General features: G+C 41.3%; 1 protein-coding gene across 1 annotated transcript; it reads left to right on the top strand.

The window, feature by feature from the left end:
* The first annotated feature begins 39,803 nt into the window (after window positions 1-39,803).
* On the top strand, window positions 39,804-69,011 carry LOC124595369 (coiled-coil domain-containing protein 137). Its single transcript, XM_047134087.1, has 4 exons — window positions 39,804-40,018; window positions 43,059-43,350; window positions 59,823-60,170; window positions 68,723-69,011. Exons 1-4 carry the CDS (start codon window positions 39,942-39,944, stop codon window positions 68,957-68,959), a joined length of 954 nt encoding a protein of 317 aa, XP_046990043.1. The 5' UTR covers window positions 39,804-39,941; the 3' UTR covers window positions 68,960-69,011.
* Window positions 69,012-72,089: the final 3,078 nt, after the last annotated feature.

Below are 72,089 nucleotides of genomic sequence, written 5' to 3'. Positions count from 1 at the left end.
GTAGTAAATTCAGGAACTTTATTCCGAACACTCTGAAAATTTACTGCTAATATCTTGATATCTGAAGTGTCTTTACACTGAGCGCGTCCTGATTTCCCTGCCTGCACGTCGACTGGTGAGTGTTCATCAGGACACCTCGCACTACTGCCAAGCCTAAAAAAAAACCCATGTGCACGCCACAAGTACTCTGCTACCCGAGTAGCCGCTTCCTTTGTGTAGTGCACCCCTGACCTGTCTAGGGGCGTCCTACAATTCCCCACCCAATAGCGCAAGTCTAGAAATCTGGAGCCAAGACCGTCACAGAGTCGACGAAGCCTCTGGTTGAGTAGTTCTACGTCTAGAGGACTTCTTAGATACTTTGCCTATATTTTTATGGCAAAGGCTATTTTTACGTGGCCTTACAATGATGCATTCGGTGTTACTATCTGGCGCTTTGAGCGTCTCTGTGTGTCTGGTATTACCTCAAGTTCGGCCGGCCGCTGTGGCCGAGCGGTTCTAGGCGCTTCAGTACGGAACCGCGCTGCTGTTACGGTCGCAGGTTCGAATCCTGACTCGGACATGAATGTGTGTGATGTCCTTAGGTTAATTAGGTTTAAGTAGACATCTTGGATATTCGGGAATCCAGCCGGATGTTCCTGTTGAAATATCGTGCGAGAACGACGCGAATATCCGGCTGGATTCCCAAATATCCAAGATGTCAACAGATTGCCGGGAAAGCATGTAGGTTTAAGTAGTTATAAGTCTAGGGGACTGATGACCTCCTATGTTAAACCCCATAGTGCTCAGAGCCATTTGAACCATTTGATTCCTTCAACTTCCTGAAGGCTCTTCAACGTTCTTGAGATCAGTGAATGAGAAGGTAAGTGCGCAAAAGGTAAATTAATTATCTCTTTGAAACATGTTGTTGTTGTTGTGGTCTTCAGTCCTGAGACTGGTTTGATGCAGCTCTCCATGCTACTCTATCCTGTGCAAGCTTCTTCATCTCCCAGTACCTACTGCAGCCTACATCCTTCTGAATGTGCTTAGTGTATTCATCTCTTGGTTTCCCTCTACGATTTTTACCCTCCACGCTGCCCTCCAATACTAAATTGGAGATCCCTTGATGCCTCAGAACATGTCCTACCAACCGATGCCTCCTTCTGGTCAAGTTGTGTAACAAACTTCTCTTCTCCCCAATCCTATTCAATACTTCCTCATTAGTTATGTGATCTACCCATCTAATCTTCAGCATTCTTCTGTAGCACCACATTTCGAAAGCTTCTATTCTCTTCTAGTCCAAACTATTTATCGTCCATGTTTCACTTCCATACATGGCTACACTCCATATAAATACATTCAGAAACAACTTCCTGACACTTAAATCAATACTCGATGTTAACAAATTTCTCTTCTTCAGAAACGCTTTCCTTGCCATTGCCAGTCTACATTTTATATCCTCTCTACTTCGACCATCATCAGTTATTTTGTTCCCCAAATAGCAAAACTCCTTTACTACTTTGTCTCATTTCCTAATCTAATTCCCTCAGCATCACCCGACTTAATTCGACTACATTCTATTATCCTCGTTTTGCTTTTGTTGATGTTCATCTTATATCCTCCTTTCAAGACACTGGCCATTCCGTTCAACTACTCTTCCAAGTCCTTTGCTGTCTCTGACAGAATTACAATGTCATCGGCGAACCTCAAAGTTTTTATTTCTTCTCTATGGATTTTAATACCTACTCCGAATTTTTCTTTTGTTTCCTTTACTGCTTGCTCAATATAAAGATTGAATAACATTGGGGAGAGGCTACAACCCTGTCTCACTCCCTTCCCAACCACTGCTTCCCTTTCATGTCCATCGACTCTTATAACTGCCATCTGCTTTCTGTGCAAATTGTAAATAGCCTTTCACTCCCTGTATTTTACCCCTGCCACCTTCAGAATTTGAAAGAGAGTATTCCAGTCAACATTGTCAAAAGTTTTCCCTGAGTCTACAAGTCTTTGAAACATACTATCACTAATTTCATCCTCAGCCACTATGTAACTGAACTATAAAATCGTAAACGAATTGCATTTCCTCTACGTGAACTAGAAAATGAAGTTCTTTATACATGCTTTTTCTAAGGTTTCTGTTCCAACTCCAAGGACGTGCATGGTGCTGTGGACAGGTAGTGGCTCTAATAGGAGACCATGACCAAAAAGGAACTCTTCGTGTGCTACAGGAGAAACCATGCAAAGCAATGAGTTCCAATTTCCCACATCTCCTGTGTGAAACAGGAATAATAATTTACAGTGTCTCTGTTAATTACAATTATTATTGCCAATTAAATAGTGCAAAAACAAATGCAGATCCTAACTTCTGCTATCCCAGAAGAATGTGATGCGGCTAGTTAGGGGAATAAGAGTATGAAGTATGGCACATAATGACTATATGTCTCTAGTGTGTCTCATTACTGGTCATCATTGCCACATTGGTTGGGAAGCTTGCTAATAATTAGGAGATATACAGAAAATACTGAAACCAGTGAATACATTTTTCCATATGGCTTGAATCTCTGAAAAAGATTTTTTTTGTCTGCACGTGACAATTTTTGGAGACTAATATTTTTTCTTTCTCTTTGCAGATCTTTACAGTCTTATGTGCAGTCATATACATGAAACATAAGTAGCAGTATTGTGGTTCAAGTCTCAGAGCGAAGCATGTCTAATTTCCTGTTGTCTGTTTCACTAAATAAATGAGATGCAGCGTCAGTTCTATTTGATGGCCATGTACCAAGAGGCTGCATCAGAGAACGGTATGAGATGTTGAGCAAGAAGGATGGAAGGAAGATTAGAAATTTGTACCTTCTTCTTCCCCAGCGTGAATCTAATATTCTAACCACTGCGCCACCTCCATCTAACTTGACAATGAGAACGAGAAGACGCCGGTACTGGTTACGGGCACAGACAGTCGCTACTTTTGGGCATACACACAGTTCAGTCAAGGTCTAATGTCCTGTATAGACCATTTGTCTGACTGCCTCCTGTGGCCAAACCTATAACTATCAGATTTGCAGCAGATAACCTAATCTTACAACTAATGTAAGATAATCACTGTGTAGATGCGTATTGGAAGTTGATGGAAACTGTCAGGATGGGCTGTATTAAAACCCGTCAGAGTTTCCCAAGTGAGTTATTATTTCCAGCTACAGTGCCCCATTCCTCTCAATCTGTGTCACCGGGTCCTGCAATGCTGAGGAACCCACTTCGCTGTCTACGAAACGGCTTGGCGCAGAATGGCTGCCTCAGCGACCCGTGTAATGCCCTGTGGTGTGTCGGCCTTGTACGACTGTGGGGTTGTGAAAACGTCTGGATGTGTCGGCAGCTGACTCAGCAGTCTGCGACCCCATTGCCTCAGCACTGCAGGGCGGCCCGCTGTGTATTTCTTCGCCGGTATGGCTAAGATCTCAATCCAGCGTCCGAATCTGTGGCCCTCGCCTCAGGATGCCTCCGGCGTGTGTCAGAAGCCAACAAGACTGCCCACAGTAGCGAGCCATGGCGTGGCCCCCCGCTGGCTGGCTGCAGACCCTGCGTTGCCCTCAGAGGGTCGAACCAGTGACCTGCCGTGGACTGGAACACTGGCGCCGCATCTGCTGCTGCTTGTAACCAGTGGTGTGACACACCCCGCTATCCAGAAGACCTCTCATACTTGAATGCTCTCGTTAGAAAACCTGCACCTATTTATATGCTTCTGTGTGACTGCTAACGCACCGCTCCGAGTCACATACTCATAACACCCAGGTTGCGCCAGTGTGCCCCTTCTGCCTGTAACTTGCGCCATGCAAACCTCTGCATTTACTCTTTTTAGCAGGTCTACGACCCTGTGGCCTCCATTCTACTTAGCAACCACTGGTCAGCATAACTTACTGTCAACAGACCCGCGGCTGTCTGTAACTTGTACACTCAGAAATATCGCACCAAATCTAACTTTCCTATCTCAAATGGTGGTGCGGCTACACTGCATCAGAGTATCCTCTCACATCCAGTATTTCATTCAAAAAAAAGAAAAAAGAAAAGAAAGCAGAAAAAAGCATCTGAAATATTCTAGATTGTCAAGACAGCAAATACTAAAGGATCTTCTCAGGCAAAACTACTTTACGTCCAAGTTCTTTATTTACTCTGATGACTATTTTCTGCAAATTATTCTCAAATAATTTATTTTAATTTTCACTGTCTGTCTGAAGGCTAAAGAAATAATGACGTATTTCTTCTATTAGTTTCTTTCATTTACTCACACACTGTGTTCTGTAAATTCTATTACAAAGGAAAGTTCTCATGGTTGTGTAACAGTCAGGTTACACATTAACAGGCAGAAGCCGCCAGTGCTGGATGTTTCAGTATTGTTGCTTTAACACTATTCACACAGATGTATTTGAGAATAACTGCCACATTAGCTATTCTTTGATAAAAGTCGTTGCTGTCCCTCTCATACAACTCACCAGCTATTTTTATTTACTTGGATGCTTTATGCTAAGCATTAATGTAACTTAACCAAATTCAGAGAATGCCGTTGACTGTGTACAGTAAATACCAGAAAAAAAATTAAAAGTATTAGGTGGTGCATAAGTTCACAGTGTTTTTGGTTCACATATTGGTGTTACGGTTGCTGTGGGTTGTTGTGTGACAAGAACGGACACTACAGCGAGTATACAAAACAAAGAAAATTTAAATTTGACGCTATTTCGTCTTAAATAAGTTCTTTTTGCGCATGAAGATGCTTATCTGTTGTGTCCAAAATTATGGAAAAGCGTTGCAAACTTATATACCAGCCAAGTATACGAAGTATGGACATTACTGTTAGCCAGAAGTGACATCCTTAATTCAAAATATTGTGGTAAGTTATAGGAGTGAGTAATAAGGCACTTTTATTTTTTTAACATCAAGATATGGCTAAATTCCTGACATATATCTACTGACAACATGTTCAATTTTATATTGCGGCCTTTTCCCTCGATAGCAATATTTTTATTTTTCACCGTCCACAAATACGAGTGGCTTCAAGAAAAAGAAAATTTAGCAACACTACAATTAGCTTAGAGTTTCTTTCATGTGCCCACTTGGTCAAATCTGCAATTATTTCTGGTGCAAACGCACAGATTTTTCTGCACGCGTCTCATTTGTACCCAAAGATTTGAGTAATTTTGGTCACAGTTGCGACTCCATGGTACAACTTTACAATGATCTCATAACTGCGTAGCTGTCAAGTCCACGACTTATGCCCTGTCTGCACAGAAGCGATGTGCACAGACATTTGTAAAGAAAATCGTAGTCTGTGGACCTGCCTTGATCTCAAAGAGCCAGAATATACATACAGAGGCTGTGGCACTTTATTTAGCACTTACAGCGGTGTCATGCTGTACTGTTAGTCGCCATGTTTTCCGAAGGCATTCCGCGGTTGATTTGAAAACGAGAGAACACGTTGCGAACTTTTAAGACAAGCAACGACTGAATTTCTTTTCGGAATCATGCCTACCATTTGCGCAGCGTGTAACTGCGCACATTGAAGCAATAAATCGAAGAATATTTCTTTTTTCAAGTTAGTGGTGTCTCAAAATATTATCTGTTAGAAGACAATGTAAAAAACAATTGTCTTCTACACCAGTGGTCAAGTTTACATGGGTATTTTACCTTACATTTCCGTTCAGGAACAGGCTACTGACAAAGATAAGAGTTACTGAGATGCGAAGTTAAAATTAGTTTCTGACAAAAACACTCGCATTTGTTCTTCACATTTTGAAGCTATACTTATGTATGAAGTGAATGACTTAAGGCGACCATATGGCAATGCTGTGCCTAGTATTTCCAGTTTTCCAAGTCGTGTGCAAAACAGTAATATACACAGACAGCAACTATGGGAACAGTGTCAAATGGAAGGCGTCTGCCTGAAACTCGTACCTTTGCCAGTACATCGAAAGCATTGTCAACATCAATTGTACGTTGCAAGTAAATATTTCTGTGTTCGTTAAGTGTTTGTGGAGGCTATCGACAGTGGATCGACTTTCCGTCTCGCTAACTCGAGCGATCTCGCCAAGCTGACATTGTTTAGACAGTTCTTTCTTGACTTGCATGCTGTTTACTCTGTCCTGTAACCTGCAATTAACAAAATGTGTTTACACGAAGCTGCGCTATTTGTATTATACGAGGGCAAGTCAAAAATTATCTATAATTTTGCCATAACGTTTATTATATTGCCATGTTGTGTTCTGTCCTCGCACATGTGATTGTTCTACTGTTGTGGTAATGCTGTGACAGTTTGATCTTATTTCCGCCATTGTTCTTCCTTCTGTTGCAGATATAGCACGGCAGCTCCATAAGAAGTGTGCACCAAAGAAGAACAACGGGCAATGATCCAGTTCTTCTGGTCGGTAGGTGTCAAAAGGGCAGACATTCATCGCAGACGATCATCGCAATATGGGAGAAGTGCACTATCACGTAAAACTGAGTTTTTGTGGATCGAGAAGTTTAAAAGTGATCGGACAAGTGTAATGCATGAAGAGGGAGCGAGACGGTCATTCATCATCATCAGTTATCTGCTATATTAGCAGGTCCTTTGCCTCTCCATTTTCTGCGATCGATTGCTTCCTTCTTAAGGCTGCTGTATGTTGCACCGTCCATCATGTCATCCAGTATCTGGAATCTCTTCCTTCCTCGCTTCCTTTTCCCTTCTACATAACCTTCTAAAACTGTTTTTATCAGTCCGTCATTCTTTCTTAATATATGCCCAATCCAATTTCTTTTTCTTCTCTTTATTACATCTAATAACTGTCTTTTCTCTCCCACTCTTCTCGGTGCCTCTTCATTTTTTACTCTGTCCATCCAACTTATTCTTTCCATCTTCCGCCATGTCCAGATCTCAAAAGCCTCCAGCCTTTCTCTGTCTTTTTCCCTCATAGTCCATGTTTCAGCGCCATATAGAAGAACACTCCATACAAGACATTTTATGAGTCTCTTTCTGAGTTCTCTGTCCAGACCGCTGCAGAAGATTCTCCTTTTCTTATAAAACGCCTCTTTTGCCATTGCTATCCTTGTTTTAATTTTTGTGGTGCACTTCCAGTCGGTGTCTATTCTGCTTCCAAGATACTTAAAATTTTGCACCTGTTCTAGTTTTTATCCAGTCAGCCATTAACCTCCACTAAATATGATAACATTCAGCAAGCTCGAGAGATGGTTCTGGCGAATAGGCGAATCACTATCGATAGGTAGCTGCCGCTTTGAACATCAGCCAAGGCCCCGCCCATCACATCATCCACGACGAGCTCGGTTTCCATAGGTTTGTGCATGGTGGATACCAAGAAAGCTTACCGACGGTCATAACCTCTCCCATGTTAGGGTCTGTCAATGCTTACTCACTCGCTTCAACAAAGAAGGTGATGCATTTTTGAGCAGAATTGTCACCACCGATGAAACATGGGTGTGTCACTATGAGCCTGAGTCAAAGCGCCAGAAGATGCAGTGGAAACGCCCTGCTGGCGGCTGCCAGCTTTTACTATCTGCGACAGAACCCCGGCCATCACCAGCTTCACATGAATCCCCACTCAAATGCACCATAGCCACTAGAAGAGCCGAGAAGGACAACACTGCGCCCACACTCTGCATCCAGCATGCTCACTTGTTGGTTTCACAGTACATTTGGAGATGCAGCTAGAAACTGCCATCCACCATGTGTATATCCTAACACAGCACTTGATTTGGTTTAGGCACGACGGCTCATGAAGACTCCTCATGGCTTGAAAAATATTATTTTAAAGGCAAGAAAACATTTTATTAACTTAAAATTACACCCAGGATACGAAAAAAACATTTAGTGACAAAAACACAGAAGTTACACTAAAGCAAAGAATAAAGATATTGACAGCAGAGTCATAGAGAAGCACATAAACATAGACCTCAAGGAATTTTTTTTCTTTTCTTTTAACACTTCCTCCAAAAGAAAAATAATCATGAAACTATAGCTTTGTCTCTTGCATGCCAATTTCTGAAAAACAGTTTGGATCTTTGTATTCAAGTGCATCAACTTTTGTTGCCATACAAATTTCACCACTTTCCATCCAGGTTGGTTTTCTTTGTTGTCTTTTATTCTTCTGTTTCTCTTCATTAGAGGATTCAGCAGCTTCTGCTTTTAGAAATTCTGTTAATTCTTTATTTTCATCAGATTCACCCGACTCTTGACTTTCGCTAGAATCTAGAGCGCCAATTTTTTCTTGAGTTAGACATCCTCCAGAAGTGTACAGCCTGGGAGATTTACATTGGTCATCTTTAGATGAATTCGGATCATTAAATTCTTCCTGAGGGACTTCAAATTCAACATGATCACTATGTAAATCACAAACCATTTCTGGCTTAAATTTCACATCGTGACTTAACACCACATTTCTTTTAGATGGAATCCAAACTCTAAACCCATCCTTGTCATCAACATATCCAACAAGTCGTCCAAAAACTGCCCCATCATCAAACTTGGAACAGAATTGTTTGTTAATGTGAACATAGTAGCCTGTGCCAAAAATTCTGAGATGATCAAGTCGTCCTACTGGTCGATTAAACCATAGTTCATAAGGGGTTTTAGTTTCAGCTGAAGATTTTCCAGTACGATTTATTAGGTAGTCTTCTGTATTACATGCCTAAGTACTGCTACGTTCAAATCGGGCGCGTAATTTTTCCCAGATTTCTTTAGCATTCTTGCACGTTAAGACGAGTTCTGCAACAGGTTTACTTAGCGCACTTGCTATAAGACTCGCTGCCTTTGCGTCGTCCTTGAGCCATTCCACATACGCTTCTTTTTGTGCACTTGTCGCATCTTGCGGCAAGTCTACACGTTCACGTGTACCGTTAATAATATCTTCTAGTCCATATGAACGCAGCACCATAGAAATATGCCATTTCCATTTGGCCCAGTCCTCAGGTCCTTCAAGCTTATCAATGCTGACCTTATAATCGCCGCCAGCAATCATGTTTCTTTACAGACTTAGGCTCATTTCAAATATTGTTTTAATTAAACTATGTTGATTGCCTTTACACGTCTACTGTGCCCATAACCTGATGAAAAATATTATTTTAAAGACAAGAAAACATTTTACTAACTTTATAATTACACCCTGGATACGAAAAAAACACATTTACTGAAAAAAAACACAGAAGTTACACTAAAGCAAAGAATAAAGATATTGACAGCAGAGTCATGGAGCAACACATAAACATAGACCTCAAGGAATTTATTTTTCTTTTAACAATCACCACACCCAGTGGACAACTCGATAATCAGAACCTTGAATGATGTAGGTACTTTGTCATTGATGCCAGAGAAGATACAAACGTTATTCGACCCAGTCTCACACCGTCACAACCTTTGCTTGCCAAACTGTCATTATGTGCTGTCAATATGTCCCTCATCAATGTGCATGGCACTGCTGGCCACTATCTTTAGTCTTGACTTGCTTTGTATGCGCACGCTATTTATTCTGTTCTGTAATCTATCGTTAATAAAACGTGTTTATCCAAAATTGCAGTGTTTCTGTCCTGTGTAGTTTCGGAATGCTTATATATGTTTATAAATGTCTGTCGCATTTTCGTGTTGAAATGTAATGGTGACACTGGCAGAACATAAACTTTCTGTAGAACGTTTGTCTCCCAAACATTTACCGTTCTTCGAAAGTCTTTTATGGGAAATGGTTTGCTAAACCCACGAAGATGGAGCCTAAACTAAATTTTCCAGATCGTGTCTTCTGCTTGTAGATGCTCCACTACTGACAGTCTGAGATTACAGTATTTGTATGAAAGCAGGTGACACTGTCGAGAGGCAATGTCCGTAAAGTGCCAGTCGGCTATATTCGGAGGTAATATTGTTTCTGGATATAATTATCAAAGCTAACAGTTGAAAGTTTTTTCGTAATTGTTCCATGCACCTTCGTGTAACAATCCACCCAACTCACCCCACTCCCCTTTCTTGTGCCTTCACAAAACATGACGGAGAGTTGTTCAGTTTGCTTCACTGTGGTCGCAATGTTGTCTCTCTACAGTAGTCTGTCTCTTTGCTCTGGCTATATTTGTGACGATGTCCTGGACTATAGCCAATCAGCAATGCACAGCCAGTCTGGTAAGGCACACGTTTGCGAAAGAGATGGCGAGAGTGAGAATACCAGCATAGAGAACCTTTTTGGCAAATAAAACTATTAGAACAGTAAATGCTCCGATGCAGACTGAAATATTCATTCCAGACGCAAGCCTGGGGCTGAGGCTGAGATATTTCTCAGTGGCGTGATTTCTTTCAGAGGTGCTCGTCCAGAAAGATGTGCAGATTTTCTAAGGAGCTATGAAAATATGAGAGACTTTGAATCGCACCTGGATATTTCAAATGGCAAGAGCATTTCCCACGAAAAGAGAGAACCTCGCTTAAAGTCCTGGTCTGGTGCACAGTTTAAATGTGACTGGAAATTTAAAAACGGCTCGAACTCCGCTGCAGGGTAAAAGATTACTTCTAGAATTACAGAAACCTTCTCTCGACTAACACAGTCGAAGGGCGGTAAGGAACTATTACTCCCACAGAACGTATCTTCAACGCAAAAATGGTCTAATAAATAAAGAATCAAATTCTCAACAGGTCAGTCAGACCAGCTTCACTGGTGAAACTGTGCTCAACTTTGCCACACCAAAATATAAATTTAAAAAATCTCTGTCAATTTTTAAAAGTTTCTTTCTGTTTTTAGCTATTATGCCAAATGATAATCCTAGCTGATGATACGTGGCTTTTGTCAGTAGAAACAAGTTATTACTATAAGTTGCATTTATAATACTATACCTTCAACTAAGGATTTCAGAGAAGTATTCTTCCATTGTCAGGTGGATTAGTTCAGTTAATATGGCAAAGATGTATCGAAGACTTTTAAGTAACCTGTACACTTCCTTCAAGTGGTCACAGGTCGATTTTCGGTAGTATTTATTTTATTTACATCACATCATCACATACACGTTTTATAAACTGGACTCATATTTGCCTCTTAATTGAAAAAAAATCTACCTGTTGATGGAAGTATAAACTTCCAAAATGCATCAAGAAATACATTCAAGTTCCCAGTTACAGTAATTTGTTGTCATAACTGATATTCATAACAATCATGGCCAAACTTAACTTAAAATATTCACATTTAAAGATATGTGACGTCTGTCGAACAGGTTTCTGTATTGTTTCCATCATAGTCTTATTGTTTCCAATTGTTTCTCTTGCCAAATTTTCATTATGTCTTCCCACATTCTCTAGAAGACATTGGCATTTTAACTGTATATGACAGTAGTATCTGTTCCCGAAAGAACAGTTACCATAGATGACCATGCAGCTTTGCTAGAAATGAAATTATAATTAAATGTACACCCTAGCTGCAAATAGGTGTTGATATACTTTATTGGGCACACTACGAATGTAGTGGTGTGGACATGTTGGGAATGTGGGCCTCACGGGGAGCGTGCAAGGGATAAGTCCCTGCAGACGCACTATCCTCTGTGCCCGCGGTGGCTCAGATGGATGCCATGCAAGCAGGAGAGCCCGGATTCGAGTCCCAGTCAGGGCACACGTTTTCAACACGTCCCCAGTGATGTATATCAACGCCTGTTTGCAGCTAGGGTGTCCATTTAATTATCATAGGCATTTTATTTTAATTCAGTGCATTCGATGATGCTGCTGCTGTGTTTCATGTGAAACCCTTGACATCTCTTTGATGCCTGGTTCGTTCCATTTGAGACTTTTCTCCTTTCTTATCTTTTTCTGATTTTTTTACAGTTTTAAATTATATTGAAGGGTCTATTACAGACAAGAGATGCACAAGCCATGATCTTGTAATAAACAAAATTCATTGTGGAACTGCCTGAAATACGTGACAGAACATTGGGGAATTTTTTTAAAATTTTTATGTTGTGGATTGGCCAGAGCGCCAACCCACAATGAGAGGAAGCCGAAAGGCACGCGTTTAAGCTCACGCAGGATGGCGTGAGGTCTGGAACAGGACAAGTAATGAAGACTAGCAAATAAAGTACGTAGCTTCTGGAATACTTAACTTTAATCCATAATTGGTGAACATAGGTCTGACGGTACATGCATCACAAGATACATAGCAAATGATAATGGCGCCTTGCTAGGTCGTAGCAAATGACGTAGCTAAAGGCTATGCTAACTATCGTCTCGGCAAATGAGAGCGTAATTTGTCAGTGAACCATCGCTAGCAAAGTCGGCTGTACAGCTGGGGCGACTGCTAGGAAGTCTCTCTAGACCTGCCGTGTGGCGGCGCTCGGTCTGCAATCACTGACAGTGGCGACACGCGGGTCCGACGTATACTAGCGGACCACGACCGATTTAAAGGCTACCACCTAGCAAGTGTGGTGTCTGGCGGTGACACCACATTCCTCCCCCGCAAATCGGCGTACGGTTGTGTTATAAGGCTTCCGCCCGCCGTGGGGAGGACCCCATGTTGACGTATGCGACGAGGTGGGGAGCCTAACAACAGGCGAGGCTGTTCCACCCGCACCCTGCCATTCGGTCCGAGGGGAGCTAGGAAACGCCTGAAAACCTACTCCAGGGTGCACGCCAACATGCGGTGTATGCGCCCGTAGAGAGACAGGAGCGGCCGAAGGGTCGACCTCCATCGGGTCGGGGCACCCGACGGGCGAAGACGCCATGTGGTCCGGAGCGGGCAAGAGTTCCATATCGGAGGACAGCTGGTCACGGGAAGCGATCGGCGGCGCGTGACCCAGGGAGGCGCCCGGCGGTTGCAGCGACGCGTCCACTGCGGGCGTCGCCGGCGTTAGAACAGGCGGCGGCGCGTCGCCATGGGGCGAAATGGAAGGCAGCGTCGGTAACACCTGGGGATGAGGCGAGCCAGTAGATGGGTCCCCAGGGCGCTGACCGGACGGCACCGTCGCTGAAAGCAGACGGGGAGCGGCAGAACCCCTGCGACGACAGAGGCGCAGCTGATTGAGATGCCGACGCACCTCACCAGAGGCCCCCAAAACCAAATACATCGCGCGGCCGAGGCAGCGAAGAATGCGCCCTGCGAGCCAACGCCGTGAACCTCGATAGTTGCGATAGTATACAACGTCGCCTGGGGCAAAAGCAGATGTCTGCCGCTGCACAGGAACCTGATGCGGCGGATGCAGCAAAGACATCAAGGATCGATGAGGACGACCGTGGAGCAACTCAGCTGGCGAGCGACCATCTCGGGGCTGAGAGCGATACGAGGACAAAAAGAGCAATAACGCGTCCTCCCGAGAATGCGACTCTTTCAACTTCAACATCTGTGACTTGAAAGTCCTGACCAATCGTTCAGCGGCACCGTTTGACTGTGGCGAAAACGGCGCGGATGTCAGATGTCGAATACCATTGACCTTGCAGAATGACTGAAATTCTGCGGACATGAATTGTGGGCCATTGTCGGAAACAATAGTCTGTGGAAGACCTTCAATGCAAAAGATAGCAGATAACGCTTGGATGGTGGCAGATGACGTCGTGGAAGACATCCGCACAACAAAAGGAAAATTACTGAATGAATCTACCAGAACCAACCATCGAGCATTCCAGAATGGACCAGCAAAATCGATGTGTAAGCGTTGCCAAGGGGAAGTGGCTTTCGGCCATGCAAAGAATTTCCGAGGTGGTGCGGATTGTCGTTCGCCACACGCCATGCAAGAAGAGCACATATCCGTAATCGCAGCATCGATTCCGAACCAAGTACAGTGCTGACGAGCAAGTTGTTTCGTTCTCACTATACCCCAATGTCCTTGGTGGAGAAGCTGTAAGACAGAGGACTGTAACGAACGTGGGACCACGACCCTGGACTGATCATTATCTGAACGCAACAGCAAAACACCACGTCGTACAAAAAGTCTCTCCTTGTGAGCAAAAAATCGGCGAACCAACGGATCCCCGATCCGTGACTTTGACAAGGGCCATTGCGTAGCAACAAAACGCAGAACGGTAGCAAGGACAGGGTCAGCAGCTATGGCTGTAGCTATGCAACGAAAATCAATCTGAAACGATTCGACCACGTCATCGGTTTCCGCATCAATGAACATGCAAGCAAGTTCGGAGGAATCGAATGCTCTATCCTCAGCAACAGGCAAACGGGACAACGCATCGGCGTTTCCGTGCTTAGCAGTGGACCGATACAAGATATCGTAGCGGTACTGCGAGAGGAAAATAGACCAGCTAATGAATTTCTGCGCTGTACGTGGAGGGACAGGCATGTTCGGATGAAAAAGCGATGTCAAAGGTTTGTGGTCTGTGATGATGGTAAAGGGACGACCATACAAGAAATCATGAAACTTAGTAACACCAAATACGAGAGGCAAAGCTTCTTTCTCGATCTGTGAATAATTTCTTTGCGCAGACGAGAGCAATTTGGACGGAAAGGCAATAGGGCGATCATGCGATCCATCTTTGTGCGCAAGCACAGCACCGATCCCGAAATCCGAAGCATCTACCATCAACAAAAGGGGTTTCTGGGGATCGAATGGCGTACGGCAAGTAGTGGAAAGCAACGCGCGAAAGGCGCGTTCGCATTCCGTCGTCCAGACGAACGGAACACCTTTACGGCGTAAGCGATGAAGCGGAGCTGAAATGGAAGAGGCGTGGCGCACATAGCGATGATAATAGTTAATTTTTCCCAGCACACTCTGTAGCTGCTTCAAATTCTGCGGCGAAGGCAAGTCGTGTATGGCACGGAGGTGCTCTGGACTCGGATGTATGCCTTGGGCATTGAGGACATGGCCCAGGTAGGGTAAGTCACGAGCAAAAAACACACATTTGTCCTTCCGCAAGCGAAGACCATTTTGTCGCAAGACCTGAAATAATGTTCCGAGATTCGCTAAATATTCTTCTTCTGTCTTTCCGGAGATCACAATATCGTCCAGATAGTTTGCTGCAGTAGGGACCGACGCACAAACAGTTTGTAAATATTGCTGAAACAATGCAGGGGCGGATGCACACCCGAATGGCTGTCTTTTGAATCGATACAAACCAAGATGCGTGTTAACCACCAAAACGCGCTGGCATTCTTCGTCCACCGGTATTTGCAAGTACGCATCTGCTAGGTCCAACTTCGAAAAATATTTACCCGGGCACAGTTTGTCAAAAAGATCTTCCGGGCGGGGTAAAGGAAAAGTTGCAGTCACTAGTTGTGGATTCACTGTTGCCTTGAAGTCCACACAAAGTCTCAATGTTCCGGAAGGTTTTGGCAAAATTACTAAGGGTGAGGCCCAGAGAGAAGCCTGCACACATTCAATCACACCTTGTGATTCCAAATCGTTTAACGTTCTTGCGACCTCATCACGCAATGCGTGGGGAACATTGCGCGCTCTGAAAAATTTCGGTTGCGCTTTCACTTTCAGTTCCAAATGTGCTTTATAGTTCTTAGCGCAACCAAGGCCCGGTGCAAAAATGTCTGCAAACTCTTCACATAGACGAGAAACACTGTCTGAAGGCACAGTCTGGTTCACTGATAAGACCTGATTTACTATAGACAAGTTAAACAACTGAAATAAATCTAAACCATACAAGTTCACAGCAAAAGATGAACGAAGAACGTAAAACGACACGAGTTTTGTTTGTCCCTTGTATGTTGCAAGAAGGCTGCACTGTCCTAACACAGGGATATTCTGACCTGAATATGTAGTTACCTTAACATTTGCGGCACGCAACGGAGGTGTGCCCAGCTGTTTGTACGAGTCTTGATTGATCAATGAAACTGCAGCTCCGGTATCGAGCTGGAATGGTATCACTTTGCCGTTAATGTCCAAGTCTACAAAAAGGTTATTGTCCTGTTGACGACAAGAGCGACTGTCTCGTGCAACGTGAACTGACACTGGTACAGAATCACTTGCGACTTGACGGGATTTCTGGCGATGTCGACGCACACTATTTGTGGGACGAACACAGTCACTGTTAGAGAGAGTGGCACTGGGCGGAGTGGAATTAACTACATGAATTTCCATGGGCGAAGGTTCATGAGCCGGAGTATTCTTGGTTCGTTTCCGATTCCGGCGCGAAGCAAAGGGCCTGGAATGGTTGTGAGTGTCCGTTCTGAGCTTTTTCTGGCAAACACTTTGAACATGTCCTTTTTTATTACAGAAAAAGCAAATAGCCTGGCGTGACGGGCAATTCTCACGCGAATGTCTAGTAGCACACTGCGGGCATGATTTTAGCACTGCATTTGCTTGCTTGCGTGGCAGCTGCGCGGACGGGCGCGATGGCTGTTTACAGTTCCGTGCAGCGCGCCCGGCGGGCCGGTGAATGTGACACACGGCTGGTGAAGGTTCAAATGATTCCTGAGCAAAGTCAAGTGTGTCCTGCCGATCCAATATGTCTATCACTTGTTGAAGGGAGGGATTGACTAGTTTCAAAATCTATTCCCTTATACGAACATCAGAAACGTTCTGTGCAATTGCATCACGTACCATAGTATCTGAATAAGGGATCCACATTCACACTCAAAAGCACAATCCCTAGTAAGTCCTTGCAAAGTTGCAACCCACTCACTATTAGTCTGACCTGCTGTACGTTTTGTATGAAAGAGGGTATACCTTTTCGCAACTACATTGACGGATTCTTTGAAATATGCATCTAATGCAGACAAAATTTCGTCGTAGGTCAGAGTTGCTACGTCGTCACTATCAGACGGTACTTCTGGACGCCTACGGATGCTGACAAAAAAGGCTGCCGCTCGTTACCTTGAATTCTGTAGGCGGCGAGATGGAATCCAGCTTTCCAGTGCAGCATCAAACGGACGAAAAGGTGGTGCAACAGCGTGTTGTGGCTGCGGTAGCGGTGGAGCGGCGGCCGCCGCATCGTTTTGCATTGCACGTTGACCCTGGACGAGCTGTCCAAGGGCATCCAGCAAGGTCTGCGTCTGCTGATTCTGTAAGCGATAAAATTCGGACAGTACATCTGGAGATTGTGGCGAAGTCATGACAAGTAAATCAGGGCCAGATCAATACGAACGCAAAATTCTCGGCGCCAACTGTTGTGGATTGGCCAGAGCGCCAACCCACAATGAGAGGAAGCCGAAAGGCACGCGTTTAAGCTCACGCAGGATGGCGTGAGGTCTGGAACAGGACTAGGTCTTGAGACTAGCAAAAAAAGGTACGTAGCTTCTGGAATACTTAACTTTAATCCATAATTGGTGAACATCGGTCTGACGGTACATGCATCACAAGATAAATAGCAAATGATAATGGCGCCTTGTTAGGTCGTAGCAAATGACGTAGCTGAAGGCTACGCTAACTATCGTCTCTGCAAATGAGAGCGTAATTTGTCAGTGAACCATCGCTAGCAAAGTCGGCTGTACAACTGGGGCGAGTGCTAGGAAGTCTCTCTAGACCTGCCGTGTGGTGGCTCTCGGTCTGCAATCACTGATAGTGGCGACACGCGGGTCCGACGTATACTAGCTGCCGATTTAAAGGCTACCACCTAGCAAGTGTGGTGTCTGGCGGTGACACCACATTTTAGAAGCATCAGAATGCTAAAAAGTGCGAACATTGACCTCGAAAAGTATTATATTACTTTCACTCAAACTACAATGTGTGAAGGAACAAGGGGCAACAACAGACAGACTTTGAAGAAACACAGAACTTAGATGTTTGTGTAAAGATATATGAGAACTTCTCGTGCATGTAATGGAAGTAGAAATTTTCCCAAAGCTTGCTCTCATATAGGCCTGGCAACTGCACTCACTGAGGAAACCATCACAAAATATGACATATCTGACAAACAGCAGGAATGAAAAAAAAACTTTCCAATGCCATCCAAGAAACTGAAATGTGATTGTGGTTTATATACATGTTATATGTAAGCTGAAGTATTACTTAAGCAAGAACTCAGTATTAAAGACTATGTAAAAACAACATTACAGTATGATCTGGAACTTTCCAAAAGATGTGTAAGGAAATGTGAAGGACTTACTAATAACAACAATAAATGAGAAAATATGATCAGAGCTGTGATGGTGTACTTGTTACATCAAGCTGTTGTCCTCACTCCATATTTCTAGAGTCCATTAATAAACACAAAATATTAAACCTTAGAAAAGGAGACAGAAGATGTAATGTTATACACTGAAGCGCTAAAGAAACTAGTACACGTGCCTCACATAGTGTGGGGCCCCTGCAAGTACTTAGAAGTGCTGCAACACTACGTGGCATGAACGCTACTAATGTCTGCAGTAGTGGTGGAGGGAACTGACACCATGAATCCTGTAGGGCGGTCCATAAATCCATGAGAGGACGAGGGGCTTGAGATCTCTTCTGAACAGCACACTGCAAGGCATCCCAGATATGCTCAACAGTGTTCATGTCTGGGGAACTTGGTGGCCATTGAAATTGTTTTAACTCAGAAGAGTGTTCCTGGAGCCACTCTGTAGCAATTCTGGACATATGGGGTCTCACGATGTCCTACTGGTATTGCCCAAGTCCGTCGGAATGCACAATGTACATGAAAGGATGTAGGTGATCACACAGGATGCTTACGTTCGTGTCACTTGTCAGAGTCTTATGTAGACGTATCAGGGATCCAATTTCACTCCATCTGCACACGCACCACACCATTACACAGCCTCCACCAACCTAAACAGTCCCCCGCCAACATGCAGGGCCCATTGTTTCATGAGTTTGTCTCCATACCCATACACGATATCCACTGGCTGTTAATTGATTTCAAACAAGATTATGTTAGTGTCAATTGGTCGTACAGGAAAATCCCCACTCCAATGCTACCCTGGAGTTGCTGTGCCTCGACTGTAACACTAAGTTCAAACTCACTTAAATCTTGATAACTTGCCATTGTAGCAGCAGTAACCGATCTAACAACTGCGCGAAAAGTGGCAATTAGCACTAATCAAAGAAAAGTGCGAAGTCATTTACATGTGTACTAAAAGAAATCTGATTGATTTTGGGTATATGATAAATCACACAAATTTAAGGGCTGTCAATTCGACTAAATACCTAGGAATTACAATTACCAGCAACTTAAATTGGAAAGACCACATAGATAATATTGTGGAGAAGGCGAAGCAAAGACTGCACTTTGTTGGCACAACACTTAGAAGATGCGACAAATCCACTAAAGAGACAGCTTGCATTACACTTGTCCGTCCTCTGCTGGAATATTGCTGCGCCGTATGGGATCCTTACTTGGTAGGATTGACGGAGGACATCGAAAAAGTGGAAAGAAGGGCAGCTCGTTTCGTGTCATCGCGCAATAGGGGTGAGAGTGTCACTGATATGATACGCAACTTGAGGTGGAAGTCAAAGGCAGTTTTCTTTGCAGTGAGATCTATTTACGAAGTTTCAATCACCAACTTTCTCTTCCGAATGTGTAAATATTTTGTTGACACCCACCAACGTAGGGAGAAATGATCATCATAATAAAATAAGAGAAATTAGAGCTTGAACAGAAAGATTTAGGTGTTTCTTTTTCCCAAGCGCCGTTCGAGTAGACTGGTAGTGAAGTAGTATGAAAATGGTTCGATGAACCCTCTGCCAAGCACTTAAGTGTGAACTGCAGAGTAACCATGTAGATGTAGATGCGCACATACTTGTTGTCTTACATAGGCGTTGCCGACCGCAGCGCCATATTCTGCCTGTTTACATATCTCTGTATTTGAATAAGCGTGCGTATACGAGTTTCTTTGGCGCTTCAGTGTATATACCAGTGATGATTAACAAACTTCTTATCCAGTGCCATGCCAAAGACAACAAAATACCAGTACTGAAAAGTCACTAAAAGTAAACATGAAAAAACTGTGAAATTTGTACAAAACGAAAGCTAACGATAATTTAACAGAGATAATTAGATGCATGGACTGTCATACCACCTGACAGCTATAGAAAAGATCTAGCTGCAGTTTTGTCTAACAAGCCAACACAATTTAAAATTGCTAATCCTGGAGCTCCTCCCTCTGAAATACTGAAAGTCTGCAAAAATTGTTATAAAATAGTTGTACCTGCTTGATAATTGGTGGAGGAAATGATATTTATAGGTAATAAAGCCATCCAGCAATAAGAACTCTAAGTGAAATGTTAAAAAAAATTCTCTTGTGAACAATTTCGTCATTAACATCGACTGTAGCTATGACCCTGTAGACAGCTCATCTGTAAATCGGGAAATAAATGTAGCAAATCGAAATTTAATAAAAGCTTATAACAGTTTTAAGCACATTAAATACACTGAAGAACACAGTTCACTTAGGGAGCGCTTCCCAAGTCATACTCTGCATAGAATTTCTAAGATGAAGAGAGAACTGTGTAGGCAGACCTTAAATGATATTGAATATACAAAAACAGACAAACATGCGGTAATCCGATTGCTTGAAAAATCAACACCTAGACCAACTAAACTGGCACGTTGTGCAGCGCGTTCAAGGAAGGGTTCCATTATAGATGTACAAAAACTGATTGTATCAGGAAGAGAAGAATGGTTAGCAACTGATCTGACAACATCCTTAAATGCAGTATCATGTGCCAGTGACACAAGGGGCTCTCAACACACTAGACAGAATTAGTGGAATCTATGGAAGTGACTACAAGAGAAATAAAGCAAACAAGAAAGAACACATCCACACTCCAGGATACTTTTTTGTACCCTCTACTACAGAGGAAGAGGATAAAGCTGTAGATCAAAAGCCTTATTTACATATTCCTTGGCTCTACAGCCCATATTGGGCCTTGGCTTCCTGGACAATCTCTTTCCACACTTCTTTGCTGGCTGCCTTGGCTCTCTGTCTTCTAACTCACATTCTTATCAAGGCCTCCTCCACGCTGTTTAGCCCTCTGGTCCTTCGGCTGCCTGTTACACAGTGTCCTCCTGGTTTTTCTTTGAAAACTTTCTTGAGTGTGCTGTTCTCCACCATTCTTTCTACGTATCCCAACAAGCATAGTTTATTACTGTTTATTTCTATCACGATATCTTGTTTCTTATACAACTCTCTGAGATCCTTATTATTTCTGATTCACCAAAGCTGTCTGTCATTTCCTGGCCCATAGATTTTCTGCAGTATCTTCCTTCCCCATCTCTGCAAAACCTTCTCATCGTTTTGAGTCATTGTCCAAGTCTCCAAACCATACGTCACCACAGGTCTCACTACTGTACGACACACAATCAGCTTCGAATTCCTACTAAGGCTTCATACTTTAAATATGTGAATCAGCGCAAAGTAACTCCTGTTACCATCTGTAATCCTTGAATGTATTTCTTCTCTCATATCATTATTCTCAGCTACCAGTGACCCAAGATATTTAAAGCTCTAACAGCATTGATATTCTTTCCCATTCAAGGTCATGCTTCTTTTTCAGTCACTATACCTTTATCTAGATGTTAACACATACCTGGTCTTTGACTCAGTGATTGTCAGCCACATCTCCCCTCCATATCCTTCTAATTTTTCAAGCTTTCCTTTCAGGTCCTGTTTTCCCCTGGATAACAAATCAATGTCATCTGCTTATGCAAGATCCTGCATCACTCTATTAAACAGTGTTCCCCCAGGGTTGCCGCTTTGTGTCTTTCGAATTACCCTCTCCAAATGCGACAGTAAACGGAATACTGGAAAGCACCCTGTCGCAATCCTTGACTAACTTCGAATGCCTTTGATAATGCTTCCTTAACCTTTACTTTGCACACTGGTCTTTCAAAGTAATTTGAACCAGTCTTATCAGTTTGGTGGGTACTCCTGCCTCTTGCACTGCCTTCCAGAGTTGATCCCTTTTGATAGTATCATTTGGATGTTTCAAATCAATTAATAGCCAGTGGACATCGATGTTATATTCACAACATTTTTCAAGGATCTTCCTGATAAAAATCTGATCTGCAGTGGATCTATTAGTTCTGAAACCACACTGGTAGAATTCTAGATACTCTTCTATATATGTTCTTAATCACCCAGCCACGATTTTTCCTAATACTTCATGTAATATACAGAGCAGGGCAATTCCTCTACAATGCCTCTAATAATATGTGCCAGTGACACGCAGGGCACTCAACACACTAGAGAGAATTAGTGGAATCCACAACAGAGACCACAAGAGAAATAAATCCAAGAAGAAAGACCACATCCACACTTCAGGAGAATTTTTGGTACCCTCCACTACAGAGGAAGGGGATATAACAGTAGATCAAAAGGCTAACCAACCAATATTTTTCCTCAGTAGTGCTAATTTAAACAAGTCCAAATTTCTAGCAATTTTCTTCAAGGGCATAAGAGGGCTTAGAAATTAAGCAGACCAGTCAGAGATGAATCTAAATGATAATGAATGTGAGAAACAGAGTATAATATTATGTTTCACAGAACACTGTGTCACAACTAGAATTGCCGGCCAGAGTGGCCGTGCAGTCCTAGGCGCTACAGTCTGGAGCCGAGCGACCACTTCGGTTGCAGGTTCGAATCCTGCCTCGGGCATGGATGTGTGTGATGTCCTTAGGTTAGTTAGGTTTAATTAGTTCTAAGTTCTAGGCGACTTATGACCTCAGAAGTTAAGTCACATAGTGCTCAGAGCCATTTGAACCATTTGAACAATTAGAATTCACATATTGTGCATAGTCACTGTAGTAGTGATTAATGCTAGAAATAAAGTAGTGTTCAGAGCGCTAGGCTTAAGCAATTTTTGCATTGAGCTAGACTTTGAAATGAGTGAAGTGGGAGTGACAGCGGATGATACATCAGTTATCATATTACCAATTTAGAAAGAGACAAATAATGAAAAAACTAACCAAACCACACTAACTCGTACAACTTGCTCTACAAAAAAAAAAAAAGGCATACAATGATCTACCACAACAAATTAACTCATAAAATAGGAAACATATTCAAAAAACAAGGCATAAACATTACCTACAAAACAAACAGTTCTATACAAAAGCACATCCCAAAACTAAAATCAAGACCAGACAGATACAAACAATATGGTATCTATCAGCTCGATTGCAGAGATTGTGAGAAGACATACATTGGAATGACTGGCAGGACATTAGACACAAGATATAAAGAACACATCAGAGCATTTACATACAGTACAAATCATTCAACATTTGCGTTCTTCGTCTAAAAGAAGAACACCACACACCAAGAAATATAGAAAACGATATGTATAACATAAAAATTAGTAAAGATAGACACTTCCTCCCATTCCAAGAAAATTTCCAAATACAAAAAGCATAACACAAAATAAACAGTTGCTCAATGATCAGATAAATATTGGAAACCTGCCTCTATATAGCATAACTGATGAAATTACATAAAAAAGAAAAGAGTCTATTCCATCATTCACCCTCTCGCACCCTCCCATATTCCCCCCCCCCCCCCCCCCCCCCACACACACACACACAGTTACATTTCACTTTTTGCTCTTCACCTTCTCCTCTAACTCACACTCCATCACACTGCTATATACTTTTGTCCAATCATCATGGTTTCCCCCTACCCTAAAAAAAAAGCTCTACATCGCTATTCCTTCTCTACTCTTACAAAGTACATAAATACACAAAACATAATTAAATATAATTACACACATACAATAATCTAATTAAAAAATGTTGTAGGTCAAAGACAAAGTGGTGGAAAGATTATGTTGGCAGCACTACAAAACACAAACAACAACACATACTTAAAGTACAAAAACAAACAGAATACAGTGGTGTGCACAAAAGTGGGTTGTGAGAAATGCATAGTGCTGCAGAACATCTAAAAATTAGACCTAAACTAACAGTGCGTCTAACACAAAAAAAACTATGTGCTAGCATATGAAATTTCCCGACGTAAGCGAGAAATTAGCAGAAAAATCACCATAAGTACAAAACAACCTATTCTTAACGAACTGTTTTTCGATCTAAAAGCAATTCAGAATATAATTAATTTAATTACAAACCCCTGATGATGCTTTACCTCAATAAATCTGGTGAAAAATCACGCATTTTTGTTGTTGCAATGACAGAACAAAAACACCCTCAAGAATTATAAAGCAACTACAGACACTATGGCCACACAACTGAAGAATTTATGGCGTACCTGTAGGCAATATGGCTATCTTTCTCAAACAGAGTGATGCAGCATAATCAAAACTATACCAAAAAACAATTTCAGTCATTTTACTGGGTGACTTTAATGTAACTTTCTTGAATGAATGTAGTAACAGAGTACAGCTGGAGCAATTGATGAGCTTTTATTACTTAATGCAAGTATTAGAATTTCCCATTATGTTAACTGACCATTCTGGTATTTAAATTGGTAAGTCTATGAACGGCAGCTTGACAGTCAGTCAAGTCTTAAATGGTCTTTCAGGTGGCGATGCTGTAGTTTTTACTACCCCTCAGTTCAGTTGTAAAATAAAACCAAAACCTGTTGGGCAAACTGTGACATTAATAAACACAGAAACAGTGGAATCATCAGGCAGAAGCTACAGCTAGCGGACTGGTCTGAAGCACATGATACAGTTGGTGTTAACGTAAAATTTAGTGTATTTATTAATCAAGCTAAAAGTCTGTTAGTTAGTTACCCATTCCATAGAGCATTTGAATGATTCTTTTATCGAAATGATGTGGAATGAGTTAGTTTACAGAACACATGTTTGTCATTAGTGCTAACATTAATTAATACATTATTATTTTATTTCTTCTCATGAATATACACTTAAAAAAAAGTTTTTTTACCAGCTATCTGTTTTTAAGCAGAAATTCGTTTGTGGAATAGGAGGAGTTGTGCAGGAGAAGTGATTTTAAATTAAATTTAAACCTTACTTCGCTACGTTTCATACGTTATATGTTATTGGACAATTGATCAAACATTTTTATTGCTGCATACTGAACTCCTCTCCGAGCCACTGACAACTATAACAATGAATGATAGAGGCCATTTTTCCTCTAGTACTGTCGGTATGTACAGCACCATTCTTCTCGAGCTATGATGGATTATTTATGATGAATTTCACTGTAGAAAATATGTACTCTGACAATGCAGTTAATGCCTAGCTCTTTGAAGAGGTGCCTTTATGACATCAACAGGTGAACCTCACATATTATTCTTGCTGCTCGCTTTTGTGCAGTCAGTACTTTGTTTCTAAGTGATGACGTACCCTAAAAAATTATTCCATACAACATTATTCAGTGGCAGTATGCAAAATGAATCAAAAGGATGATACATTTGTTTCCAAGACTAGCTATTATATGAAGAGCAAAAATAGTTGAATTTAGTTGTTTGAGAAGCTCCATAGCATGCTTACTTCCATTTCAAGTTTTCATCCATAGGTACACCAAACATTTGGAGCACTCTACTAAACTTACTGACTCCTGCTCAGTGCAACATCAAATTTAGGAAGAGTCCATTTTCAAAGAACTGCTTAATAATTTTAGGAAAATATCATATATAACTGAAACTTCCTGGCAGATTAAAACTGTGTGCCCGACCGAGACTCGAACTTGGGACCTTTGCCTTTCGCGGGCAGGTGCTCTACCATCTGAGCTACCGAAGCACGACTCACGCCCGGCACTCACAGCTTTACTTCTGCCAGTATCTCGTCTCCTACCTTCCAAACTTTACAGAAGCTCTCCTGCGAACCTGAATAATTCAGACAGCCTTAGAAATGTAGAAAAATTTAGTGACTGGGGTAAGATCACAAAGGGAGTACCACAGGGTTCAATATTGAGTCCAGTTCTATTCCTTACACACAGTGTGAATCACCTAAAATTTGCACAACAAATATTGCGGAAATGGAAAATGCTATCGATGCACAGTTTTCACAGAATGGACTGGAAGTCAGGCACTCGCGTTGTTACCCAATAAACAGATTGGAATATTACTTATAAAGTGTATTCTTGTGAAAACATACACTTTTTGAATGGAACAGTGTGTATTGGCATTAACAAACTAAAAGTAAAGTAAATTAGAACGTCAGTGGTGTTTGTTGCAGAATTCTAGTGTGAGTCATTTATGAGACACTGTATTTTCAAAAGCTCCCACACCGACACATGTGCAATACTAGAGGCAGATCACACTACAGAAAGACATTTATGTAGATTCTGACCAGTAATGAGAGAGTTGACCATCATAGGTTGTGTTCAAAATGAGCACCAGCAGTAACAATACACGCTTCGAGTCTAGTAAAGAATGATTGCTGCACGTGTGCTAACATTTAGATGTCAGAGCAGGAGAGCTTCTGTAAAGTTTGGAAGGTAGGAGACGAGATACTGGCAGAAGTAAAGCTGTGAGTACCGGGCGTGAGTCGTGCTTCGGTAGCTCAGATGGTAGAGCACCTGCCCGCGAAAGGCAAGGGTCCCAAGTTCGAGTCTCGGTCGGGCACACAGTTTTAATCTGCCAGGAAGTTTCATATCAGCGCACACTCCGCTGCAGAGTGAAAATCTCATTCTGGAAACATCCCCCAGGCTGTGGCTAAGCCATGTCTCCGCCATATCCTTTCTTTCAGGAGTGCTAGTTCTCCAGTTTCGCAGGAGAGCTTCTGTAAAGTTTGGAAGGTAGGAAACGAGATACTGGCAGAAGTAAAGCTGTGAGTACCGGGCGTGAGTCGTGCTTCGGTAGCTCAGATGGTAGAGCACCTGCCCGTGAAAGGCAAAGGTCCCAAGTTCGAGTCTCGGTCGGGCACACAGTTTTAATCTGCCAGGAAGTTTCATATCAGCGCACACTCCGCTGCAGAGTGAAAATCTCATTCTGGGATCATATATAACTGTTTTGTTGCTTTCTCTCTACAGGATTTATTATAACAGTAGTACTGTTTGCAAAAAGTACCAGTTTTGTTTCTTGAGTGTTAACTGGTAGGTCGTTCACATACAGGGTGAATCACCTAAAACTTGCACCAAAAATATTTCGGCAATGAAAAATGCTATTGATGTGCTTTTTTCATGGAGTGGATTGGTAGTAAGGGGCTCATATTGTTAGCAAATCAACAGATTCTAATGGTACTTAGAAAGTATATTTTTTGTGCAAACATTCTTTTTAGACAGAAAAATATTTATGGACATTAACAGACTAAAAGTAGTGTAAATTAGAATGTGAGTGGTGTTTGCTGCAGGTTTCTAGTGCGAGTTGTATATGAGATATTTTATTTTGAAAAGTTTCCACACTGACACTTGTTTGTGCCATTCAACCAGTGTAATTGCTAGGATAATGTTGTTATGTTTACTTAAAATGTGCTTCGGTGTTTCAAGAGTGCAATGCGATTTGTTAGTCAGTCAATGTGTGACAGTCCAAGCAGTAGGTTATGAGTGGACAATGGGATTTACCAATACAGAAAACAACAAGTTCTTGGTGTATACAGAGTGTAGAAGGAATGCAGTTCATTCTTGTGTAGTGTATGTGTCAAGATATCCCAGTAGATGTCAACCATCTCTGAAATTGTTTATGAACCTCATCAACCAGTTACAGAAAAGTGGTAGTGTAACACCTAGACAATGTACTAACAGAAAACAAGTGACGACAGAAGATGGGGAAATTAATGTTCTTCCTGCTGTTGCAGTTGATATGCACATTAGCTCCTGCACAATCCCATGAAGGAGAGGCAGGAATCAGGCAAGTGAGCTACACATTTTCCATCCACTTAGATTCCATGCCTACCACATTTCTCTCCATCAAGAGGTATGTGGAAACGATTATGAGAATCGTGTTAACTTATATTCATAGGTATTAAGACAAGATACTGTAGCTGTATCATATATCTTGTTCAGTGATGAAGCTCATAGGCCTGTTTTTCATAGATGGAACACTGAAAAATACAAGCATCACACTCTTCTAACAGACCATCTTCCATGAATGCTAGAAGGCATTCCTCTGCAGACGGAGGAACCTGTGGTACCAAAATAATGGCTGTCCAGTCCATAGCGCATGAAGTACTACAGCTTGTCTTCACAAATCGTTGGACTGAGCACAGAGGACCTGTACCTTGATTGACCTGTTACCTGGATTTGACAGCTGTAGAATTTTTAAGTGGAGAAAGCTGAAAGATGCTGTCTACAAGCTCATACCAATTACCTCCTATGATATGCAACGACCTATTACTGCAGCCTGCTCTGACATCTAAATGTTAGCACACGTGCAGCAATCATTCTTTACTAGACTCGAAGCGTGTATTGTTACTGCTGGTGCTCATTTTGAACACAACCTATGATGGTCAACTCTCTCATTACTGGTCAGAATCTACATAAATGTCTTTCTGTAGTGTGATCTGCCTCTAGTATTGCACATGTGTCGGTGTGGGAGCTTTTGAAAATACAGTGTCTCATAAATGACTCACACTAGAATTCTGCAACAAACACCACTGACGTTCTAATTTACTTTACTTTTAGTTTGTTAATGCCAATACACACTGTTCCATTCAAAAAGTGTATGTTTTCACAAGAATACACTTTATAAGTAATATTCCAATCTGTTTATTGGGTAACAACGCGAGTGCCTGACTTCCAGTCCATTCTGTGAAAACTGTGCATCGATAGCATTTTCCATTTCCGCAATATTTGTTGTGCAAATTTTAGGTGATTCACACTGTGTGTAAGGAATAGAACTGGACTCAATATTGAACCCTGTGGTACTCCCTTTGTGATCTTACCCCAGTCACTAAATTTTTCTACATTTCTAAGGCTGTCTGAATTATTCAGAACAGCCTATTACATTCTGTTTGTCAGGTGTGATTGAAACGAGCTGCGTGTAAGGCCATCAGTTCCATAACACTTGAGTTTTTCTAAGAGAATATGATGATCTACACAATTGAAGGCCTTGGAGAGATCACAGAAAATACAAACAGATGGTATATTATCATTTAAGACTTATTTTATTCAATAAGTGAATGTATAAACAGCATTCTCAGTAGAGCAAGCTTTCTGGAGTCCAAACTGTGATAAGCTAAGTAAATTGTTTCCATTTGAGTGTGTAACTGTTCTCGAGTACATTACTTCTTCGAATGTTTTGGATGAAGATATCAGTGAAGAAACTGGGTGATGATTTCCAAGATGCTACTCCAGGTGGGTCTAAATTGAATGTGTGCAATGGATAATAATAAACGCTAAACTGAAGATTTGGCCCTGTCTGAAGCAGATGTTAGGATCTCTTAATTCTATAAATTACAATCTAAACATAAATGAATGATAAAGGCAGCTAATTCTACTAAATAATAAACATTGTTCCTGCTTATATATTTATTGTAGGTTTTAAAAATCTTTATATCACAAAGTTTACATTTCCTAAGTAAAATTACTAATCAATTGCCCAACTCTGTCGCTTATTATGACTGTGCAGTGTAATATCAATAACGTGAAATGACTGACATCATCTATGTACCAAACACTGGAAGACACTACTTTCAAAGATGATCTACAGTGGTGTGGAAACTCAGACGAAATAAACTAAACTGATCACAGCTGTTTAGCTTTTATAGCTGTAATAAGACGAAGGAGTTTGCGATATTACCGTATGTACTGCGACCAGTGCGTCGAAGTGGATGGTTTTCGTACTCGTCTGCAATGATGGAAGAACTCGAGCCACAAATAAACTCTTTCAAACACTAGGACGGCAGAAGGCGGTCCTCTGACTAATATACTCTAATACTGTCTTCTCCTCTCAGTGCTCTACAGATGAGAAACGCGAACTCCCAGTCACAAGGACAGAGTTCAGATAACGTCTCAACGTAAGTATAGGCAGAGGAAGTGCTCTCAATTACTGACTGCTGTGTACTCAACAGTGACTTCCAACCTGGAGGTGAACTCCAGAATCGTATAGGTTCGCAACAGTACAGTGCCTAACTGTTCTAACTATAAACTCTCCTGAGAGCAAGACCAGCAAGTCCGTCTGTATCAACAAAGCTGATATCGAGCGACCTTCACCCACGGGTGCTCACAACGGAAGACTTTGTCTATCCAGCGCTGGCTTCCCAGCAAGGCTTGACTCCCCACCATCGTAATTCCGAAAACGAATCATATTCCCAGAACCATGGAATATTCTCCCTCTCTACAGATTCTTCCGATCGCTGACCAACCATATTTTAGTCTTTTGTCGTCTAGAGCGGAAGGTTTGGAGACAAACACCTATACTTGTACAATGGTACGCTTCTGAGTAAAAATCCTTGGAAATAACCCAGCCTGTATGGTTTCCGAGGTGCCGCTACTTCGTTCCTCTCACCTGTGTCCAAAAAATTTGCAGAGCTCGGAAGTATTGTCCGGTTATCCTTCCGGCCCCTACTACAATAGTGGCCAGCCGTCACCCTATTGTACACCAGAGCTCAGATGCCATGGCACCCATCAAGCTACTTCCTGTGTTTAAGCAGGACAAACACCGGTGCGGGCCTTCCACCCAGAGCTTGAGTTCTGCCTGCCATTTCATCTCCACTGGCGTTCCAACCTCTACTAGTACAGGCAATCATTCATTATGCCGTTTTTATAATAATGACACTCCATCACCTTTCATGCAATAAGCGTTAACAATTATTTACAAGACATACATTACCATGTCAGTCTTCTTTATATATTCATACACACGATGTACAACCTATCACTTGATACCTAATTGTGTTTGTAGATCACTGCAAAGTATGTGGATGAGTTCTCGTAAGATGCCAAATTATAGTCACCTTGCAAATTGTTTAACTCTGTCTAGTCATCTTTCTTATGCAGTGGCTTGAAAATTGCATATTTTAACCTGATTGGAAAAATTCAATTCTCTGAGCCACTGATATGTTGTTTACATCACTAAGGAAATTACTTATTAAGTTTGAACAACTTTTCAAAATTCTGTCTGAAATACTGTCAGCCCCAAAAGAGCTTTTGTTTTTTAGAAGTTTTATAAGTGCCTTAAATTCAGGAAAGGACGTTGGAGCTATATCTGTTTGTTTAATATTTTGTGGAATGACATTTTTATATATTCTCTTGCTTCTTCAGCTTCTGTATTTGCTGCTATGTTTAGAAACAGATTGTTAGAAGTACTTGCAACTTGTGAATTATCAGTCACAATATTTTCATTTAGTTTAATTGTTATGGAATCTTGTACACTGGCTTGCTTTGCTGTCTTACATTTGACAATATCTCATACAGTTTTGATCTTATTATCTGTGTTATTTATTTCTGTCAGTATGATAGACAGCAGAAGGTTATTTTAGAAGAAATGCATGGTGGCCTTGTATCTTCAGACTGGAGCTCCATTGCCGCTGGACTGCCTCAAGGCTCTATATTTGGCTAACTGCTTTTTCTAATACTTTTTAATGATTTGCCACCTTGTGCAGAACAAAGAAACATCCCCAAGTTTGCTTATGACACCATTATATCACTTAGTTATCCTGTGGGAATGTATTCAGTGAGGTTGTAAATACGGCAGTAAAGCTGTGGGAAATTGGTTTAAAATAAATATTTTTCAGTTAATTTAATATTGCAGACGAAATAAATTCAAAAAAGTGTGAACATGAGATTTTAAAGCATGTGTCCTCCAAGTTTTTGGATGCACATGTAGACAGCAAACGAATGTGGCACTATCATATACAAGATCTGCACAAAACATTAAGCCCAGCAATATTTACACTAAGATTCACATTGGTACAAGAACACAGTAACAGCAGCATACTTTGGCTACTTTCATCCACTTATAGATTATAGTAGAATAGTCTGAGGACATGAACTGCTAGCAAAAGAAAGTGTTCAAAAAGAGGCTAATCTCACCATCCCAGTGCCACTACGCGTGGTCATAGAGCCATTGGTGGGGATGTAGTTAATGGCAACATATGCTGTTTAAAGGGTGGAGTGATACATCCCCACTGAGCTGTGATGTGCAAAGGAAGATATTTGTATTCTCTCTGTACAGAAATATCGATATGGAATGCATTGATAGTAGTAGTGGGTCGAGGATATTGTGTCTCGCATTCACAGAAGCCACCAAAACTACTCCGATGAGCAGAGTAATATCCAAAGTAATTGTTTTGCATAAAGCACTTAGTTATCCATCATTAACAGTCTAATGGCAATGAATTTGAACTAGCTTTCGTGATATACTGATCGCCTTTAGTTTTATTTCTGATTGTGAAAGGATTTCAAGGTGTTCGGTTATTTCATTTCTTCTTGACTGGAACTGCTATTGGTCACAGCTTAGCTGTACTCAACAAATGTGTACTCAGCATACACTAATCATGTTGCATATGCATGACATAGGAGATTACAAAGTCTCTGAAGCAACATATGGATGCTCTGATGCATCAGCCCAACACATGCATCCAGCAAACTTTGATGCATATACTTTTGTTTACTTGAGTCTGCTATCTCACATGAAAAAAGAGGCATCATATGGCCTACACTCTGGAGTGTAGTAGTTACACAGCCATACTCCAATATGCAATTATCACAAAATATAGGTACCTAAAAGTACAATAAGCAATCATTAACGAAGCAGCTTCATTATGAAAAGAAAAGATCAGTTATGCAAGCACAACGTCAAGTAATAATACTTCCATAATACTTCCCTGAGATTGGGGGATTTTTCATATGCCTTTAAAATGGGAGTGAATAAATAAAAATAAATAACCATTTTATTAACTATTAAGTCACACCAATATATCACAAAATTAGCAGTGCTTAGAACTTTTATTTGATGATAATAGACAAGCCAACAAAAGATCTAGTTTCAGTTCACAAAGAAAAATTATCATAGTAGAAGTGATAGTGAAAGAAATCTGAAGCATTAATTGTTATATTAATGTTTGTTAAAAGCTATTTTGTTCAGGTTGTTACGTTTACATTACTATCAAACACATAATAAAGTGTAAGCAATGGTAACAGAGTAATAAAGTTATGGTTTTCACAACAGTTCAACACCTGAAAAAAATTTCATATTGTGTGCTTTTCTGATCAGATAGAATATATACTCTGACAATATTCAGTGAAAATTGTAAGTGAACAGATTTATACATTGATGCTAGAAATGTTTATGTTGATTCTGTTGTGGCAGGTTATACAATTTTAAAAGAATATTCAAGAGTGGTATACAATGTAACGCAACAAAATCGTGACATAGTTGTAATATACTTTTAATATTATAATTACAACTGTATTTTTAAAACCATCTCTCCCTCAACTTATTGATGCTGTATTCCCTCTTCTTCCATTGTGTGCTAATCTTTTTTTCTCTATGTAAAATTATGTTCATAATCTCCTATACTGTGTTTTGTAGATTCTAGCCTAGGTCTGTCCTCACTATTTTTCCCGAAACCTACTGGTAGGTCAAACCTTTTTCCAGACAAAGACTCAAACTCAGGACTCAGTTGTGAATTACATTAGAGTAGATTAGATTCGATAAGATTAAATGCACTTCTCATTCCAACTGATTCTTAGTGAGGATATCTTCTGGAATGTGACATATGTTAGAAAACAAGAATAACAATAATTATTTACAAAATAAGATCATATATCTAATATGGACTCCAAATGAAATTGCCCTTGTGGATGTCAAATGGATAAAAAAAAAATTTAAACATACTTCAATTTAAAAGTAAGATGACTTTAAACCTACTGAGTATAGACTGCAATGTATATGGATTTATTGCAGGGGTACAGACATTCATGCAAAATATATTTGAACACGATTCCTGAAACCTGTCTAGAGCAGCTAGTTCAGCAGCCCACTCACAACCCTATAAACGGTATCAGTATAAAAATGGGGATAAACGATCATGATGTCACTGTAGCAACTATCATTACGAAAGTTAATAAATCAGTCAAGAATGCAAGGATAGTGTTTCTACAAGATAGATCAGATAAGCACTTGTTAACATCTCACTTAGTGAATTGAAGTCACTTAGTTCCAGTAAGTTGGATGTAGAGGAATTACGAGAAAAGTTTAAGCAGGTTGTAAATCGTGGCCTGGAGTGCTAGGTGCCTAATAAGTGGATAAAGGACGGAAAAGATCCACCATGGTTTAATAACGAAACTCAGAAGATGCTGAGGAAGTAGAGATGACAAAGTACTGAACATGTCTGCTGTAGAGGAACACCTGAAAGATTTGAAAGCAAGTAAATCACCAGGTCTGGGTGGAATCCCAATTCCTTTTTACAAAAAGAACTCTACAGCACTGGCCCCTTACCTAGCCTGCGTTTATCGTGCATCCCCTACCCAGTGCAGAGTCCCAAGTGACAGGAAAAACGCGCAGGTGACTCCAGTATGTAAGTTGGGTGAAAGAATAGACCCACAAAATTACAGACCAATATCCCTAACTTTGTTTTGCCACAGAATCCTTAAACATATTCTCAGTTCGAATATATTAAACTTTCTTGGGACTGAGAAGCTTATGTCTACGAATTAGCATGGTTTTAGAAAGCATCACTTCTCCAAATCTTAGCTTGGCCTGTTCTCACACGATATACTGTGAACTATGGATGAAGATCAACAGGCAGTTTCCAAATTTCTAGATTTCCAGAAAACATTTAACGTGGTGCCTCATTGCAACTTATTATCAAAGGTAAGAACTTACGGAATAAGTTCACAGATATGTGAATGGCCTGAACACTTCTTAAGGACTAGAACCCAGTATGTTGTCTATGGAAGTGTTCATCAGAAAAAGGGTATCGTCAGAGTGACCCATGGAAGTGTGATAGGACCACTGTTGTTCCACATATACATAAATGATTTGGTGGACAGGTTGGGCAGCAATCTGAATTTGTTTGCTGATGATGCTATGGTGTATGGTAAGGTGCCTGTAGGAAGATACGAAACGCCTTAGACAAAATTTTTAGTTGCTGTGGTGAATGGCATCTAGCTCTAAATGTGGAAAAAAAGTAAGTGCGGATGAGTAGGAAGAACAAACCTGTAATGTTTGGATACAGGATTACTAGCGTCTTGCTTGAGACAGTCAAGTCGTTTAAATATTCCAACAACAACGTACAAAGCGATATGAAACGGAACGAGCATGTAAGAATTGTGGTACTGAATGCAAATGGTCGACTTCGGTTTAATGGGATAATTTTAGGAGAGGCTGGTTTACCTGCAAAGGAGACCTGAATTAGTATGCAGGTGCGATCTATTCTTGAGTACTACTCGGGTGTATGGGATCCATACCAGGTCAGACAGGAGGAAGACATCGAAGCAATTCAAAGTCGAGCTGCTAGATTTGTTACTGGTAGGTTCGAACAACATGTAAGTGTTACAGAGATCTTTGGGATCTCAATCTGGAATCGCTGGAGGGAAGGCGACGTTCGTTACGTGGTACACTAATGAGAAAATTTAGAAAACCGGCGTTTGAAGCTGACTACTGAACAATTCTGTTATCGCCAACATACATTGCGCTTAAGGACCTTGAAGATAAGATACCAGAAATTAGGGCTCATATGAAGTCATACAGACAGTCGGTTTTCCCTTGCACTATTTGCAATTGGAACAGGAAAGGAAATGACAAGTAGTGCTACAGGGTACCCTCCACCACACATCGTAAGGTGGGTTGTGGAATACCTATATAGATTTAGATGCAGATGTAGATGCAGATGTAGATGCAGATGTAGATGCAGATGTAGAAGGATATGGCTGCTGGCATGTTATTCGAAATGTGTATTGCTGAATAGTGAACACCTTTATGAACCAAAGTAAATCAGATTAAATCTTTGTGAAAGTGATTCTTATTCCTAGTACTGATTCCATGAAATAAGCTGTTAATTTTTTTGTTAAAAAAAGATAAATTTTTGATGACAAATTTCATTAAGAAATAAATAAATTCGGAGGCAGTAGTTAGTGTCCCCAGTTCCTTAAACAGCCCTCTGTGGGACGTTCAGTTCACAGCACAAACCATTCATACTGCACATTTTTGGGTCAGAAAACTGTAGCCTGGTTTGATGAGTTACCCCAGAAAAAAATCTCATGTGACATTGTGAATTGAAAGTAAGCATAATATACTGATGGGATACCTTTTACAAGGTCTGAACTGCATACACTACATCTTTTTCAGGGTTTAGTGACAGAGAAGTGACTAGTAACCATTTATTAATCACCATAAAAATTTCGTTAGCCAACAATTCTAAGGCTTTTTTTGAGTTACTATTTATTGCAATGTTTGTAACATTTGCTAACAAAACAAACTTGGTATTTGCTAATGTTACTAATGAAAGATCATTAATCTACACAAGAAAAAGTAAGGACCCTAAGATGGCTTCTTGGGAGTCACAACATGTTATTGATTCCCAGTTGGATGATCCTTTATAGCTTAATACACGTCTCTTTCCTATTGACATCCTCTGTTTTCTGTATGAGGTATAGGATTTGAACCATCCTGCAGCATTTCGTGTTACACCATAATATTCTAATATACTGCAGTCTGCAAATTATTGTCTAACGAATTGAATACTTTTCCACTGCATGTACAGGTAGTCTTCACAATATCAGAACCCTTTAGAAATCCGAGTTGAGACTTGGATAATATTTTATTTGTAGTCAGAAGACGACTGTAAATCATCTTTTCTAACAATTTTGAGAATGTGGGTAAAAGTGAAATCGGACAATAGTTTGGAGGTATTTATTTATTTCATTTCTTATACAAATTCTTAACTTCAGAATATTTCAACTATTCAGGAAATGTTCCACTGATAGAAGACTAGTTACATTTTTGTAACTTACAATGTCACTAAACTCAGAGGCACAATGTGTAATAAACTTTGCTAAAATGTTACTACAGCCACTAGAATCTTCTGATTTTAAGAATTTTTTGGTGGAAATCATTTCTACTGGTTCTATGAGGGTCATATTGATTTTATTATAGTTATTTGTAGTAACTTTTCTGAGATATTCCATACCAGCACGTACTGAACCTCATGACCCCACCTTTCGAATAACAGTTATGGTGTGCTTATTGAAAAGTTCAGCAACACTGCACACATCTGTTACCCATGTACTGTTTACTCTTATTGCTATGCACTCCTCTCCATCTCTTGTTCTACCAGTCTCTTCCTTCACTACATTCCATATTGTTTTTATTTTGCTATCTGATGTGACCAACCTTTTCTGGTTATGCATTTGCTTTGATAAACATATTGCTATCTTCAATATTTTGCAATATGTTTTGTAATGATCTATAGCATTTATATCAGAACAGTTTCTGACTGATATATGTAGTTTCCTTTTTGTCTTATGAGATACCTTTTTTCCTTGAATAATTTATAGCCTTTTTATAGACTTTGGTCTAATCTGGGTTAGTTTTGTGGGAAAACAGTTTTCAAATAAATAAGGACATTATTAATAAAAGTGTTGTATTTCTCATTCATGCTATAAGCATTGCACACATCACTCAAATTCACGTCTCTGAGAAGATTCCTAAAGCAGTTAAATTTTTGCTTGCTGACTACACTCTTTAACTCAGATTTAGTAGTTTTTATATCCTGATCAGTATTAACATTTAGCAAAAGGAACTGTGTTTCATGGTCTGAGAGGTTATTTATTACTGGTTTATTGCTGGAAGAGTTTTCGATAAATTCTATATCATAATCAGCAACCACTAATTATTTCCTTTTTCTTAAATAGGCCAACAGAGCTTCAAAGTGCTTCATGAACAGATTTAAAATTACCTGCTACCATTTGGTATGCACTTACTATTATGAACGATGTATTATGAAATTCTACTTCTGTTGCACATGCTTCCATGTGCTGCTCCAGTCAATATTTATGAATGTCAGTGTTATTAAATTTACGGCAGTACCTAATGAATATGGCAACTCCTCCATCTTCCATTTCTGCTCTCTAAAAATGAGGTTAACCTAAATCCTGCAACATTTAACACATGTAGACCAGTGGTGACATGATGTTCAGAGAGGCATATTATGTCAGCTGGACTGAATTATTCTGATTCATCGATGTAGATCAGTAGCTCATTACTTTTACTTCTCAGCCCTCGACTATTTTGATGCACTATAGATAGTTGGCATTTCATTTTCACCAAGATAAAACGGGATGGAAATAAATTTTCTGCTGATTGTTGAAAATTTTTAACCAACAGCTGTGTTTGCTGATCCAATGTGCCAGAACTATGCTGTTTAGTTTCTTTCTCAAACTGAAGGTTCTTTTTGGTCCTAATTTCTCTTAGAACCTGATTTATTTCTGTCCTACCTGTCCTAAGAAAAGGTACAACTCTAACACCTGCAGTCGCTGGTATTTTACCACTCATTGCAGTGCTCCCCCCCCCCCCCCCCCTTAAACTTCCTGCTTTTAGGCCAGCCTTTTTACCCTTACCTTTCTTGATGAAATGTGGGCCATGGCTACTATAACCCCACCTACCGAGAGAATCAACAGGAACCACACTAATATGTGACCCTGCACCTGACACAAGTAGCTGTTCCAACTCCAAATTATCTCTCCTGACAGAAGAGTCCTAATTAGGTCACATATGGTGTCTCAGAACAGAAACAATCCCCAACAGTTATGTATCGATGCTGATTCAATCTTTATTAGGTCACTCTATATAGTACCCATGGTCTCTGTCAGTACTGCTTCCCAGCCCGCCATCGGTAACCACAATGTCTTCCTTGGTAAAGTGAACCTAAATCCTCTGTTACCTGACCCACACTATTACTAGGTTTTAAAACAATTGGTGGCCTGGTATTCTGATCTTCATTCATCCTGCAGAAGTTGGCCTACACATCTGGCATGAGAACTACCTAACAATAAAACATTTCTTCTCTTTGTTGAGTTCCCTACATTCGTACTCAATTTTCTGCTGAAAGTTTGTTGTGCTCTGTATGCACCTACCTCTGCCTGAGGCAACAGGACAGATGTCTGAAGAAGTTCTAAGCCTGTTCCCTCTGTTTTTGGTTGCCACTTCCCACCTCCCTTTACTCTTCTCCCTGCTTAACCTATCCAGATCTTTCTCAGTCTGATCTAACTCAGCCAGAAGAGCAGCAATTTCCCCTGCTCTTCTACTATCTCCTTATCTCAGCTACAGACCCACTGATGAATCAGACTCACTTCTTCAATTCCCACTCCACTACAGTTACCTTAATCGAAAAAAAACTACTGCGTCCATCACCCCAAACCCCAGGAAGTAGCAACTGTATGGCAAGTCAGGCACTTTTCACTCACGATAAAAATAATATTTTAGGAGAATAAGTCAATTAAATTACCGAACAACAAGGTAACACGTTTACGAAAATTAGGCTTACTTGAGGCGGTATGTAAACAAAGCTGCTGCATTTAAAGTTTCTACATCCAGCAAATTAAATTTACGCTGCATTTCGCAAATAAATATCAAAACAATGGAGGGATATGCTGTTCTTAACTTGCTGGAAAGAAAAAAGAATACTTAAATGAGATTCCTGATCTTCGACTCTCAATCCGGCAAACGGTTTTAATCTGTCATGATATTTCATTTCAGCACACACTCCACTGCACACTGAAACTTTCATTGTGGTTCCATTAACCTGTTTCTTCTTCTGGCAAAAGGTCCATAAATTCCATCCTCACCTATGCTTATTAATGCTTCCTCACTTCCTGATTAATCTGTCTACTTAATTTTTAACATGTATTGCTTATGAACTTCTTGTGACAACAATGATAACAAATACAAGAGTTTAAGGACGACTATTCTATTCTGTACGACGACACACATTCCCAGATGTCAAGCTAAGAGTAAATGTAAATGCTCATCATCTCTGTTTCATCTTTTAATTAAGATTGATAGCATAGTGAAAACAAACCAGAAGAAATCTGGTCGTCTCTAGTGAAAATCGCTGGCGCCAAATGCATGTTTGGCGCCGGTTGTTAGTGCCGGATTGCGTACTGCTTCGCAATAGAAATGACGTAGAAAGAGTGTGACATCTTCAAGCTGGTGAACTTTGTTATATGTGTTTTCGTGCATACTGCATGTCGAGTTCCCGATTTGTTTACGTACTAAGTTACTAGTGTTGGAACGTTATTTTAATTAAGGCATGTCATTAACTGTTCTTAAGTGTCAACACGCATAATGGGGAGGAAAATTCCAGGGAAGAAACACAAAGGAGTGAAAGATCCACTGCAGCAGTTAGCCAAACGCAATCAGAGGTGAGTTATGGAAATTGAATTAATAGACAATTAAAATTTTACTGCTGTGGGTACACCGGCACTATACCTAAGAGAATCGTACTGACACTGTAAGATTGCATTTTATTACCACAGAGTTTACCGACATCCTTCGTACAGGTTGGAAACACTTTATGTGTAGAGCTCCCGGCATCATACAGGATGACTAAACAGAATTGTTTACACTTGAGAGTGCTATTTCAGAACGTGCAGATTCGTGAATATTACTTTACTCCTTATTCAAGTTATATAAAAATGTAACGACTCCTTCATATTCTATTAGGACTCAAATATCGCACTAGCTATTATGATAAATCCTCCCAGTTCACGTCCCCTCACCCTCATTGTGTGCCGCTGTCTGCCAACCCACCCAGCCGTCTTTACCCCCTCTCTGCTCCTCTCGGTTTCCATTCCCCCTGCTCCTCCCCTCCCTCACAGCCTTCCCTAACATTGAGCCTGGCATCCTTGTCCTGCCACCATCAATCCCTGCATGGTCTATTGGGCAGTGTTCACTTCTCCCCCCCCCCCCCCCTCAAACTATAGCATAGCTTGAGCTCAGTGTTCATCATTGACAGAATGTGCTGCAAATTTAATACACATGAGATGTGAATCCTGCTTTGTTATTGACTTAGACGTATCCAGTTTTGGTACGAATATATTAGACATTTTGTCTACTTCATAATTAAAATGTCTGCTTGTGTCTGTGTATGTACGGATGGATATGTGTGTGTGTGCGCGAGTGTATACCTGTCCTTCTTTCCCCCTAAGGTAAGTCTTTCCGCTCCCGGGATTGGAATGACTCCTTACCCTCTCCCTTAAAACCCACATCCTTTCGTCTTTCCCTCTCCTTCCCTGTTTCCTGACGAAGCAACCGTTGGTTGCGAAAGCTTGAATTTTGTGTGTATGTTTGTGTTTGTTTGTGTGTCTATCGACCTGCCAGCACTTTCGTTTGGTAAGTCACATCATCTTTGTTTTTAGATATATTTTTCCCACGTGGAATGTTTCCCTCTATTATATTCATAATTAACACTATTTTTTTCGACAAATAAGTTAAGCAACGAGGTCAATTCAGAAATTTAGAATTACAAAGTAGCTAAATATCCAATTATTTTAGTGCAAATTGTGTACATGTGGTCAACAGTGATAAATGTGAGGCAGTTGGGAATGCAGTGTAGCTTGTACGAGGACCTTTCATTTTAATTTCTGTAGCCTGGAATATCTGCTTTCATTGTTGTGAATACAAATTAGCACTTTTGCCTGTTGTAAATACTGTAGTTCTAAGTGTTTTGCAACTTATAAAGTATACTAAACACTAGAACATTCAGAAGTGATGATGGCTTAAATAGCAGTGGTGGCGGCATCCTCTGACAACAAAAGTGACCGAAGTAAATAATATGTCACTGTGGGTTAGGCCCTATATGGTGGTGCTCCCATTCCCACTAGTTTATTCTGTATCACAAAAAGTTTCCGTGTCATGACAGTTAAAACCCATTGTGCCTGGTCTCCTGTAATCAGTTTCCCGAAACAGACAGGTAGAGGAACTCTAAGTGCTTTGGTATTTTATGAGGGTAATTCAAATTGAAATGGATTTTCAAGCCATGGATGGTGAAAGATCTTGCAATAGAGATGGATACCAGAACTGGAAGAACTGAAGGTTCTGATACCGTCTGCCAGCTTAGAACCACAATGTCAAGATTTTTCTTCTTATGGAGTGTGACAGCCACATTCAAGATGTGAACAGACAAAAACAATGTCAGTATTTAAAATATAAACAAAATGATCCAAAGAACAACATGAGGCTAATGGGAAAACTTCCAGAATTAGGGTTTTGGGGCAGGGACAAACAAAATGAAAGACATTCCCAATATAAAACACATAGAGCTATCCAAACAAAAACTTACTAAAAAATACAGTAGGCCTAAGCCAACGTCACATGAAATCCACAGAATTGGTATCTGAAGTTTCACTTCACCTATATATCTCGAATGAAGACAACATCACAGCTCACTCCAAAAGCTTGTATTGAAAACTTTGTTTGACGTATGTTGCTAGAACCAACTCCACAATAGCAAAAAAACAAAATTCACTGGTCTAACTATTATTCAAAACCTAACTTGACCGAAATAGCAAGAAACGTAGCTCCACAATGTCCACCAATCTTAATTAGTATTATTATCTGCAACAAGTAGCAATACACAAATTCATACATCATTTGATTAACACCAATTTCTGTATACAAACAAAACACAATCATGCAAGCAAATTGAACATACATAGGCCGACGATACTTCTTACACTAATCAAAATGCATCTAGGCTGGCTGAAAGAACAATCATCTAAACATGAGCGCGTGTGTGCCCACCCCCCACCCACACACACACACACACACACACACACACACACACACACGACTGTAGTCTGACGCCACTGAGGCCACACTCATTCAGAATAAGCTGGGAACCGTGATGTCACCTAACACAATAAATTCCATCACAGGTTAAAGCCTATGTCTGGTACTGCACATTAGGTTGACTCCGAGAAATGAGTGACTTTCAGTTGACCAGAGAAAGTATTGAGATGGGAATAGATATTAGGCTGAGGACGTGCCACAACGTATGAAGGACAAAAACAAAGATGTAGAATATAATGCACTTTTCGCACTGTGCAATACTAGTAACCTTTCAATGTTGAAGATATGTGTGAGTTGTTGTTTCGTAGCTGAGCTTTTGGATCCTGTAGTTGATAGTTTGTCATTGTGTATTATGTGGAAATGAAAATACAGATATGAATAAAACTAATACTACTAATATTTACAATATGGAAAGGATAGATTTGTACTCACTGCATATAGGAAGTTTCAGCTGCAGACAGATACAGTGAAAAGGAGTGAACACACACACACACACACACACACACACACACACACACACACAGCCACTGTCTCTGGGTGCTGGAGCCCAGCTGCAATATGCTGTTATTTCATATATTGTGAGAGTTTAATTTTAATATATTTTTCTTTTAGTCTTTCAGCAAAAGTCAATGCACCACCAACTCAACCAGATGATCAGAGTGTTCCAAAAAGTTTAATACGTCTTATGAAGTTAAAAGATGATGTTAAACAAGGAAAATTCAAGCACAAGAAGAAGAGGAAGAAGCGGAAAGGTGGGGAGTGGCTTATAGACACTGAAGTGCTTGCTGAAAAAGACCACAAAGTACCTGGTATGACGCGGCCTGACAAACCTGTGCCACATCTGATTCAGAGACCTGGTGAATCAGAGTTCCACTTCTTACGTCGAATAGAGCAAGCTTGTCATGTATGTACATTTTTAAAAAAATATGATGATATACTGTTTGCAATTTTGCTCGCATGTGGTTGATTTATGACCAGTTCCAGTGAGAGCTATACTCATTTCTAACTTGGCACTGAAAATAGTTTGGAAAACTGAATTTGGTTGATTTTGACGTGTGTTATAGACTTCCTGACATTTTTAAAATTAATAGTAGTAGTTGAAGAGAGAACTTAAATTGTACATTAAGACATATGAATATACGCAGGTGTTTAATGAGGAGGGAGCGGGTGGTCAATAGTGGCATTATTGAAGGAACTATTCCGGCATTTGTTTGAAGAGATTGTTTAAAAAAAGAAAAAAAGAAAACAACAACAAGGGAAACCTAAACCCTGGCTGGACAGAGCATGAGCCTCCATCCACCCAGGTATGAGGTCAGTGTCTAAACAAATACACTAAATCAATATGCAGTTACTTTAGGACTACAGCCTTGTTGCTATGCCTCTGTTAGATCACCCTGTTATCCACCCAGGTATGAGGTCAGTGTCTAAACAAATACACTAAATCAATATGCAGTTACTTTAGGACTACAGCCTTGTTGCTATGCCTCTGTTAGATCACCCTGTTGCCTGTCTGAAAATCTATGTTAGCATCTCCTCGGTATGAGTGAGATGTTGAATCCAGAAAATTCATGAGATACTGGTACGCATGCAACAGCCTGCACAACCAACATGTTCCAAAACATCACACATAAAAATGGGATTTTTTCCTGGGCTCACACCTTGGTTTCTATTGGTGATAGAAAGATAGATTCAAGTGTTTTGGATGGCCCTTGGACTAGGGACCATTTGTATATCCAACAGAAGGATCATCTTAAGGTAGCATGATACCAGTGTGCATGTTGGAGCTGTAGAAGAAATGGGGATATGTAGGAACCCACTGTCGGGAGAGCTGCCTGCTGAAGAGTAACCCAAACTAATGGTAGGCAAACGAAATGCGACAAACAGACTGTGGACAAGACAATGGACCAGGGCAAGGACAGACAATCTACGCGACAGGGAGGTGCTACGCAAAGTCATTGCCACAGCGATGACAACAAGACCAAGAGCAGTGGATAGAGAAATCCGAGATGTGACGAAGGAGCAAAGAGAGTAACTGGATGACAAGCAGCAGTAGATGCGACAAGGCGTCGGCATTAGAACATTGTTCTCCGTTATGTTGGATTGGAGCCAGAATAATGTATCCAATGGCTTGTGATCTGTAATTAGGGAGAACTTTGCTCCGGAAAGGTAGACCTGAAATTTTTTAACAGCAGACACTGTCACCAGTGTCTCGTTTTCGATCTGTGAGAAGTTGCACTGTGCAGGAATCAACCTCTTGGACATAAATGCAATTGGCTGTTTGGAGCCAACCTCATTTGTACTCTTATGCCACAGACAGATGAATTAGCCGCCACAACTGAGAGACTTTCAGGAGAGAAGGGGTGGATTTCAGCATGGTTTTTAATTGGGTAAGAGTCTGATCATAGGCAAGGGTCCAGTTGTAGGCCACTTCTTTTTTACGCGAGTGTTGAGGGATTGCACAGCAAGGGCTGATTGGGGGAGGAACTTGGAGTAGTAGTTGACATTGCTCAAAAACGTCAGGTGTTAGTGTAAGTTCCTGGGGCAGTGAAGGGAATCGATGGCAGCGTCATTTCGATCAATAAACCAGACTCTGTCTTGGTGAACTAATGCCCCAGATAGTCCACTCTCATTTCCTCAAATACCATCAACACTTCCTCAAACACCAATGCAGACCTGTGCCCCACAGGGTTGTAAAGAGTGTGTGGAGGTTTTGCAAATGCTCCTGGCAGGAGGATCCTGTAACAATGATATCATCCAGATAATTCACACAAGCTGGAATGGGCTCGTGTCAGTTGTTCCACATAAATTTAAAAAATTACGGCGTTCAAGGCAATGCCAGAGGGAGGCACTTGTACTTTTATAATCCAAAAAATGTGTCGATGACAACAGTAGTCTGAGATACCTCATCCAAGGACAATTGAGGGTAAGCATTGACAATGTCAGTCTTTGAGTAGTATTCTCCACCAGCAAGTGTGCTAAGGTGGTCTTCCACCCGGACGATAGGATAAGTTTTGACCAGTGATTGAGCCTTGAAATCGAAGGGAACCATTTGGCTTCCTGATTGTGAGTGAAGTGTCCCATGTGCTAAATTCTACGGGCTTGATACCTCCAACAGCCTGGAGATAATAAGTTTATTTTAAGTTGGAAAGCTCTTTGTCACTGCAGTCTCAAATGAACTCACTTCGTATTTGTTTTTGTTTAGAATATTGAAACTGTTATTGGTATAGTAGGAAAAACTGCAATGTATTGAAGGTTACCTCTGGTTTTGTGTATTGTGTCGTAAGTGCAAATATTTTTGCATAGTTGGAACTTTTATTTTGTTTGCCATTCCTGTTTCACACTGTAGGCATTTCAGGAAATTGTAATGTGGTAATTGGATATCTCTGACATAACTATATTATTGTACCAAAAGGTTATTTAATAGAGGGAAACATTCCACGTGGGAAAAATATATCTAAAAACAAAGGTGATGTGACTTACCGAACGAAAGTGCTGGCAGGTCGATAGACACACAAACAAACACAAACACACACACAAAATTCAAGCTTTCGCAACAAACTGTTGCCTCATCAGGAAAGAGGGAAGGAGAGGGAAAGACGAAAGGATGTGGGTTTTAAGGGAGAGGGTAAGGAGTCATTCCAATCCCGGGAGCGGAAAGACTTACCTTAGGGGGAAAAAAGGATGGGTATACACTCGCGCACACACACACATATCCATCCACACATATACAGACACCGTATATGTGTGTATGTGTGGATGGATATGTGTGTGTGTGTGTGTGTGTGTGTGTGTGTGTGTGTGTGCGCGCGCGAGTGTATACCCATCCTTTTTTCCCCCCAAGGCAAGTCTTTCCGCTCTTTCCTGGACATCGGGAATATGTCCAGGCGGAGCTTCAAGGAATCCTCAGAACCTTAGGCCCCCTGCAAAACCTTTCACCTGACTCCATCAACTTCCTGACCCCACCGACACCCCGCACCCCTACCTTCTACCTTCTTCCTAAAATCCACAAACCCAATCATCCCGGCCGCCCCATTGTAGCTGGTTACCAAGCCCCCACAGAACGTATCTCTGCCTACGTAGATCAACACCTTCAACCCATTACATGCAGTCTTCCATCCTTCATCAAAGACACCAACCACTTTCTCGAACGCCTGGAATCCTTACCCAATCTGTTACCCCCGGAAACCATCCTAGTAACCATTGATGCCACTTCCTTATACACAAATATTCCGCACGTCCAGGGCCTCGCTGCGATGGAGCATTTCCTTTCACGCCGATCACCTGCTACCCTACCTAAAACCTCTTTCCTCATCACCTTAGCCAGCTTCATCCTGACCCACAACTTCTTCACTTTTGAAGGCCAGACATACCAACAATTAAAGGGAACAGCCATGGGTACCAGGATGGCCCCCTCGTACGCCAACCTATTCATGGGTCGCTTAGAGGAAGCCTTCTTGGTTACCCAGGCCTGCCAACCCAAAGTTTGGTACAGATTTATTGATGACATCTTCATGATCTGGACTCACAGTGAAGAAGAACTCCAGAATTTCCTCTCCAACCTCAACTCCTTTGGTTCCATCAGATTCACCTAGTCCTACTCCAAATCCCATGCCACTTTCCTTGACGTTGACCTCCACCTGTCCAATGGCCAGCTTCAAACGTCCATCCACATCAAACCCACCAACAAGCAACAGTACCTCCATTATGACAGCTGCCACCCATTCCACATCAAACGGTCCCTTCCCTACAGCCTAGGTCTTGGTGGCAAACGAGTCTGCTCCAGTCCGGAATCCCTGAAACATTACACCAACAACCTGACAACAGCTTTCGCATCTCGCAACTACCCTCCCGACCTGGTACAGAAGCAAATAACCAGAGCCACTTCCTCATCCCCTCGAACCCAGAATCCCGCACAGAAGAACCACAAAAGTGTCCCATTTGTGACAGGATACTTTCCGGGACTGGACCAGACTCTGCATGTGGCTCTCCTGCAGGGATACGACTTCCTCAAATCCTGCCCTGAAATGAGATCCATCCTTCATGAAATCCTCCCCACTCCACCAAGAGTGTCTTTCCGCCGTCCACCTAACCTTCGTAACCTGTTAGTTCATCCCTATGAAATCCCCAAACCACCTTCCCTACCCTCTGGCTCCTATCCTTGTAACTGCCCCCGGTGTAAAACCTGTCCCATGCACCCTCCCACCACCACCTACTCCAGTTCTGTAACCCGGAAGGTGTACACGATCAAAGGCAGAGCCACATGTGAAAGCACCCACGTGATTTACCAACTGACCTGCCTACACTGTGATGCATTCTATGTGGGAATGACCAGCAACAAACTGTCCATTCGCATGAATGGACACAGGCAGACAGTGTTTGTTGGTGATGAGGATCACCCTGTGGCTAAACATGCCTTGGTGCACGGCCAGCACATCTTGGCACATTGTTACACCGTCCGGGTTATCTGGATACTTCCCACAAACACCAACCTATCCGAACTCCGGAGATGGGAACTTGCTCTTCAATATATCCTCTCTTCTCGTTACCCACCAGGCCTCAATCTCCGCTAATTTCAAGTTGCCCCCACTCATACCTCACCTGTCATTCAACATCATCTTTGCCTCTTCACTTCTGCCTCGACTGACATCTCTGCCCAAACTCTTTGTCTTTAAATATGTCTGCTTGTGTCTGTATATGTGTGGATGGATATGTGTGTGTGTACGAGTGTATACCCGTCCTTTTTTCCCCCTAAGGTAAGTCTTTCCGCTCCCGGGATTGGAATGACTCCTTACCCTCTCCCTTAAAACCCACATCCTTTCGTCTTTCCCTCTCCTTCCCTCTTTCCTGATGAGGCAACAGTTTGTTGCGAAAGCTTGAATTTTGTGTGTATGTTTGTGTTTGTTTGTGTGTCTGTCGACCTGCCAGCACTTTCATTTGGTAAGTCACATCATCTTTGTTTTTTATATATATATATATATATATATATATATATATATATATATATATATATATATATATATATATATATAAAAAGAAAGATGATGAAACTTACCAAACAAAAGCGCTGGCAGGTCGATAGACACACAAACAAACACAAACATACACACAAAATTCTAGCTTTCGCAACCAATGGTTGCCTCGTCAGGAAAGAGGGAAGGAGAAGGAAAGACAAAAGGATATGGGTTTTAAGGGAGAGGGTAAGGAGTCATTCCAATCCCGGGAGCGGAAAGACTTACCTTAGGGGGAAAAAAGGACAGGTATACACTCGCACACACACACACATATCCATCCACACATACACAGACACAAGCAGACATTTGTAAAGGCAAAGAGTTTGGGCATTTTTTGGGCAGAGATGTCAGTCGGGGCGGATGTACAGAGGCAAAGATGAAGTTGAAAGACAGGTGAGGTATGAGCGGCGGCAAATTGAAATTAGAAATTAGCGGAGATTGAGGCCTGGCGGATAGCGAGAAGAAAGGATATGCTGAAGGGCAAGTTCCCATCTCCGGAGTTCTGACAGGTTGGTGTTAGTGGGAAGTATCCAGATAACCCGGACGGTGTAACACTGTGCCAAGATGTGCTGGCCGTGCACCAAGGCATGTTTAGCCACAGGGTGATCCTCATTACCAACAAACACTGTCTGCCTGTGTCCATTCATGCGAATGGACAGTTTGTTGCTGGTCATTCCCACATAGAACGCTTCACAGTGTAGGCAGGTCAGTTGGTAAATCACGTGGGTGCTTTCACACGTGGCTCTGCCTTTGATCGTGTACACCTTCCGGGTTACAGGACTGGAATAGGTGGTGGTGGGAGGGTGCATGGGACAGGTTTTACACCGAGGGCGGTTACAGGGGTAGGAGCCAGAGGGTAGGGAAGGTGGTTTGGGGATTTCATAGGGATGAACTAAGAGGTTGCGAAGGTTAGGTGGGCGGCGGAAAGACACTCTTGGTGGAGTGGGGAGGATTTCATGAAGGATGGATCTCATTTCAGGGCAGGATTTGAGGAAGTCGTATCCCTGCTGGAGAGCCACATTCAGAATCTGATCCAGTCCCGGAAAGTATCCTGTCACAAGTGGGGCACTTTTGGGGTTCTTCTGTGGAAGGTTCCGGGTTTGAGGAGATGAGGATGTGGCTCTGGTTATTTGCTTCTGTACCAGGTCGGGAGGGTAGTTACGGGATGCAAAAGCTGTTTTCAGGTTGTTGGTGTAATGGTTCAAGGATTCCGGACTGGAGCAGATTCGTTTGCCACGAAGACCTAGGCTGTAGGGAAGGGACCGTTTGATGTGGAATGGGTGGCAGCTGTCATAATGGAGGTACTGTTGCTTGTTGGTGGGTTTAATGTGGACGGACGTGTGAAGCTGGCCATTGGACAGGTGGAGGTCAACGTCAAGGAAAGTGGCATGGGATTTGGAGTAGGACCAGGTGAATCTGATGGAACCAAAGGAGTTGAGGTTGGAGAGGAAATTCTGGAGTTCTTCTTCACTGTGAGTCCAGATCACGAAAATGTCATCAATAAATCTGTACCAAACTTCGGGTTGGCAGGCCTGAGTAACCAGGAAGGCTTCCTCTAAGCGACCCATGAATAGGTTGGCATACGAGGGGGCCATCCTGGTACCCATGGCTGTTCCCTTTAATTGTTGGTATGTCTGGCCTTCAAAAGTGAAGAAGTTGTGGGTCAGGATGAAGCTGGCTAAGGTAATGAGGAAAGAGGTTTTAGGTAGGGCGGCAGGTGATCGGCGTGAAAGGAAGTGCTCCATCGCAGCGAGGCCCTGGACATGCGGAATATTTGTGTATAAGGAAGTGGCATCAATGGTTACAAGGATGGTTTCCGGGGGTAACAGACTGGGTAGGGATTCCAGGCGTTTGAGAAAGTGGTTGGTGTCTTTGTTGAAGGATGGGAGACTGCATGTAATGGGTTGAAGGTGTTGATCTACGTAGGCAGAGATGCGTTCGGTGGGGGCTTGGTAACCAGCTACAATGGGACGGCCGGGATGATTGGGTTTGTGAATTTTGGGAAGAAGGTAGAAGGTAGGGGTGCGGGGTGTTGGTGGGGTCAGGAGGTTGATGGAGTCGGGTGAAAGGTTTTGTAGGGGGCCTAAGGTTCTGAGGATTCCTTGAAGCTCCGCCTGGACATCAGGAATGGGATTGCCTTGGCAAACTTTGTAAGTAGTGTTGTCTGAAAGCTGACGCAGTCCCTCAGCCACATACTCCCGACGATCAAGTACCACAGTTGTGGAACCCTTGTCCGCCGGAAGAATGACGATGGATCGGTCAGCCTTCAGATCACGGATAGCCTGGGCTTCAGCAGTGGTGATGTTGGGAGTAGGATTAAGGTTTTTCAAAAAGGATTGAGAGGCAAGGCTGGAAGTCAGAAATTCCTGGAAGGTTAGGAGAGGGTGATTTTGAGGAAGAGGAGGTGGGTCCCGCTGTGACGGAGGACGGAACTGTTCCAGGCATGGTTCAATTTGGATAGTGTCTTGGGGAGTTGGATCCTTAGGAGTAGGATTAGGATCATTTTTCTTCGTGGCAAAGTGATATTTCCAGCAGAGAGTACGGGTGTAGGACAGTAAATCTTTGACGAGGGCTGTTTGGTTAAATCTGGGAGTGGGGCTGAAGGTGAGGCCTTTGGATAGGACAGAGGTTTCGGATTGGGAGAGAGGTTTGGAGGAAAGGTTAACTACTGAATTGGGGTGTTGTGGTTCCAGATTGCGTTGATTGGAATTTTGAGGTTTTGGAGGGAGTGGAGCTGGAAGTGGGAGATTGAGTAGATGGGAGAGACTGGGTTTGTGTGCAATGAGAGGAGGTTGAGGTTTGCTGGAAAGGTTGTGAAGGGTGAGTGAGTTGCCTTTCCGGAGGTGGGAAACCAGGAGATTGGATAGTTTTTTAAGGTGGAGGGTGGCATGCTGCTCTAATTTGCGGTTGGCCTGTAGGAGGATGCTCTGAACAACAGGTGTGGATGTGGGAGAGGAAAGATTGAGGATTTTTATAAAGGATAGGAGTTGATGGGCGTGTTGATTGGCTGAGTGGATGTGTAGGTGAAGGATTAGGTGGGTGAGGGCAATGGATTGTTTGGTTTGGAACTGGTATAGGGACTGATGGAAAGAAGGGTTGCAGCCAGAGATGGGAACTTTAAGTGTGAGGCCTTTGGGGGTGATGCCAAATGTCAGACAAGCCTGAGAAAATAAAATATGGGAGTGTAATCTGGCTAGGGCGAAGGCATGTTTGCGGAGGGAATGTAAATAAAACTTAATGGGGTCGTTGTGAGGGTGACATGGTACTAGAAGGTGGAAAGTGGAACACGAGGCTGAAATGAAAATGAGAATAAATATGAAAAAATATATGGGGAGAGATAAAGGTAAAATTAGAAAGCAAATGGAGATCTGGTGTGAAAAGAGGCGAAAAAGGGTTGGTTAGGGCTGGGCTATGTTGATCCTGTGGTGAACTTGTGTAGGTAGATAATGGTGTGCATAAAGGTTAGGTGGTTGTGTTGCCGCCAAAACACGTTAAAGGGTGGAGAAATTCGGGAAAATTTCGAAAAAACTACGTGAAGATGTATTAAAAGGAGTGGTTTGGTGGTGGCAGATTATGGAAATGAAGCTAACAATTGTTTGATGAAGAAATAATGACGTTAAAACCTGTGGGAAGCGGCTAAAAATGATCGGTGATGTGAGAAAAACGGAAATGGAAATAAAGCAAAAGTTATTAAAACTGCCGAAAGGGTTGTTTAATAGCTGAAAAGAACTGTTTGTGGACTGGAAACGGTGGATTTTATAGCAGCAAAGCGGAAAAAAAAAATTTTTTTTTTTTTTTTTTTTTTTTTTTTTTTGGTTATGGTTTGGAAGTGATTTACGTATTATTACGTATTATATATATATATATATATATATATATATTAGGTTGCAGCAAAAGACATAGTGATAATTAGCACCCAAGCCAAAAAAAACTATCAAAAATACTAAACAGAACAGTTTTCGTAGTTATCATGTAAGAAAATCTTAAATACCGTGAAAATGGGAAAGGTTGGGTCATAACCAGCTAGTGGCCAAGTTAATAATGCTTGTGCAAAAGATGCGTATAGCTTGACAAGGAACAAAAATTTACAATCCATTAGACATTTTGTGCATTATCAAATAAAACAGAAATAGCTTCATCGTGAAACCACTCTACGCTGCTTGATGAATATAGTCATTATTAGACAACTAGTTTCGTATGTCACAGTAAATACCAAGCCTATATGAGATTCATTATCTCCAAAATGATATTATACAGTGTATTCAAGTACTGTTTATCTGTTACATAAAATACAGGGCAAGACCTTAGCCAAACTAGAAAGTTAGGTGTTCCCTTACAAAATGTGTCATACCTAATAGTCATATAGCAGCAGCAGCAACAACACAATCTGGTGGGTCCTCTTGCAGGAGAAGAAATCATTGTTGCCCAATCAGGAGTCACATAAATTGCACTTTCTCATATCAGCAGCTATTTCAAGGCCGGCAGTATGTTTTAGCAACTGCAGCGTGTTTGTCACTTCTAGCCACTCGTCCTCTGACTAAAGAATTACTCTGTGCCTCAGAAGTGATGACAAAACTGTAGTGGCAGAACTGCATAAGTCTTTCCATGAGCAAAACAGATGCCAGACTGAGAGCAATCATAATTCTTCGCTTTCAGGGTTATCACTAAGAAAACACTTGATCATTGTTTGTCAATCCAGGATCTTTACCAAGTTGTATTAATGGAAGATTCAGATAATAGCTGTGTACCAGAATGAGATTTTCACTCTGCAGTGGAGTGTGTGCTGATAAGAAACTTCCTGGCAGATTAAAACTGTGTGCTGGACTGAGACTTGAACTCACACCGTCACACAGTTTTAATCTGCCAGGAAGCTTAATAGCTGTGTAGTTTGTCATGGATTTGGTTTAGTCAGTTTAAGAAACATGCTCAACAAATTCCAGTGGGGACATCACAAGACAGATTTGCATTGTAGAGAGTCTTGCTCTTAGAATTATGAGAGCTTTTCCAATAACAGTAAATAATTACATTATGTCCTCCAACATATGTGTGTGTTGACTACAAGGGGGAACAGATTAAGAACAACCCTTTTTCCCCACGTGTGTGTGTGTGTGTGTGTGTGTGTGTGTGTGTGTGTGTGTGTGTGTGTGTGTGTGTGTGTGTGGTCTTCAGTCCTGAGACCGGTTTGATGCAGCTCTCCATGCTACTCTATCCTGTGCTAGCTTCATCATCTCCCAGTACTTACCGAGCGAGGTGGCGCAGTGGTTAGCACACTGGACTCGCATTCGGGAGGACGACGGTTCAATCCCGTCTCCGGCCATCCTGATTGAGGTTTTCCGTGATTTCCCTAAATCGTTTCAGGCAAATGCCGGGATGGTTCCTTTGAAAGGGCACGGCCGATTTCCTTCCCCATCCTTCCCTAACCCGAGCTTGCGCTCCGTCTCTAATGACCTCGTTGTCGACGGGACGTTAAACACCACTAACCTAACCTAACCTCCCAGTACTTACTGCAACCTACATCCTTCTGAATCTGCTTAGTGTATTCATCTCTTGGTCTCCCTCTACGATTTTTACCCTCCACGCTGCCCTCCAATGCTAAATTTGTGATGCCTTGATGCCTCAGACCATGTCCTACCAACCGGTCCCTTCTTCTTGTCAAGTTGTGCCACAAACTCCTCTTCTCCCCAATTCTATTCAATACCTCCTCATTAGTTATGTGATCTACCCATCTAATCTTCAACATTCTTCTGTAGCACCACATTTTGAAAGCTTCTATTCTCTTCTTGTCCAAACTATTTATCGTCCATGTTTCACTTCCATACGTGGCTACACTCCATACAAATACTTTCAGAAACGACTTCCTGACACTTAAATCTATACTCAATGTTAACAAATTTCTCTTCTTCAGAAACGCTTTCCTTGCCATTGCCAGTCTACATTTTATATACTCTCTACTTCGACCATCATCAGTTATTTTGCTCCCCAAATAGCAAAACTCCTTTACTACTTTAAGTGTATCATTTCCTAATCTAATTCCCTCAGCATCACCCGACTTAATTCGACCACATTCCATTATCCTTGATTTGCTTTTGTTGATGATCATCTTATATCCTCATTTCAAGACACTATCCATTCCGTTCAACTGCTCTTCCAAGTCCTTTGCTGTCTCTGACAGAATTACGTCATCGGCGAACCTCAAAGTTTTTATTTCTTCTCCATGGATTTTAATACCTACTACAAATTTGTCTTCTGTTTCCTTCACTGCTTGCTCAATATACAGATAGAATAACATCGGGGATAGGCTACAATCCTGTCTCACTCCCTTCACAACCACTGCTTCCCTTTGATGTCCCTCGACTCTTATAACTGCCATCTGGTTTCTGTACAAATTGTAAATAGCCTTTCGCTCCCTGTATTTTACCCCTGCCACCTTTAGAATTTGTAAGAGAGTATTCCAGTCAGCATTGTCAAAAGCTTTCTCTAAGTCTACAAATGCTAGGAACGTAGGTTTGCCTTTCCTTAATCTTTCTTCTAAGGTAAGTCGTAAGGTCAGTGCTGCCTCACGTGTTCCAACATTTCTACAGAATCCAAACTGATCTTCCCCAAGGTCGGCTTCTACCAGTTTTTCTATTCGTCTGTAAAGAATTCGTGTTAGTGTTTTGCAGCTGTGACTTATTAAACTGATAGTGTGGTAATTTTCATATCTGTCAACACCTGCTTTCTTTGGGATTGAAATTATTATATTCTTCTTGAAGTCTGAGGGTATTTCGCCTGCCTGATACATCTTGCTCACCAGATGGTAGAGTTTTGTCAGGAATGGCTCTCCCAAGGCCGTCGGTAGTCCTAATGGAATGTTGTCTACTCTGGGGGCTTGTTTTGACTCAGGTCTTTCAGTGCTTTGTCAAACTCTTCATGCAGTCTCGTATCTCCCATTTCATCTTCATCTACATTCTCTTCCATTTCCATAATATTGTCCTCAAGTACATCACCCTTGTATACCGTTTGTAAATGGAATGGGGAGATGACAAAGTAATGCTGGTACATCAAATCCCTCTCCATGCTCAACTGGTGTTTCCAGAGTATGGATATATATGTACTGCTTTTCAAAGTGTTTAATAAATGTACTCATCTCACAGATAATTCCAGGCATCCAGGGCTCCAACCTTAATAGGCAGGGAAAGTACCAGAATGATGAAACAATGGAAAGTCTAGAATGGATAAGAACAATATGAAAAGGACAGGTTTCTTCACACCACATAAAGGAGGCGTAGAGCCACGGACATACGCAATAAAAAGATTACTAAACTTTTAGCTTTCAGTCAAATGAGTCCTTCCTCAGAAGTGGCAAACAAATGTGTACAGGTGCAGCCCCCCCCCCTCCCCCCCCCCTTCCCCCCCCCCCCCCCCCACACACACACACACACACAGACATGAATACTGTCCATAATCGCTTAGGCCCTATTGTGGGCTGCACTTGAGTCTGAGGGGGAGCAGCAATCCAGGATGGATAGTGGGTTAAGGAGGTGGCATGGCCTGGAATGGGAAGGGGAAGCTGCTGTGCGATTGATTAGGGACATGATGAGGAGAGGATAGGGCTGCTAAGTGTGGAGTCATGAGGCTGTGTGGGGGAAGGGGGAAAGGAGAGGGAGAGATGTAGAGAAGAAGAAAATACTAGTATGTATGTTTGTGAAATAGAAAGTGTGTGTAGTGGGCTCTACCTTAGAGTATGTGTCCCGTCAGTTACAGGAATGGTGGCAGGAGGATGCATTGGGCAAGTGTGGGGCTGATCACAGGATTAGGAGGCAAGAAGTAGGGAAATGTGTGTAGAGCAGGGCTTAACAACTCATATTTTGAGCATGAGCACCCACACCAGCTCATGCTTTTACTCGTGGGGGTGGTCAGTTTTGACCACGGTGCCATCTAATAGTAGCATTGGCGAGTTGGTGTTGCAGAACACTGCCAGTGTCTTCACACCTCAGTGCATATACAAGGAATCTTTCCTTTTTACACAAAGCGATGGGTGCAAAAATGGCAGCTGGTAAAAGGAAATCCCACCCATTTTCCTAAATTGTCATCCGTGCAAGATGCTATTGTTGACAAAAACTTTGAATGGTGTTCACATATTTTAGTATCCCTGGAGAAAGAATTTGAGGAAAGTGTTCAAGATCTGATATCTGATGGCATTAGAAACTAGTTTTGATTTGTTCTCCTCTCCATATTTAGCAAATATTGAAGAGACTTGTCCTGAACTAAAACTAGAAATTATTGACCTGCAGTGTAAAAGAAAATAAAAAGTCAAATATCAATACAAGAAAAACATCTTGAAATTCTATAGACATATCCCTCAGGATAAATTTCCTCATTTCCGCAAACAGGTGGCTACAATAATAATAAATGTTCGGTTCTATGTATGCTTTTGAACAATTGTCCCCTGCAGTGAAAAGTAAGAAGACACACCTGGGAAACTCGCTGTCTGATCACAAATTGCATGCGGCGTCTACTATGCAAAAATAGAATTATCTGGTTAAGGGAAAAAATGCAAGAGAACCAAGAATCTTAAACTTTAATTGTGTCATTTTTCTATAACAACTGACAAAGTAAATTAAGAAAAATGTAAAAGTATATGTTAATAAGATACTGTGTCAAGTGTGCATCTTTATTTGTTTGTTTCATTTGTAGCAATAATATTTGTTACATGCAACTGGCCACACATTTAAATTGATTGACGAACATGTGACAGCGGCTGTTGTTCTTCTCACCGGACTGTCCATTTGACTCCCCATTCTCCGCCGTGTGCCAATAGTTTGGGTATCATTTTCCACGCTCACGCCATCCTGCTCACAGCTTGCTCTGTGAGCACGTTTCTTGTGATGCCTTGGTGACTAGTATATTCCAGAGATTGGGGTTGATAAATAGCTAGTCTAGGTGGGTTGGGAGAAATATCAAACAGTATGCACCTCATTTCTGGACATGACTTAGGAAAACATAGTGCTGTTGAAATAATTGATAAATATATTGAAGAACAGGTAACAAGGAAGGAGTGTACTCCTAACTTTTTTTTTTTTTTTTAAGGATCATCAGTATCATTATTGGATGTGGCAGTCTGGGAAATGTGGTTTTGAACTAGACTGGTGGGACAATTATGTATAGTAGGCCGAGTTGAGAATGGTGGTGTATAATTGTAAAGAGTATGCATCCGAAGAAATGTACTTGCGTCGAATGCCAATGCTGTTGGACATGGAAAGGATGGCAACTGTGAAAATGCCAGTACTGCTGTTTGCTTGTAGGTTAAATGTTATCAGAAGTGTGTAGCTGACCATTGGTCATCAAGGAAAGTGGCTTGAGATGTGGAATAGGACCATGTGAAATTTGTTTGGGAGTATGTATTTAGAGATTCCAAAAATTTCAGTAGGCCAGTCTCACCATGAATCCATATGGCAGTTAATGTCATCAATGCGTGTAAACCAAACAAAGGATTGAAGTTTTAAGAATCTTTGGAAAGCCCCTCCAAGCACGCGGGCATAGGAAGAAGCCATCTTGGATCCTATGGCGATATCCCTGTTCTGTACATTGTATGTCTGCCCCTTAAAGGTAAAATAGTTATTGGTAAGTATAAAGTTGATTAAGGTGGGCAGGCATATGTAGGGAATCATCTGGGTGCTGTTTGAGATAATGTTCAGCAGTTGGCAGAACACGTACATGGGGAATTGTTGATATAGAGGATTGTGGCATCAGTGATGAAAGCAAGGTGTGTGATGGGAATTGGGGGTGGGGGGTGGAGTACGTATTTCAGATGATCTAGGAAATGGTTGTTGCGTTACTTGTGATTGTTCAAATGCAGACTGTTTACACCAAAACACCGTAGTTTCCATGACAGCCTACATAATTATCCCATGTGCTTAGTTCAAAAGAACATTTTCCAGGCCCTTACATCAAATCCCAGTATTGGTGATTCCTTCACAAAACAACTTAGGAATGCATTTCTTGTTAGTCATTATTGTCATCATCCTGACTGCATTAATCAGCCATTTTGATAGGGCTACGACTCCTTAAAATTATACCTGGAAATTAGACCTATTCTGCCTGATATTTTGCCCACATCACCTAGGTAGCTATTTGTCGTCTCCCAATCTCCGAAATATCCTGGTCAGACCCAGTGCTTCTTCTACACTTCTTCCCTACCCTTGTGACAGTCCATGCTGTGAAACTTGCCTGATAGACCCTTGTACTACCACTTACTCCTGTCCTGTAACAGGCAGAACATATATTACCAAAGTGAGAGCGAGCTGTGAAATGATAACACATTGTGTATGAGTTGTTCAGCCTTCTATATTGTTATTACTACAATCAAGTTATCAGTAAGGATGAATGGGTATAGACAGAGAGCATATAATGGCAGCACACAATATCATGTTGCAGAGCATTGTCTACAACATGGCTTGTGACTGTGGTGCTTGTTTCATCACAGATGCTATCTGGACTTTTCCTCCCAACTCCAGTTTTCAGAAATTCGCCAGTAGGAACTGGCTTTACAACATGTGATTGGTTCTTGCCACTGACCTGGCTTCAATTTATATTTATTTTTGTGGTCTCAGCATTTCTTTTCAGCAACTATGTCTTGTCTTCACTTGTTTTTATTTTGTTTTCTTGTCCCCCTCATTTGTCTACCATGTGTAAGACATTATTTTTCCACACTTATTGATTCTTTAATGATGCTTTTTAAGTAAGTTGTCTTGCAATCTGCAATCTTTCACATTTAAGTTCTCATATTTTCAGATATCATCTGATGCAGGTACCAACAATCAGTCTTTCCTCTCATCTTGTTCATTAAGTTTTTCCAGACCTGAGTTTCAGGGAGACTTTTCCAATACTCTTCCCATTTCCTAAATTTCACATTCCTTTTCCTTCATCCTTCTTCCATTCCCCTCAACCTACCTGCCAGGAAAAAGAGCCACTGCCTCTGTAAGCATGCATGTTTCCACATCTTTTGTGTGTTTTCTTGTGTAATGCTTGTTGAGTAGATTTGTTACATTTTCAGTACAATTTATGAGTAACAGAAATTGCAGGATGTAAACAATAAGAAAAAATGATGCAAGGAACCACTTACCTGCTTGTGGTCTTAAGTACATGCAACCCCACAGACACCCAAATGTTGTTGCACTTGTAGCTGCCTTCCATAGTATCACCATGACTGCAAATTGTTGCCTTTGGGTGGCTGTTGGGTTGTATGTATCGCAGTGTGAACTGTAACTGAGAAAGACAAAGTTAGTAACATTTCAGAAACACACAGCAGAACAAAGTGCAATGCCTTTTCTCATTGTATGTTAGTATCAATGCAAATATGTATATTTACAATAATCTGTTTCAGGAAGTAATAAAAGAATCCCAGTTTGAGGATAAATTTGGAGTAAATGTTATAAGAGATACAGATACAGGTGAAGTGGTTAATGTTGTGAAGAAACCAAAGGATCCTATTCTTGAGTTTGATGCAGCAAAGAAAAAGAAGAAAAACAATGATAGTGCAAATGCCAGCGACAGTTTGTCGAAAACAGCTAGGAGGCGGCAAAAAAAACTGGAGAGGAAACAATTGAATAACAGTGATATGGAAAGAGATTTTGACATGTTTAAGGACAATGTGAAGTTTGGAGAGGTTGTCAGTGAACCTCCACAGTTGAAAGCACCAAAGGGAATCAAAAGCAATCCACTGGAATCAAAGGTGAGTTGTAATGAGTTGCTGCACAAGACAAAGCAGAACGTTCTATTTTGTAGTCTCCTACAGTTCATTCGACTGTTCACGACAGTATTATATTGTATGTGGTGGATATATTGTTTAAGTTCAGATAGTTATCCCTGACTTGAAAGATCCTTATAAAAGATGATGACCTGTACTATCCTTGTCTGTGTCCTCCATTTATAAAAGTCTTGGTATTGCTGAAATGGAGAATTTTAAAGAAGAATATCAATGTATTTTTCCATTGTCTTTCTGCATAGCTATATTTGTGATCTTTTCTCTTCAGCAGTTGTCACAAGTACTTGGTAGGCTCTCATGGAATTAGGCTAATTGGAGAGAAAGTCTTCTTGTCATTAAAAACTGTCTTTTGGTCATTTTTAATTTTTTTAGTTATGGAAACGTACAGCTATTCACATGCTATTTATGCTCCAAAAACATTGCCGAGATCACATCGCATTGCAGCCTATGTGTTATTAGTAATTTTTGATTCATATAAAGTTTTGTATTGATTATAAACATTACCTGTATGTTTGTAAAATAAATAGGTAAAATTGTATGTCAGGGACTTTTCACCTTCTATCCATGGTTAAAATTGCTTAAATTGATGTATGATTGTGTCACTATTCATGTACATTTGCAGAAAGTCAGTTAACCAGAGAGAGTCTTCAAACTTTATTCTTGTAGCACTTCTTTCACTCAAGTATGAAATGTTTATAATTAAATAAATAATTCCTGTTAGGATGTTAGTCATGCTTTATAGCTGGAGGCTCTTCAGTCTCTTTTATGCCTTTAACTGTGGAAATACTTGGTATTGTGTAAACTGCCAACTTTATTCTGTAAGTAAAGCAGTCATCAGTTTGAAGGTTGTTTTGAACACCAAAGTGCTTTACTAGTCATGGTCCTGTTGGCAGGTCTATGCAATTGCCTTCCACTGACCTTTGAACTGACTTCCTGAGCCAGTTTAATGTGGATTCCAAACCACAGTGCAGCTCGGCATTTTTCATATCAAGAAACATTGCCATAGATGAAAGAATGTAACAATATAAGAGAAGGGAAGTTGCTATTCACCATATAGTGGAGATGCTGAGTCATGATAGGCACAACAGGAAGATTCACACAATTATAGATTTTGGCCATTATGGCCATTGTCAGCAATAGACACACATACATTCATGCACACACACACACACACACACACACACACACACTCTCATGCAAACGCAACTTGCATACACGTCTGCAGTCTCAGACAGCACCCATGCATGATAGGAGTGGCAACTGCGTGGGGATAAGGAGGAGGCTGGGGTTGGGAGGGGGAGGGATAGTATGTTGGTGGTGGCGGGCAATGAAGTGCTGCAGTTCAGATGGAGGGCAGGAGAGAAGGTGGGGAGGGCGGGGGGGTTAAGTAGCAGAAATGAGGGAAATAAAAAGAAATGAAAAGACTGGGTGTAACGGTGAAATGACGGCTGTGTAGTGCTGGAATGGGAACAGGGAGGGGGCTGAATGGGTGAGGACAGTGACTAACAAAGGTTGAGGCCAGGAGGGTTATGGGAACGTAGGATGTACTGCAGGGAAAGTTTACACCCGCAGAATTCAGAAAAGCTGGTGTTGGCGGGAAGGATCCATATGGCACAGGCTGTGAAGCAGTCATTGAGATACCATGTTTGGCAGCGTGTTCAGCAACAGGGTGGTCCGCTTGTTTTTTGGCCACAGTTTGTCGGTGGCCATTCATGTGGATAGACAGCTTGTTAGTTGTCATGACTACATAGAATGCAGCACAATGGTTGCAGCTTAGCTTGTAGATCACGTGACTGGTTTTACAGGTAGCCCTGCCTTTGATGGGATAGGTGATGTTAGTGACCAGACTGGAGTAGGTGGTGGTAGAAGGATGTGTAGGACAGGTCTTGCATCTACGTCCATTACAGAGGTGTGAGCCATGAGGTAAGGGATTGGGAACAGGGCTGTGTAAGAATGGACGAGTATATTGTGTAGGTTCAGTGGACAGTGGAATACCATTGTAGGAGGGGTGGGAACTATAGTGGGCAGGACATTTCTCATTTCAGGGCACGACGAGAGGTAATCAAAACCCTGGTGGAGAATGAAATTCAGTCGCTCCAGTCCCGGATGGTACTGAGTCACAAGGGGAATGCTCCTCTGTGGCCGGAGTGTGGGACTTTGGGAGGTGGTGGGAGACTGGAAAGATAAGGCACGGGAGATTTGTTTTTGTGCAAGGTTGGGAGGATAATTACAGTCAGTGAAGGCTTCAGTGAGACCCCCAGTATAATTTGAGAGGGACTGCTCATCACTGCAGATGCGACAACCATGGAGGCTAGGCTGTGCAGAAGGGTCTTCTTGGTATGGAATGGGTGGCAGCTGTTGAAGTGGAGGTATTGCTGGTGGTTAATAGGTTTGATGTGGATGGAGGTACTGATGTAGTCATCTCTGAGGCTCAACATCTAGGAAGATGGCTTGTTGAGTTGAGTAGGACCAGGTGAAGCAAATGGGGGAGATGTTGTTGAGGTTCTGGAGGAATGTGGATAGGGTGTCCTCACCTTCAATTCAGATAGCAAAGATGTCATCAGTGAATCTGAACCAGGTGAGGGGTTTAGCATTATGGGTTTTTAGGAAGGATTCCTCTAGATGGCCCATGAATAGGTTGGCATAGGATTGTGCCATGCAGGTGCCCATAGCTGTACCCCGGATTTGTTTGTAGGTAATGCCTTCAAAGGAGAAGTAATTGTCGGTGAGGATATAGTTGGTGATGGTGTCTAGGAAGGAGGTTGTTGGTTTAGGTTGTTGGTTTGGAATCCATAGGGCATCTGGAAAGATAGTGTTCAATAGCAGTATGGCCATGGGCATCAGGAATGTTAGTGTAGCGGGAGGCGGCATCAATAGTGACGACCAGGGCACCGTGTGGTAAAGGGACAGGAACTGTGGAGAGTCAGTGGAGGAAATGGTTAGTATCTTTTATATAGGAGGATATGTTCTGGGTAATAGGTTTAAGGTGTTGGTCTACAGAAGCAGAGATTGTCTCAATGGGGCACAGTTAAACTGGCCACAATGGGTCGTCCTGGGTGGATGGGTTTATGGACTTAAGGAAGCATGTAGAAGGGGGGAGTGCAGCGAGTGGTAGGGGTAAGTATAGAGGTGGACTCTGAGGAGAGGTTCTGGGATGGGCCTAAGGATTTGAGTTGTGACTGGAGATCCTGCTGGATTACTTGAATGGGGTCACTGTGGCAAGGTTTGTAGGTGGAAGTATCTGACAGCTGACAGAGTCCTTCTGCCAGGTAATCCTTGCAGTTCAAAACAACTGTGGTGGAGCCTTTATGTAGGCATGACAACCAACAAGCTGTCTGTCCGCATCAATGGCCAAAAAACAAGTGGACCACCCTGTTGCTGAACATGCTGCCAAACATGATATCTCAATGACTGCCTCACAGCCTGTGCCATATAGATCCTTCATGCCAACACCAGCATTTCTGAATTGTGCAGGTGGGAACTTTCCCTGCAATAAATCGTACATTCCCGTAACCCCCCTGGCCTCAACCTTCGTTAGCCACTGACCTCACCCATCCGGCCCCCTCCCTGTTCCCATTCCAGCACTACACAGCTGTCATTTCACCGCCACACCTAGTCTTTTAATTTCTTTTACTTCCCTCCTTTCCACTACTTGCCCCCCCCCACCTCCCTCGCCTTCTCTCCTGCCACCCCCACCATATTATCCCTCCCCACCCCAGCCTCCTCCTTACCCCCACCCAGTCGCCACTCCCATCATGCACTGGTGCTGTTGTTCCCAGTGTGATTTCAGTTGTCTGAGACTGCAGACATGTGTGCAAGTTCCATTTGTGTGTGTGTGTGTGTGTGTGTGTGTGTGTGTGTGTGTGTGTGTGTGTGTGTCTAATCCTGATAAAGGCATCGCAACTCAGCATCTCCGGTATGCGGTGAGCAGAAACTTTCCTTCTCTGATATTGTTAAATTCCATCCTGGATTTTCCAGAGAGGAAAGAAGTGAGATGTGGCATAAAAATCCTAGAATTGACTGGGGATTGAACCCAAGACCTTTATATTTGTAGTCTGGCTCCTTACCGCTGGCCGTTGAGCCACTTTCTTCATTCCATAACAGGATTTAATTTTGCCAACAAAACTCTTCTCACACTTGTCATATATGGTAAGAAACTTGTGAATCAAATTTTATAATATTTTTCATAAGTAACCACACACAAGATACATTTTATTACCACAGAAAGTTCTTGTATGACTTTCAATACATTTAATAGTTGCGCAGGCAAAGACAGACTTTACACTTCACTTAGAATTGTGAACATGTTCTATGAAGCTAGGGGGTGGAGCAGTGAAATTTCAAAATGAAATAATGAACATAGAACATAATTTAAAAAGTATAGGGCACATAGACAGCAGAGTAAATGACTGACTACTTCACTCTTAAGTAAAGAAGTTTGGTGGTGTACTCGACATAAAAAAGCTAAATAAATTTGTTCTTTTCCATTTGTTATCTCAACAGCAGTTGCATGTAACAACATAATTTTCAAGGTCCTGTTATAGCTGGCTTCCACTGTACATGCAATGTATTACAAAAATCATCATCATCAGTTATCTGCTATATTAGCAGGTCCTTTGCCTCTCCATTTTCTGCGATCCATTGCTTCCTTCGTAAGGCTGCTGTATGTTGTACCGTCCATCATGTCATCCAGTATCTGGAATCTCTTCCTTCCTCGCTTCCTTTTCCCTTCTACATAACCTTCTAAAACTGTTTTTATCAGTCCGTCATTCTTTCTTAATATATGCCCAATCCAATTTCTTTTTCTTCTCTTTATTACATCTAGTAACTGTCTTTTCTCTCCCACTCTTCTCAGTGCCTCTTCCTTTTTTTACTCTGTCCATCCAACTTATTCTTTCCATCTTCCGCCATGTCCAGATCTCAAAAGCCTCCAGCCTTTCTCTGTCTTTTTTTCCTCATAGTCCACGTTTCAGCGCCTTATAGAAGAACACTCCATACAAGACATTTTATGAGTCTCTTTCTGAGTTCTCTGTCCAGACCGCTGCAGAAGATTCTCCTTTTCTTATAAAACGCCTCTTATGCCATTGCTATCCTTGTTTTAATTTCTGTGGTGCACTTCCAGTCGGTGTCTATCCTGCTTCCAAGATACTTAAAATTTTGCACCTGTTCTAGTACTTCTCCATTCAGCATAATTTTTATTTTCTTATTTCCTCTTAGTGCCAATACTTTTGTTTTATTTGTGTTAATTTTCATTCCACATTTTTTTCCCGTTAGTTGCAATGGTGTCCACCAAATCCTGTAATTCTTTTTCCCCTGTAGCTAGAAGGACCATGTCATCACCAAATCTCAAACACCCTACTCTTCTTCCTCCAATTTCTACTCGTTTTTCATCTAATGAGCATTGGTCAATCATATTTTCCAAGTAGATGTTGAAAAGAGTAGGTGACAAACAGCATCCTCGTCTTACTCCTTTTCCTAGTCTGATCCAGTCTGTACTTTCTCCTCTCACTTTAACTGAAACTTTTTGATTAAGATATAATGAGTTTTATAAGTCTTTTGGTTTTCCAGTCCACTCTAGTTTCCCTCATTATAGTCACCATCTTGTCCCAAACCACACTGTCAAATGCCTTTTCTAGATCGATGAAGCACATATATAGGTCTCTTCCTTTTTCAATAAACCTTTCTCCCAAGATTCGTAGGAGCGCTATTGCATCTCTGGTGCCCGTATTCCATCTAAAGCCAAACTGCTCCTCGCCAAGATTCTCCTCCATTACTTTTTCAAGTCTTTTATTAATTATTCTTAACATCACTTTGGCTGCATGTGAAATGAGGCTGATTGTCCTGTGCTCGCTGCATTTCTTGGTTCCTTGTTTTTTCGGTAATGGAATCATTACTGTTGTCAGAAAGTCCTCAGTCCATTCACCACTGTCATATATTTTATTACATAACCTCAATATTTCTCTTATTCCATTGTGGTTCAAGCATTTTAGTATTTCTTCCAGTATTGTATCTGTACCTACCGCTTTGCCATTTTTCATTGCAGCTATGGCAGACTTTACTTCTTCCATTACGATGGTCGGTCCTTTCTCATCATCACTTACACTGTTGTGTGATTCAAGTTCCAGAGTTTCTGGTTTGCTATTTGCGTCATATAGCTCTTTTATATATTCTTTCCATCTCTGGAGGACATCGTCACGATCTTTGTACACTACCTCTTCATCTTTACTCAAAATTTCCATAGTAGCACTTCCTGCTCTGTTTTGTTCCCATGTCATAGTCTTTACTCTGTTGCATAGTAAGTCGTATCTTCCCTTACTGTTCAGTTCTTCAGTTTCATCACATTCCTCTTTTAGCCATTTTTTCCTAGCCTGCTCTGTTTCTCTTCGCAGTTCATTATTTAACCTTCGGTATATCTTTCTTGCATCTTCAGTGTTCTTGTTTTTCAATTTCCTTCTCTCCTCCATCTTGGAAATCATTTCTTGTGCGACCCATGGTTTTTTTGACTTTTTCCCTTTTACATATCCTATATTTTGCTGTCCTGCTTTAATGATTCCTTCTTTCATCATATTCCAGTACTCGTTGGCATTATCAGGTGCTTCTTTGTCTCGTAATGTGTTTAGAAACTCCCGAGACAGCATTTCTGTAATTTGTTCTTTGTTGGATCTTATCTTCTCTAAATCCCCTTTCTTCACCATGGTCACCTTCTTCAGTTTTTTCATTCTTATTTCTATTTCTGCCATAAGTAAGTTGTGGTCACTATTAATATGTGCACCTTCTTGATTCCATTCCTGTATCTTTCTTCTACCAGTATAAAATCGATTTGGTTTCTGTATTTATCCCCTGGTGATTTCCAAGTGTAGAGCCTCCTCTTGTGGTTCTTGAACCATGTGTTTGCCGCTATCAGCTGCCTTTCCCTGCAGAAGTCAATTAACCATTCACCTCTGTCATTTCTCTTTCCAAGACCATGACTGCCTACTATGTTTCCCTCTTTCCCTTCTCCCACAATGGCGTTCCAGTCTCCCATTACTATTTTGCAGCATTTTTTATTTTCGTCCATTATTCTCTCTATTACATTGTACGTTTCCTCTACAATTTGGTCATCATGTTCTGAAGTTGGCATATACACCTGGACAATCAGTAAATCTTTTTGTGCTCCTTTCAGCTTTACACCAGTAACCCAGTCATTTGCATAGTCTACATATTCCACACATTAAGCCAATTCCTTTGTCATAATCATTCCTACTCCATGAATTCCTTTTACTTCTCCTCGTGAATAGTAGAATACATATTCATCTGACTGCAACTCTCCATGTCCATTCCATCTTACCTCAGCAACTCCTACGAGGTCCATATGATTCTTTTCCATCTCTCTTTTAAGGTTTTCTAGTTTTCCTGCTTGTAGCAGAGTTCTGACATTCCAGGTACCAATTCTCATTTTGATTTTTTGCCTCCTTTCAAGTTGTGCCCCCCTGCCCCCCTCAGAGATCCGAGTGGGGGACTATTTTACCTCCGGACACTGATTTAACATGAGAGGAAGCCATTTTTTGTGCATAAAATGGAGACTGCATTATGCAGGGAAGATAATCTGCAGTGGTATTCCGTTGCCTTCCGCAGTTCTGGAGGCTGCCCCTAACATGGGATACAGGAGCTCTTTGCAGCCGCCCGCTCTGGGTCAGACGCTGCATGAGAAGTACAGGCTGGAAAATGAAAGACCCCTAGCCCTCGAAACCTAATAGCATCAGGGTTGGAAAAGAACAAGAGCTGGCCGAGGGTAGCCAGGTAGGAAAGATAAAAGTGAGGAGCCTGGCATAAGTAAGTGGAAGCAATGCCAGGACTCGGCTCGGGGCCCCGTGGTCGCCAGTCATGTATCACTAGGTGTGACTCCCTGAGGGAATTACAAAAATACATAGCCTATATTGATTAAAGTATTATGTAAGAATTGGAAGTAAATCGGTCAAGAAATTTTTGAGATTTGTGTAAAATATGCTTTCTCTTTATGTATTACATATCTATTTATATATTACATGTTTTACAAAAATATATAAGCTGTTTCTGTCTGTATGTTCATTGGTGTGTCGTGCAAAAATTTTTGGTAACTCAGTCAAGTGCTTTTTGATATTATTGGTTATGTTTCCCCTTTATGTATTACGTATGTATTTATATAAAACTTGCAACAGCAGAACTGTCAAGTCAAATGTTTCCTTTTTCATAGCAACAATATCAATACCATCTACAGTTACGGACAAAATGTCAAGCCTTTCTTATGTGATGACCTTTTATACATGTGGCATTTGCTTTTTATTAATTTTGAGATTGGAAAATGTGATTAGTAAAATCAAAAGGTTGCATTGTCTCTTCCTGCATTATTTCATTACAGGTTAATGATTTTTGGTTTATATTGACCCAATTGCTAATCAATTTAAGTTAGCCACTTCTCTCTGTACAGCATTACTTCATCAGTAGATTATCAATTACATCCCTTGAACCAATAAACTCACATAAAAATTATGTGCCTACAGCCTGGAAGAAAGGATCTGTTATTGAAGACTTTTCTGGAGAACAAGTATGCTACAACAACAAAATCATCATCATCATCATTGTCGTCAGCTAAGCTGGATTTGACTGTGAAAAGGAAAAAACTTCCTGCTGCAGAACTTCGCCAACTTGAGCTTCAAAGGCAGGCAGCTGTTAATGCCTACAGGTTTGTCAAATCAAAGAATCTGGATAGACGGCCTCTGGCACTGTTAGAAAAATGAAGTATACCAAAATATTTTTATATTGACAATAAATTATACTTTTTACTTAAAACATTTGCATTTTTCTTGTTTGTGTGCGTGCTGTAATGGCGATCTAGCTCTGCGCTGGACTATGCAGAAGAAAAAACAGAATATACACCTACACAATAAAGTAAGAATCAACTGTCAACAGTGACATATGTGAAATTCACTTTTCAGACAGTAGATGTTGCCAAAATGACAACACATTTGCATCTTTGGCCACTCAATTCAATTATTGCAATCTAGAGTGAGGTACCTATTGTACTATGCTGAAAGGTAGAATACTTTGCGCATTGTCATTTCAGCAGTAGGTGGACAGCTGACCCTAGTGCACATGTATGCGTAACAATATTGTTACTGGTCAGAGTTTCACCATTCCAATGGGAATGCAGTGCCACCATGACAGAACCATCACAGACAGCAGCAAAAAGAACACAACCAAATACATTGAGACTAAATTTTAGAAGCAGATGACAAATTCAAACACAGATCTAGCTGCAACATCAGGACAGTGTAGTTGGTTTTATGAATGTGTGTTATGTATTAGCCTAGCTCTGGAGAAGACATTGTCTGAAAGCTCAGTAATGCTTTCAGTGTCATTTATGTACACATAGCAGTGAATGTTACCTTTACAATGTGGAGTTAGGTGTCACTGGGACTAAAAGGAGAAATTCTGTGTAACAAATAAGATATACACTAAACACACAGCTTTTTATTCTTGGTATTTAGACTTTTGTGTTAACATCACCATACAGCACGTGAATGCCAATTGCGAATACATATGAATCAGTACTTCACATCCAGTGCACTTGCTCTTTTTATGATGTAATATTATGCTATGAGAATGATGACTGAAATAGGCATTAATTACAAACTTAAATCACTGTATTTTAGCACAAAGGATACTACTTGATCTAGTTACAAAAAGGTAAGTAGTGTGATTTTGTGTGAAAGACAGTATTACTTAAATGGGATGTTGAAGAACTACTTTCATACCACTGTAGTGAAAGTATATTGTGGGTGGGCTAACGCCACCATTGTAAATAACCTATCATAAAACTGCATAGTACTATGTACCATTGTTACCAGTAAATCAAATCCAGTCAATATGCTATACTACAGGGTGCGGCACTCGAATAAGATGATTTGTGCAGATGAGATGGGAGAATTGTTAGTGAGGCAAGGAATTTACCATGCTCGTCTGCACACCTGCACCTATAGCTACATCCATACTCTGCAAGCCACCGTATGATGCATGGTGGAGGGTACTCTATCCCACTAATCATATGCTTTTCTTTTCCACTCACAAATAGAAGGAAGGAAAAATAGTTGTCTGTATGCCCCTATACAAGCCCTAATGTCATCTCCATGGGCCTTTGACGAAATTTATCTTGGCAGCAGTAGAATCGCTCTGCATCAGCTTTAAATGTCGGTTCTCTAAATTTTCTCAGTAGAGCTCTTCGAAAAGAATGACGCATCCCTCCAGTAATTCCCATCTGAGTTTCTGAAACATTTCCCTAATCCTTATGTCTTGTTCAAACCTACAGGTAACAAATGTACCAGCCCGCTTCTGAATTTCTTCGATGTCTTCCTTTAATCCGGCCTGGTGTGGATCCCAAACACTCAAACAGTACTCAACAGTGGGTTACAGTAGTGTCCTATGTGCGGTCTCCTTTAAGGATGCAGTCTCCTTTATGGATGAAGCGCAATTTCCAAAAAATTCTCGCAATAAACCAAAGTCTACCATTTGCCTTCCCTACCACAGCCTTCACATGGGCATTCCATCTCATATTGCGTTGCAACTTTACACTGGGATATTTAATTGACATGACTGTGTCAGACAATACACTACTAATACTGTTTTTAAACATTATGGGTTTGTTTTTCCTACTCATCTGCACTAACTTACACTTTTCTACATTTATAGTTAGCTGCCATTCATCACACCAACCAGAAATTTTGTCTAAGTCATCTTGTATCCTCCTACAATTACCCAATGAGACCACCGTCCCACAGATCACAGTATCATCAGCAAACAGCTGGTTACCTATCCGCCAGATCATTTATGTATTTATAAAATAACAGCGGTCCTACCACACTTCTCGGGGGCACTCCTGATGATATTCTTATCTGTGGTGAACACTGGCCATTGAGGACAACATACTAGGTTCTGTGACTTAAGAAGTCTTCAAGCCACTCACATATCTGGGAACCTATTCCATACGCTTGTACCTTCGTTAACAGTCAGCAGTGTGGCATCATGTCAGATGCTTTACAGAAATCTATTAGTAATCACTCTGTTATGTGATAGGAACAATTCTTTTTCAGATGTGAATAATTTAATTGGAACATGCAGTGTGCCCCCTCCCTTTTGATCCCTCTTCTCACGTGTTCTACCTCTCTAGTTAAACTTTAATTTTAAATATTATCTGAAATGTGAACAATACTTTAATACATGCAACTGTATCTGTTTATAGATAAACATGCATGACCTAAGAATATTGGACAATTTTGTGGGAGAGGTGGTCACTGCAATTCCAACACACTGCAATTGAAGTATATGTGATGAGTAAAGTTACCAACAGTGAAATAAAAGCTTGCCAGCAGTGTGTAGCGGTAATTGATCTTTAATGGCACTTGGGGAACTCATGGATTTTAATAGTACCTTTAACTATGAAACTCCTGTTAATTTTCTCACCACAAAAGCACATTTACCTCAGATAATAGCAGCAGGTCTACTGGGAAAGCAGAAGTACTTAATTTACACTTTAAATAGTCAGTACACAATAGCCATGAATTATTAATAGACATATCACCACCTTTATGAAAAGCAACAAGTGTTACATTTGGGAAAGAAAGTGTCAACTGAGTCATTTGTAGAAACAGTCCATAAATCTTTCCTGCACCTTGAACTAAGCATGTCAGAAACATAACTTGTGTAACACTTTGGAAAGCGAGTATTATTTGTGTCTGTTTAAGGCCACTAACAGTTTCATCTGAATTCAAATCATTAACCAATTTGTTGCAAGCAAAATACTGTGCACTTTTTGTCTTCTTGTGTCTGTTGTCCTGGCTGTTACTGTTCAAGTTGTTTAAACATGCTGCTTGG

The sequence above is a fragment of the Schistocerca americana genome, chromosome 2 (genome assembly GCF_021461395.2).
Source record: "Schistocerca americana isolate TAMUIC-IGC-003095 chromosome 2, iqSchAmer2.1, whole genome shotgun sequence".
NCBI lineage: Eukaryota > Metazoa > Arthropoda > Insecta > Orthoptera > Acrididae > Schistocerca > Schistocerca americana.
The sequence above is the reverse complement of the archived record's forward strand: the minus strand, read 5'-3'. Positions and strand labels throughout refer to the sequence as shown.

Bases quoted from the DNA above. Each gene is read 5' to 3' on its own strand.
- LOC124595369 (XM_047134087.1), top strand. From the start codon at position 39,942: ATGGGGAGGAAAATTCCAGGGAAGAAACACAAAGGAGTGAAAGATCCA. The intron at 43,351-59,822 runs GTATGTACATTT...AATCTGTTTCAG, and splicing joins GAATAGAGCAAGCTTGTCAT to GAAGTAATAAAAGAATCCCA. The intron at 60,171-68,722 runs GTGAGTTGTAAT...ATGTGCCTACAG, and splicing joins GCAATCCACTGGAATCAAAG to CCTGGAAGAAAGGATCTGTT.